The sequence below is a fragment of the Ambystoma mexicanum genome, chromosome 1p (genome assembly GCF_040938575.1).
Source record: "Ambystoma mexicanum isolate Mex_15411 chromosome 1p, UKY_AmexF1_1, whole genome shotgun sequence".
Lineage (NCBI taxonomy): Eukaryota > Metazoa > Chordata > Amphibia > Caudata > Ambystomatidae > Ambystoma > Ambystoma mexicanum.
The window spans coordinates 1,186,205,332-1,186,277,420 of record NC_090921.1 but is presented as its reverse complement, the minus strand read 5'-3'; the positions used below and the strand labels follow the sequence as shown (position 1 = coordinate 1,186,277,420).

The window sequence follows — 72,089 nt, the reverse complement described above, 5'->3', positions numbered from 1 at the left end:
AAGGGCAGACATGGCTGGTAATGGCCCATCAACCCGAGCTAAGGTAGGTTCGAGCAAAGCTAGTGGATATCTGCAGGCTGGCAGTAGCAGCTTGCACCACCAAGCTCTCAGCGGGAGGCCTGAGTGGAAAGAAAAGCCAGGTCAGAGGGAATTGGATGATTTGTACATGCCAGCTCCTGTTTACAACCGGGACTGAGGCAGGTTCCTCACAGCATCCAGGACTTGAGCAATTACTGGCACATTGAAAGGCATGATGTTTAATTTGTGGGCTCTTCATCCAGAACTTTAGGTCTGGATGGGGGGCAAGTGGGTGGAGCAACCATATGGTATCCATCACCTTGGCCTTCAACCATTGACAAGATACTTGGGGCCTCCCCAGAGATTAAGCTGGCGTGTGTCCAGTTCCGGGGGAGGAGGGAGTATCCAGGCCACTGGCTTCCTTGAGATCCATGGCCAGTTCTACCAAATCTCCACTCCCTGCATAGAACTCCTCTGGGGAGTCACTTTCTTCTCCAAGGTCAAGGGGTTCCATCCCATAGGGTACGGGGGTCCCCTCCTTCACTGAAGATCCAACCCATTTTTGACATAAAGGGCCATATAAGGAAAGGTGCATATTAGAGGGTGCCCATGTGCCGAAGATGTCGAAATAGAGGTTGGTGACAGTGCTGAGGTCTATGCAGAGCCTGTCAGCACTGGGATGGGTAATGGCACACAGGAGGTCAGACCCATTGGTGCATGGTTGTGGTCTATATAGCCAGTTTTTTTTAAGGAGCGGTGGCCCTTGATGATCACTCTTAGGGTCCCAGATCCATTCAGTCTCCTATTTGCATAGCAGTGCGGTTCCCAGGCTCGCAGTGTGTTATCAGGGTCCCGACTATTTTATTCTCTGTTCTGTACTTATTTTGAAACTTTCCCAGATTTCCGCTCCCTCTTGGTCTGCCTTCATACCTTGTTTCTTGGTGAGCGGGTTCTGAGCAGCGCACTGCTTCTGCAAGGCTCTGGCAGTTTTCTGCCACTTGCTAGCCTTCATTGTGGCACCGGCTACAACATCTTTCCGTGAATTCTTCTCCTTGCAGCTGCCATGCTCAAGTCCCCGGGATGCACAGAGGTTTCTTTTGGTAGGCTACTGTATCGTCCCTGTGTCAGGGACTGTACGCTGCCTGTCTCCGTCCTCCGTGAACAGCGTTTGGTATTCCTTCTCCGGGTCTGCTGGGGTATTATTTCCAGCTGCTTCCTGGCTGCCGCCAGTTCTCCTTCTCCATCTCTGAGGCAATTTTTAACTCCTGCACTTCCTGGTCACATTGTTTAGAGCCAATGGACTCTCGCAGAAGACTACGACTGCTCTGTGTGGTTTGATGGAGTAATCCTCATACTGTTCACATTCTTCATCACAGTACTGGTATTGGGATAATAAGAGAAGAATGTCTGATTTTTTTGTACCTTACTCTGGTCTTCCTTATTAGAAGTACTGACACCACCGAAAAATATCTTAGAGCTCTCTAATAGGGAGCAAGGAGGATTTGGACTTTGAAAAGTGGAGGGTTTGACGAGAAAGGCTTTACCACATTCTCTGCGAGAGGCCATCCCTAATCCCATAAGGGGTTTCCTCACCCATGTGATCCACCCCCAGGGGGATTATTGTACTGTGGACACACCGCCCTGGCCCCATGGGAAAGGTTTCCCCCTATCGGAGAATGCACGGCATCCTCAGATTCGCCAACGTGGACAAACCAGAATCGAACACAGCACTTTATCATTGACCCTTAAGCGGATGCCTGGGAGAGGGCACCCGTGTATGGTTTAATTTGTGAAGGATCACGTGACCGTGTGACAGTGTGTGCAAGAACAACTGCTCTATGAAAGAGGCAGCAATTCTCCAGTGGCACATACCAACATCAACTTAAAAGCTAAGGGTATGTCTATTGGTTTGATGAAGATGTGTTTTAATGTCCAGCAAACAGTACACTTGTTTTGTGATGGATTAAGTGATTGACCACCAGAGTTGCAATGAGTAGGATCAAAAGCTGCTTGGTGGAAGAAGCAGAAATGGCCACCTTCTTTGGATACTGCAGAATATGAACCAAAGAATCCTCAGAAATAAATTCATTGGACTCGGAAAACAATGTGAAAGAGTCAAGGATTATGCCCCGTCCCTTGATTCTAGATTCAGACTCAAACACATCTTCTTGGGTGATACAAAATATAGAGAGTGAGACAATGGGCCTCATTACACGGTTGGCGGTGAACCATGGCGCTATTAGCGCCATGGTTCAAGCCGGTAAAATACTGGCACCGCCTTGGTGGAAGGGGGAATTACCGCCCTATTCCAAGGTTGGCGGGGCGGTAATTCCCCCTTCCACCATTGCCCTTCCCCATTCCCATTTGTGCCCCATAGGGCATAATGGGAATGGGGAAGGCGCTAATTACGGTACCGCAAATTGCGGTACCGTAATTAGCACCAAGGTCCCTTTGCGGGTCCCACATTTAACGGCTGGTCTACACCAGCCGTTAATGTCGGACCCGCAAAGGGACCTCGTAGTAAGGCGGTCAGGGTTTACTAGTACCGGTAAAATACCGGTACCGGTAAACCCTTACCGCCTACCATGTAATGAGGCCCAATGATACAAAACAAGAAGTTGCATGCATTAACAAAGCAATATAATCGCCAAGTTCAAGCACAGTGCACAGGAAGCAAGTTTAAGATCCACCCTGTGCTTCAGTGTGTAGTCTATTCCAGAGATGGTTAGAAAACACGAGTCCCGTGGAGTCCCGCTTTGCCGCGTTACTCTGCTCCCGAGCCCTGAACTATTGTGGAGCCTTGAATCATTGTGGACTATTGTGGACTATTGGACTATTGCACTACATTTACCAGCAGGTGACTTTTAACCCGCAAAGCATACTTGCCAATGATCTTGCCTTCAATGGCCAAGCTTACACTGTATCATTTGTATTTGTCTAGGCCAACTGGTAACCCTTTTGGAGGCGGGCCGATAAAAGGAGGAGGTCGCGCGCACCGGGCGCGCGCACCCAATCGAGTCCTGTGGAGTCCCGCTTTGCCGCTTCGCCGCGGCGTCCGGGGCTCCGCGGGACCGAGGCACACACTCACACAAGGCTCCCTGATAGGGGTGAGTGCTCATTTCGCTATACTTTTCCCCCCTTAAAACTAAGATCTGAGCAACTATTAACTCACGTTGCAGCTCACTGAGCCTTACTTGACACTATGTCCACTCGTCCTAACGGTTATTTCCGGTTGACATCGGGCATGCCGGACAACACAAGGCAAAGAATTATGTCTGAGACCCATCCTGTCCGCGAAGACCTCACCACAGACGATGTTGCGTCCACTATGTGTTCTACGCCACTTCAACAAAACTCTCGACAAAAATCCAAAACACCGTATAACAAAAAGGATCGGAAGGGGCATAACACGGACACACGGAAATATGGGTTTGGATCTTTGAGAAATGCTGAATTGGCAAGTATCTCTGTGTGTACAGAATCTTTAATAACCCCCACTACTGATGAGGCACAAATTCAATGTAACACCCAAACAGTTGATCTTATTGTCCAGACTGCATGTAATCTTTCCATAATGACTGATAATGAAAAACTGTCCGCATCGATGTCTGATAGCATGTTGTTGAGAAATGCCCTGACTGGAGTGCCGCATACAGGCATCCCCGTAAACGAAAATGTGGAAGAGGCCATAATTGATTTAGATTCGACCAATTCTTCCTTTTCAGCCAGCTCAGAAAGGTCAAATCTCTCACAATCCCCTGACATGTTTCAGCGATCCAATGGCAGCACTGCAGTTGACATCTCATTTATCCCTCCAACTCCTTGCAGGGCTCAGGATGGTCAACAGGCTTCATCTCCTAACCTGATTGACATACCTAAACCCGCTAATCTAACCTTAGAGGTCATGAATATTGCACTTATGTCTTTTGCCAAGTTATTTGAATCCACCGATGGCACACTTAGAGTGCTTACAGAAAAGTTTGATCTGCTTAACTCTGAAATATTCAAACTTAGTTCTGAACTGGCATCCCTCCGAAAGGACTCTGTTGGAAAATATACTCAGGAACTCGAGCTCCAAAAAAAATTACCATACTCCTCAACAAAAAACAACCAGAAAAAGTAAGCAAAACCTTCGTCTTCATAGATGCGTACACACAAACAAAGAAAGACCTAAATAATCAGAATGTAGAAACTAAGGCCAAGACGGGATACATACAACAAGATTTACAGGTTACGCCACCCGCTGGAACGTATGTTCAGCTACCGTTTGTAGATGGTATCATTACAGATAACTCTATACCGGTCAAGACTCATGATCTAGCTCAAGCTTCTTCTCTGACAACCTCACCAGAGAAAGTAAACAGAGTGGCTGAACCTAAGAATTCTATATACCCTGTCTTTGATGTCAGAGTCAATAAAAACATAGCAGGAATAAATGCTAAATCAAAAAAATTGCCACCCCAAAAAAAATCAAAAAATGTCAAAATGGCAAAAATGGTAGTCTCATCATCAACGAGACATTTTATCAACAATCTATCACGTGCCAATACTAGCACCCAAGTGGCCTCAGGGATTATAACAAAAAAATATGATGCACTAACTAAACTGAGAAAAACTAAATATTTAGAGTCCTGCCAGTCGCCTCGAGCAATTATAGATCACCCTCCTCTCGATGAGTTGATAAAACTTGCTGAAGGTCATCACTCCCCTCACCTCTTAACACCTCAAGTCACTGACAGCCAAACTCCATCACATCCAGTAGTAAATAGCAAGAGTGAAATACCTGACGACACGCATGTATCAAGGCAAAACTTGAGACGAGAGATTGACCGCTATCTAGAGAGTCGAAATTTTGAACCTCCTAGGTTCCCTATTATAGTCAACGGACCTGCGAAAAGCACCGTTGCTAACACCATGATATCGTCAACGGAAACGCAGAGTATAGAATCAAAAAAGACTACTCTTAAACGAGTACCCTTTGCTGACTCAGAATTCTCGAGCGAGCATAACTTAGCACAGGATTCAGTAAATAACAGTACTGACAGACAAAAAGATATTGATGAAATAAAAGAGTCCATTGCACGCCTATGGATGCTAAACTCGAAATCGCAGCGCATGTCGCCACAAAAAAAAATGATGATAATAATAAAAAAAAAACGGTGTCACCACAGGCCGATACAGACAAAGTCTGCGGTCCTAGCAGCGGCATATTAGACAAGCACATGAATATGTCATCAAAAAAGGCACAAGGCAAAATTGTAACAAGATATGCCTTGCTACTAGCGTGTCGTCAGGCCCATCAATACAATTTGAACCGCCAGAGTGTGCTTAACTTGTTCTCTGATAAAACAACACTCAGAGACATCCAATCTCAAGATATTGACCAAATTGAATTCCAAAACAAAAATGACCTTGGTGTGGTACTTGTGTGGACGACCTCTCTGATTGTACATAATGCGATATGGGCAGCGCGAGAAGCTCTATTTGAAATGGGTTTTAAGCTTTCTCGATTTGATGATGTAAAATACCCCTTGAAGTCTTGTCTTAAAACATTGCAAAAATCACAACATCACATCTCAATCTATAATAACGGAGAGCGAAGAGAGTACCCACAAGAGCAAACCAAGATCACAAGAGTATAACTAGACCCAATCAAGGAGCAAGTATGTTTATCCATAGTCAGCTGGAATACCCGAGGCCACAGCCATTTGATTAATAACCCCAAGAGTATACTGCATGACTTTGACATCATCCTTTTACAGGAAACCTGGCTCACTACTACTCCAAGCTGGAATAACTTTGAAATGCTTCTGGAGCCGGCTATACGAGCAGACGAAGGCAGACCTATGTCTGGATTACTTACTGCTATTAACACACAAGCAAATTTACATATTACTGCACTACCGGCGATAAATCCATTGATTCAATGTGCTCTCATTGATGTTAACTCTTGCAAGATTGCATGTGTAAATGTGTATTGGAACCCTATGAGTATCACAGTTGCCATGTTTTTCAAAAATCTTACATCTGCTCTTGAATATATTATGTTGAGCAATGGCATTACACACATCATTCTGGCAGGAGATTTGAATCTACACCTACTACAAGGGAACTCTGCTAAAAAAAACGAACGGGCTGATCTTTGGACCAAGTTTGCGAAAGCATGGAATTTAATTGTGCGGCTGATTCCCCACCTCTTGCGACGTGGCAGAGTAGAAATCACACTGCTATTATTGACTACATATTTGTCACCAGATGTCTCTTTGATCACATAACCAACTTTGCAGTTAAAACTTCTGAGTATAGTGACCATCAGCCACTCACATGCAACCTCATGTTAAATCTAGATATAAGTGCGCCAAGACAAACTCGCATTGGGTCAGCTAATATTAACAACTCTTTAAACCGGTTGAAATGGACTAAACAATCTTTAATATATTATCGTGATCATCTACAAATGTTTGAGAATGATAATTCCCAAGACAATAGCACACATGATCTAGAACCGTTTCAGCTAATGCAGCTATATGCAACGCACCACAAGTCCCATGGGAAAAGAACTCAGGTGTCCGATAATGCAGTTCGCTTAAGGAAAGCACTGTTTCGCAAACAAAAGAGACAAATCCAACATCTAGCAGAAATAGATAAAGCCTCGAAACTGAGAACCATTAAAACTGCATACAGAAATTGGATGCGGGAGCATAAGATCACCAACTATCAAAAGAATGGTGAGCTAATGCTAAATCAAGTGCTGAGAAAGAACTCAGCACAAAGCTGGCAATTAATCAACTCAGTCACGTCAGCACCACAACTTGCCTCTCAGGTAAATGGGGTATTAGAAAATGACTGGGTATCTCATTTCTCAGGGATATATGCAGCTCCTTCCGGGTCTGGAGCACTAGACATGCCTTGCTCCAACTTTAAGCTTGATTTTGATGAAGACGATATTCGAAATCTCATCAAAAGTGCCAGCATGTCTCGTGCCCCAGGTCCGGACGGACTCTCGAACGCAGTAATAAAGGAAAATGTGGACGTGTGGACCTCCATACTTTACACGCTATTTCGACTAATCATGCAACACCAAAACCTTCCAAAATCTTGGTCCCACTAAATCATTGTTCAGATCTTCAAAAAGGGCAACAGACAAAATCTGATGAGCTATCGTCCAATAGCCTTGTTGGACGTCTCTGGTAAAATCTTTTGTAGATTAGTGCTACGCGACTTGAACGCCTGGTCTCTCGCAACCCAGCGTAGAGACCCTTTTCAATCTGGGTTTGTCTCAGGATTAGGAACCTCAATAAATCTCACAATCCTGAACGCATTAAAGATGTCCCATGCCTTACGAAGACAACCCCTGTATATCGCCTTCATCGATTTTCGCATGGCCTTCGATTCGGTAGACAGAAATCTACTTATCAGAAAACTGATAAAATATGATTGTCCCGAATCCCTAGTCAAGATCGTGAGTCTTCTTCACTATAACACCTCTATACAGATCAAGCTGAATCTGGAAGGCGCCCTATCCAAATGGATAATGACAGCAAGAGGCCTAAAGCAAGAGTGCATTTTGGCATCCACTCTATTTAACTTGTTTCTGTTGGATTTAGCTGACGATTTTGCTTCAGTTCACTCAGACTCACCTAAACTAGGCAAACAAGTGATAGCATGGCTCCTCTATGCTGATGACTTAGTTCTAATTTCCCAGACGCCTTCTGGTTTACAAATTCTGTTAGACGTACTTGACCAATATGCTTCAAGAAACAATCTTATTGTGAACCAAAAAAAAACTCAAGTTATCATTTTGGGTAAACCGAAAACGACCTTGCATAACAAATTTCACTGGACAATATCTAATTATAAACTGGAAGTGGTCTCGGAGTACAAATACTTGGGGACGAACTTCAATAACACAACATTCGATAATCCCTTTGAATTGTCGTTACGAGCTAAATTATTAATGCTCACCTCGCAAGCAAGAATTGTTCATGCAAAATTAGGGAAATTCTCATGTGTCCCTCTCATGTCATTCTATCAGCAGAAAATTATACCCGTTATTACATATGGACTTGAATCTGTTTTACCCAAATCTGTTATATTCTGGGATCGCATTGAAGCAAAGTTCTGGAAAACAGTCTTAAATTTACCGAAAAGCACACCTAATATGCTTCTCAGATTTGAACTGGGGCTCATATCAATCCAAGCCCAAATAACCTGGAAAATGTGCAGTCTGTTCAGAAAATGTATCATAGGAATATCGATGAGAAATGGCCTTGCAGTACTGGCCGATTATCTAACATCTTCAGACCACACTTTCCCACTGCAATGGAGAAATCATACTATAAACGCTTTAGCTAAAGCGGACATCTCAATTGATCTTTTGGTAACAAATCCAAATAGAGCTAAAACTAAATTCCTTCAAATGGACTTTATTACAGTAGAAGATCAACACTATAGTGCAGGCTTGTTATGCAATTCTTGGTAAGGGAGGATAGCTCTGTGGCAGCGCATGAGTCTTGGAAGCAATACTACGCTGAGCAACACAGGTTCGAATTCCGGATCCACGCTTGAAACCGATCTTATGATTAAGCATGTTATAAATAACCTGCGCTTGCACAATCCGAATGTACAAGGCCTAGTAGGATAGTTCTGCCCCCTCTTTGCCTTGTTGCGCCTTGAGACACACATGTAAAGGCGCATAATAAATGACCAATAAAATAAATAAATATATAACAATTAAAAAACAGTGCAACACACAAGTGTTTAAATGCTGTATTTAGGGAGAGTGGGTCTATACTGTATTGTAGCAGTTGGTATACATGTGTTCCAATAGTGGCTATGAATCTTTGCAAGAACTTACCATCCTAATCAATGCTCACCATCCCAAGGCAGACATTAACCTCAATATGTGCATCATCAAAATAAATTAAAAAAAAATATGTGCATCATCATACACCATCTCTATGATGATGGCAGCATCTCCATCATCGCACACAATTTACTTCAGGTCTTCAAAATCGCCATTATCACACATTATTTGTCACACATTGTTTGCATGGAGGCCTTAACTTCCAATCATCAGATAACATCTATAACCATCACTATCACATGCAGTCCCTTCCTTGTCAGACCTATGACAAAGCCCTGGCTCTAGGGTTATCTAGGGGGGTGGTGAGGATTCCCTTGTCACCCTCACTGAGTCTCCAACAAGTAGTAGAGGATTAATTCACACAAGAATAATTGTCCAGAGATTCCATCTTCTCAAGACACATGCAACATACACGTCTTGTTACTCTGATCCAAATTGCTGAGCTCTGCATGGCTCTCATAACAAAGATGTCTGCATATGGCATGCTTCAGGCTTATATAGTAATCAATTGAACTGAACATTCTTCTGCACTTTCTGCAACTAGCAACTGCTCCCCTCCACAACAAAGTAAACAGAAACACACTACAGTTTCTACTAACATCCGCACAGCAATCCTGCTTGCTCAAGGGGACATGTGCTCGGTTCTCTGCAATATATAGTTAATGAATGCCCAACTTGAAATCGGCACCATCCTCAAAAGTAGTCTTTTGTGATTTCTTAACATTGATGTACCCTCTGCTTCTTCGTGGACCTGGTCTCTCAATAGCAGAAAAAACATGATGAGAAGTTTTGTCTGCCAATATATATCCAGACACTCGCTGTTAAAATCACCCAACACAATTACGGAAGGACCGTCCTCAGGGATAGCAGCTGTTACAATTTCAGATACATCATTCACAAACTTTACTTGACTGTTAGTTTCTGGATTAAAATACACATTCATATTCACACACCATCTATAAATTGAGCTCTGTACATCCCATCATTTTAATTTAACAGCTAATATATCCAACTGCTTTTTACTAAGCTTCTCCGTAGTGATACATGTCTGTATATTCAAAGCGCAAAGAAGCCTTCCATATGGATGACACTTCAGACTGCTGGAGGCCGGGGTAAAATATATGGTGAAACTATCTAAGATTGGTTCATCTAAAATCCATGTCTCTTGTAGAAAAATCAAATCTTGATTTGCCCACAAATCCTTTTTCTCAGACAAATGTGAAAAACCCTGTTTATTCCAAGAGAGTATCCTGAGGTTGCCTTTAGAGGTTTTACTTCAATTAATAAGCTGTCTGATCTTTGTATGCAAAGCATTGACTATCTGCGACCAGTCATAAGATACTGATCTCACATTAGTGATAGTGAAACTTGCAGTAGTATGAGGGAATCTCTCATTGTTATTATTGTTCTTCACATTTATTACCAAAGGTTTTCAATAAATAGGCTGAGAATTCCAGAGAGCTGCGCCCGAAGGACCAGCTTGTGCCACAATATCATAAGCCGCACTAATGTCATACCCCTTCTGATTAAAACGTTGTGATTCTGGCAAAATAAATCAATAATCATTACAGACGAGAAGCCAGCATTTACCTTATCCACTCTTGCACTGTTGGAAAATTCAACACAGGCCATGTCCGATGACACAGTTGTTGCCAGTTTGGGTGATTCTCTCAGAGCTAAGATATATTGGGCCTCATTACGAGGTGGGCGGTAAGGGATTACCGGCACTGGTAAGTGCACCGGTGCCGGTAATCCCTTTCTGCCCTACTACGAGTTCCCTTTGCGGGTCCTCCCTTAACGCCTGCTTTTTCCAGGCGTTAAGGACGGGACCCGCAAAGGGACTCTGGAGCTAATAATGGTACCGCAATTTGCGGTACCGTTATTAGCGCCTTCCCCATTCCCATTGAGCCCTCTGGGGTCTCAATGGGAATGGGGAAGGGCCCTGGTGAATGGGGAATTACTGGTCCCGCCAACCTTGGAATGGACCGGTTATTGCTCCATTCACCAGGGCGGAGTCGGTACGAGTTTGGAGGCAGCCATGGTGCTAATAGCGCCATGGCTACCTCCAACCGCGTAATGAGGCCCATTGTCTATTGAGTGCATCGGGACCATTTAACTTGAACTTCCGTTCCACAACCAAATGGTATAAATCATCGACAGGTGCAGTAGTATTTTTGGTTTGTTTCTGATCCCTCCCGGATCTCCCACAGCACTAGTTGTAATCTTAGGCAAAATAAAAGGTATTTTGAAGTGTTATGAAAGAATTCCTGGGGCATCAATAGCACAGTATTCCAACTGTTTGGAATTTTGAGATCTTTTTTCCTCTAAGATAAGAAAAATTGGGTAAAGATTATCCTTGGGGGAAACCACATTGAACGAAGGTTAAAAATAGGTTCTGTAAGTGCCAAACAAGACTCTCTGACCACTTTGACTCCCTCACAGCTATGACCATGTCTGAGGGGTCAGGGTGAATTATAGTCTCATGACAAACCTTATTGGCCAACCCCCTATTTTCGTGAATTTCATCTGACCCGCTGAAATGTATAGTCAGTAGACAAGAGTTATTAGAGTCATTAGGTTCCGAAGTTGCTTTCGAGGCAGATGTAGCAGTTATATTATCATAAACAGGTATCAAATGTTTGTTTACTTTTGGCTTTAGTAGTCGTAGATGCCAAATCTTGGACATTACAAACTGGGTTCTCTGTATTTATGTTGCACTTAATTTTGAGAATACTAGCATCTACATCGTTCAGTGTTATTACCTTTATTTCTTTCGGTGTCAAATTTGACTCGATATTCAAACCCCGGAAAAATGTCCTCAAGCTTTTCCTAGATTGTTTAGGAATATTCTTATGATTTTTAGAGACATAATTCAAGCTACTATACTGTGGATCCTCCTCTTCCCACCCTTCAGACTTCTGTAACCACCTGGTGCTGGAGGCCCAAGTGCTCAGGAGGTTTTGTTTATGGTTGAAACCTTGCTACCTGATACATTTATGGGGGTGGAATGTGATGACACTAGATAATTAGCTACCAATATCTTAAAGTGATCCGCCTTACCAACAACATACCCCATATGTTTAAATATGTCGGAACTAAAAATATTACATCTATTAATTGCCTCTTAGTATGCCTATGTTGGGGTTCTTCTAACTTCTGCAACTTTGATCCAGTTGCAGTCATGTAGCCATCCAAGAAATTCATCTTTGTGCATAGTTTCTTCAGTATAGATCGCACCTCACAGATTTTATATTGCAGTGTGTTATTGCACATCAATTAAATATAGTATTCTGGACAGCACTGGAAATTAAAACACATCCACAATACAAAAAAGGTAGCAGGCGCCCCTCTCCAAAAACAACACGGCATGATAACCTGTTCAGTGGTTTTTAACCACTTTGACAGTCTGCAGCCATCGTTTTTTGCTCACTGTACTTTTCACAAAGGAGGAATATCCACAATATGGTCTATTTGCGAATTGACAGGATCAGGGTGGGAGTCCTTTAACCTGGCAGGTTTCCCACCAATTACCTCCAGGGAGTCAGCCAATGCACTACCCACAGTTATTGGCAAGTTGTATATCTGTCGATCCACCCCTTGCTCCTGCGCGATCTGCAAAGATTTGTTCAATAATAACAATAAGGATTCCAAAGAGTGGCGTGATTGTATTCTATGCCGTTTAAATCGAGGAAGAGGAAACTGCTCATGGGCCAAGAGACAGGCGCACTATTTTAGCTAATTCCTGGGAGATTATTTGATCCAAAATCGACATATCAGAAATTAGGTCTTTATCCAGACAATTAATCGAGTCCTCAGGATCAATGTGGTTCAGCGAGACCAAAGTCTGTAATACAGCCAAAGAGCCCCCCACACTTAATGCTTGTGTCTCCACGGCCAAGAGGATGAAATAATCAAGAGTTTTGACCTGAGGGAAATATCACAGATCAAGGCTCGGAATGAGATGATCCTACCACCACCTGCGCCATTGTCTGTCTTGCAGAGCCCTCATGTGTCGATACCACTGACTGAAGGGCCACTTGCAGAAGTATTTGGAGCCACAGTTAGAAAAGTAGTTAACTTTTACTGTACTTTAAAGACTAAAAATCGCCCTTCATGGCCGTCATTGTTGGATTCTTGTTTTGCTTCACACTCCTTAGGTCATAAACCATTAAGGCTCCACTTATTAGAACAATAGAGAAAAATAGTCTGCGCTCAAAGGGAATACCCGACTGGCTCAGGGGTCAGGCTCAGTCTGACTCCCCCGCCCTCTGATGCAACAGACTATACTGCCGTTTACGGCACCCACAAACTTGCAAAAACAACTTTTGGCATATGCTAATTGCAATTATTGCTTTAAACAAGTTATCAGTTGGTTGTAACTGGTAGAAATAGCCCATGCATAGACCAAACAGGAGACACCTCTATTAACTGTTCCCAATAAATAAATAAGTAGGCACTTGGAGACATTAGTACAATTTATGAACCAATGCACCTTAGTCCCTTGAGAAAAAAAGAGACCCACCTCCTTTATCGTTCCACGGGACCGCGAGACAACACTCCTAGTACGAGCACCAATGTGCACACAGAGACGATTATAAATATTTTCTCTGTCTGGAGGCGGGCTCTTCTTCAATTCACCAATGAAATGAATAAGGTTAGTTGGCGAGCCAGTAGGAAGTAAGCTTTGTTTCCGTTGCCGTAGAAAATATGCTTTCTGATCGCCACAACATTATAAAAAGCAAGCCAAAAGTGAAAGGGTTTGACCGACAGCAAGACAGCCCTCCTAGTGCAATCCCAATCCACCAATCATGCTACTGCCCTGTTTCCCATTTAGCAATGTATGTTGCATTTCAAATGTGAGTATGTACTTCATACTAGCAGTGGGTAAATACGGTAGTTCATGAAGGGTTGTAAGTTTATCTCAGTGGTGTGTACATAATTGAGTATTTGATACAGCTGTATTTCATAATTGTAGAATTCAATATGTGCCATATTTCAACAGTGGGCTTGCTTTTTGTTTGAGTATCTGGTAAGTACTAAATTACAGTAGTTGATATGCACAGTTTTATAGAAGTGGGTTTACCCTGTATGTCGGTGCTCCATGTTAACAATTGGCATATACTGTATACCAGTGTGTGGATTCTGTATATGATCACGAACTGTACACTGCATTTCAGAAAAGCATGCGTTCTTCCACAGTGATCATGTACTGTATTGTAGCATAGTATGTGCTATATTTTTGCTATAAGAAAGTTTTGAATTTCATCAGATGTTGTATGTTATTACTATAGCAGTTAAACACAGGAATGTAGGATTGTTATGCAATTCCTTTCAACAGTGCTACACTCGTGTGCTGAAAAACTTGATTTAGGCTGTGGGTGTATACTGTATTGTAGCAAGCAGTTGATGTACATGTGTTTCAGCAGTGAGTATGCATCTTTGTGGGAACTCAAAACTACAATCAACATACACCACGTCTAGGCAGACCAACATTAAAGTATCATGACACACCATCTCTAGGAGCATCAACATTACTGTCACCACACATGATTAATCTGGTCCTTCAATGTCACCATTATCATACATTATCTGTGTGAGGACCTTAACTTCCCTATCATCTATGTGGGCTCTTTACAATCACTGCCATCACAAACAGTTACTTCCTTGTAGCGCCAGTCCCCTGCCTGGCTCTGGGGACATCTGTTGAACCTCTCTGAGTATCCAGCACATATTAAGGAATTCACACATTGATCAAAATAGACCCACCAGGCCTCATTACAAGTGTGGCGGTCTGGAAACAATGCTGCTGGTAAGCTTACCGGACACCTTTTTTCCGGACCTCCACACTACAAGTCTTCCTGCTGGGGCAGCTATACCTTGAAGGTCTGACCCTGCCAGGTGCAGTGACCCCGGCAGGCAGAGTTGCCATGGAAGTACCAGCACCACCAGCAACGTTGCCTGTGCTTCCGAGTGTCCATTCCCATGGAGTCCTGGTGGGACTCCATGGGAATGGGGACTTACAAGATCTGACGTCTGACTTCCCACTCCGCCAGGATTTGTAATGTCCCGGAGGCACCGGGAAACTAGGCGGCAGATCTGGTGTTACGAGGTCGGCAGCAATCCACCGTTCACACCGGCGGGTTACCGCCGATCTTGTAATGAGGCCCACTGTCTCTTTAAGACACTTTTTCCCTGTAACCAACCATACTGTACAGGTTCCAGGCCCACATACAGTGCCCCACTTGGGTCACAGAGACACATCAAAGATTTTGAAGTGAGGCACGCTGCAGGCTCCATAGACATCAGCTGAACAGAACATTCTTCACTCTCTGTGCCAAGCATCCATATAGGACAGGCGAGACAAACAGGCTCACCTATGTGTCAGAAACCAGCTCAGATTGTTGCAAGGCTCTAAAAACCATGAGAAGGCACCCCTAGAGCTCAAAATGATATGACACATCAAGGAAGTAAACGCCCAGTGCAAGGGTTCCCATAAGGCAAGGTAGGAGCACTACTTGACACACCCCCTTCTAATGAATCTGTTTGGATCCCTCAGAGCTGCAGAGGAGAGAAGGGACAACACGGTGAGTAGAGAAAACTGGTATGGGACAGACACCACCTTTGCTTGGAATTTAGGAGAGAATAGTCACCTGAGATGTGTAGTTGGTTCAGCTCCACGTGCTGGATTTAGAAAGAGGTTCCCTGTAGGTCAGTTAATTCCATAGCCTGAGGGGGTATACTTCTGATGCAGAGAGGATCTCAATATCAGATGGGTCTGTGCCACAGACCACATGGGTAGGAGCTGAACATAATAGAAATGAACTCTAATTACCTAAAACATGTAATCAAGAATGCCTGGAAGACCATCTCTCAGTGAATGGCTTTGGCTTGAAATCACTGTTTTGGGAATGCCAATATCGGCACTGTGGCCTACGTGCCATCCTTCCATTCAAGGAAAGGACCTTGTGCCAGCAAGATGGACATCAGCATCCCTTTTCTGGAGAGGTACCCCTTCTCTCGTGTTCATGTGTGTTGTGAGAAACCTGAGGGTTTTCTCCCATACAAATCCCAGGTATCCTTTATTCAGGTGGCCAGGGAAGGGCCATCACTTTTGAATCCTAACCCTGGGGGCGGACATGTGAGGGAGGATCACCTGGGTGAGGGATCCTTGGAAGAGGAGATTAGGGAACCCTTGGGTAAGACATGGAATGTTCCAACATATCGGAACACAAGGGCTATATATCCAGAGGTACTTATGGGATATGTTGGTGTACCCAATTTTAATCCTAAGAAAACCCTAAAATATGCTCCTTCGGAAGAGAAGAAACACCGGCCCAGAAAATCCACAAAACCCTATAGCCAACTGCACTATTCTAAACACTCATCCCCTCTTTTAAGGTCCCCCAATTATTATCCAGACCAAGAGGCTCATGTACTGATATCCTCTCCTCAGCCGAGTAAGGAAACAAATAAGACCAAGGGGTAGAAGATATGATTCCCCACAAATAAAGCATCCCCTTTTTTCCAATGACCCTCCACCCGACATTCCCTCCTATTACAACACTGCAGACTTTTTCCTTTGACAAAACTTTCCCGCTCTGCTAAAACATGGCAAAATCCAACGGAGGCACGTTTTCATTTCTATCAATGTCCCATTAACAAGGACACGTGAAGTCACACACTGGATACAGAGCGAACACACCACAGGTGTATAACAGAGGTGAGCCAGAGAAACAGAATGAGCGAGCTAGAGCCCAAGAAGGTTCATGAGTCGGAGTATGTGAGCACAGGAAAACTGGGATGCCCAGAAAATCTGACACCTGCTGGGGGAGAAGGGAGGGCCGAGAGGCTGAGAGCCTATGGTGCAAAAGGACTAACGAAAGTGTGGCGAGGGAGCTGTGTCTCCAAGGAGCCAGAAGGGGGTTAAGTGCAAAGCTGCTCTCCAGAGTGAAGTCTGTGGAAGGGTGTTCATTATCTTGGGGAAAAGAATCCGCCCGGGAGAGTTGGAGGGGCTGGCGAGGAGCCCTTCGCCTTCAGTCGATAAGACTGCAACAATGTCGTTAAATAAATCACAACTGGTGAGTTCAACGCCAAAGGGGAACCCGGTTGAGTATAGTGGCAAAGTGCGAGGTATAAAATGTTGCAAGTAGTACGATAATTACAAGAACGTGCGTAGGATGAGAAGCACGCTGAAAAGGAAAGCTTTGATTGTCCATTGTGAAAGTTGAAGAGGAGAGAAACAAAGTAGCAAACGTTCACATTTATGTTAACACATGTAGAAAGGAGCTCTAGTAAACAGAGACATTTTGTACAGGAGTAAAGTTCACAGAGAGAGCGAATATGGAAGCATGCTTGAGGGAAGAGGCACCCTGAGACCCCGTGAAAATTTGGTGGTGAATTGTAAAAGGTGCCGGCAGCACAATATTGAGAAAAGCTGAAGTTGAACTGTAAAAAGTTGCCAGGAGCATGCTGATGAAAGTTGAGATTTAACTGCAAAAAGGTGCCGGGGGCACAATGAAAAGGGAAAGCTGAGATCGCGGCCTAGCTATCGGAGTAGTCCCACACAGGGCCAAAAGTATTGTGTGTTCATTGAAGGTTTCTGATATGTTGAACTGCTGAATAACTGTGAGGAGAGCCAAGGTGCCAGAGTGGTCCCACCTGAGGCTGAGGAATACTGGGCGTTGTCTAAGGGCTCTGGCACACCAATACATAATCTTGTTGTGAACTGTGAGAGTCTTGTGAACTAATGACAAGTAGGATACTTCCTGAGGAGAGGTGACAGAGGAATTGTTACCTAAAGGAACTTTGAACTTGTGCAACCAAAACTGTTTGAACTTGTAAAAAGAACTTGTGCAGTGCCTTTGAAAGCTGAGCAATGCATGCTGAATACCAAGTTGCTGAAGACTTGGGGAAGGGATCTGTGGACCAGCTCCAGTACTATCCTAACCTTTTCTTTGAAGCAACCTTTTTATTTAGTCCAATCCCATGCACATTATTGTGTTAGAGAGTGTGAGGGCAAGCATAGTTTTCTTAGAGACATTTTTGTTTTGACTAACCTGAAAGACTTTGGACTTATATTTTTGATTGATGGTCGAGACTACTCCCATTATAGATGTAGGGCAAGTTAGGCAGTCTCCAAACCTGTTTCATTATCAAATAAAGGTTTTCATAAACTTGAATCATTGTGTCTTTGTTTCTCTCATGAGACCATGCATGTCTCACATAGTGTAGATATCCATATGGGAAGGTGCTCCTAGATGTTCGCCTCAAGCACGACTGTACGTTATAGGCTCTGGCATAGTCACCCGGGATATAATACATGAATGACCACAAGGTCCTGACACTATGAACTCAGTTCGCAGACCAATAATGTAAACATACAAATGCTGCAATTCTCATCTGTGCAGCAAGCTTGTTTACTCAAGGGGCCCCAGACCTGGTTCCCTGTAACACAATGTTGCCACAAGCTCACCAAAAAAAACTGGTACCATGCATTTATTGCCATTGATTTGCCCAGCCACTGTGAACCTGGTCTCTGGTCTCTGGAGAGCTGACACATTCAGGATGTCTGCAGGGTGGCAAAAAAAAGAGCGGGTTTGGAATTCAAAATGGGAATTTTGGAATATTCAAACTTGGCCCATTCTCTCAGTTCGCCCATTTGACTCATGTCAATCATTTAACAACAGCCAGTCACTGGGCTTCAGCCATTTACCTAGACAGATGAGCGCCCCTGGAAGATGGCAAGCTTAAGGAGCTGTCACAAAAAGCCAGTTAATCAGTCAGTGGGTTTGGGTGTTTGAAGAAGAGGATTGTGTTAGGTGGTTGGGGCAAATTGGCAAATATTGAAAAAAGCAGTGGGTAAAGTTGGAAAAATTGGAGAAGGAGAGAGAGAGAGAAGGACAGGTCTAGCCATTAGCGGAGGAAAAAGAACCGCATGTGTGGCTGGAGGTGAAAAGCAGGCGGGGCTGAAGGTAAACAGCAACAGTTGGCTGGAGGTGAGCAGCAGGAGGTTGGGAGAGGTGTATGATATGAGATGCTAAAATGAACAAAAGTAAGCGATTGAAGATGAAAAGCAAGAGGTGGTTGGAGGTGAACAACATGAGGTGGAGGAAAGAGTTAGTGATCAGGAGGAGGCAGAAGTGAAACATTGGAGGAGATAAGAAAGGCCCTAGGTACATAGCCTATGAAGGACTGAGCCTATGAAGGACTGAGTGGGAGATCTTGACCTAAGGTAGGGAGTACAGGCAAAGCCCAGTCTGAAGGGGTTAAACCCATGGTGAAAGGAGGAATGAAAGCATGACACATTGATCAGGATGTAAAGGACAAACACAGGAGTAAAGAAGGTGAGCAGAAGAAAAAGGCTTGTCATCAGGGAGGTGCTCCAAACCAGCATTCCTTGACCACATCTGAGACACTCCATCTGTACCCCTTTCCTCAGGCAGAAATTACAGACAGACGATCAGAGAACAGAATTGCCTGCCAGCAGAATGGGTAGCCCTGTTAAAGCCGGTTGAGTAAACAATGGGATTGGCCCGTGTAGGCGAAGAAGTGTGCAGGGAAAATCTTAAGCCTGAGACTGCGATACAAGAGATTTAACTTTTATGCGGTTTTCCTTACATTTTGGTTGTGTAAATAAACTTTGTTTGACTCAAGTTGTAGGTGCTATCTCTTTGTGCATAATCCTTGGCTACATAACAGACATTTGACATTACTAATATGACATAGTATATCTATTTTGAAAATGTAACTAACATTAAACAAGTGCTGTAAAGATGTGGTGTACAAGCTGTAGTAGAGATAGTATGCTTGCCAATTTGATGATAGTGGATCATTGAATCTTGATTTCGACTACATTGTTCTCTTGTTCCTGTCGTTATGCACCTCACCTCTGGTGACACAAAACTCCTCATCTCTCACAAAATCTCTTTTGGAGGTTTAACATCAAGATAATCACAAGATATCAATGCAGAGAAATCTCTTTTTATTTTACTATCTTGAAAACACCATGCTTGCAGTGGTCGAAGTGCACGAAAAGAAGTAGTGGAACTATGTTCCCTACTGGACTGGACCGCTCCCCACAGACCTCATCGCGGCGCCACCTCCCATGCAGAATAAAAACCCCACGAAACATGTGCCTGCTCTTTAAGAAAGCATCCTGTGCAGTGCACTGAAAGGCCAAGTTTGAAATTCTTCCTACACTTTATTTTAAAACGAAACCGTTCCGGAACGATTTCTTTTTAAAATAAAAGTATAGGAACGGTAAAATGTAATTAAAATAAGTATAGGAGCACTGCTCCCGACCACTTCGACCACTGCATGTTTGCAATGATTTTGATATTACCATTATCACACACTATTAATTTGAGAACCTGATCACAATTACCATCACACATCATCTCTGAGGGGCTTCAATATCACAGACGATGATAGTGGGGATTTTATTGTCATTATTACTGCATACAATTTCTCTGGTGACCTCAACATTGTAATTTTCACACACACTGACTATGTGAGGGCAGACACACCATCACTGTGGGGATTTCAACATCCTTACTACCAAACAACATCTCTGTTGGGACTGGAATATAATCACGTCAAAAAGCATCATCACTCCCGTCCATACACACACAATTATATGGCGACATTGATGTCCTATTTATAACACACAAGCTTTAAGGGAGAATTTATAATCATCATTATCAAACAGCATCACTGTGGGGACTTTAATCTTATTCTCACACACCATCTTTGTGAGAACCGGAAAATCAGTAGCATGACACATAACCTCTATTGGGTCTATAACATCACCAACATTACACACCAAATCTGTGGGGACATTAATATAATGATCACACACCATGTCTGTGGGAAATATAACATGTACTTCACACACCATCTCTGTGAGGACCTGCACATTAGTATCATGACATACAATATATATAATGGTACTTCAGCATCACCAACATCAAACACCATCTCTTTAGGGACTTTAACATCAAGATAATCACACACCATCGCTCTCGGGACTTTAATATTATTATTATCACAAACCAACACTGTGGGGACTTTAATGTTATTATTAACACACACACCATCTCTCTGGGGACTTTGACATCAAGATAATCACACACTATCGCTCTGGGGACTTTAATATTATTATTATCACAAACCAACACTGTGGGAACTTTAATGTTATTATTAACACACACACCATTTCTCTGGGGGCTTTAACATCAAGATCATCACAAACTATCTCTCTGGGGACTTTAATATCATTGTTATCACATACCAACACTGTGGGGACTTTAAGGTTATTATTAACACACACCAGCTCTGTGGGGACTGTAACATAATTATCACAAACCATCATTCCCCAGGAGGATAGTTCAGCGGCAATGTGTTCACCTTGGAAGCAAGACGACATGAAGCAACACAGGTGCGATCCCCGGGTCCGCACTTAGAAACCTCTAGGTATTTAAGCGCATTATAAATACGCAACCAAGACAAAAAAAACAATTACGCAACTAAAAAACAAACAATTCCTGTAACAGCGCCTCGATGCCCGCGGGCTGTGTGAGCGGTTTAAAAATGCAAAAATAAAAAAATAACTTATGAGGATCTGGATATGATTATCATGACATACAATCTGTTTTGGTACTTCACCATCACCAACATCAAACACCCTATCTCTGGGTACTTTATCTTTATGTTAATCACTGACCATCTCTGTGTGGTTTATAAAACAACATAGGTATAGGGTCTTTAACATGATTATTCATACACACCATCTCTGTGAGGAACTAAAACCAGTATCAAGGCATACAATCTCTAGTGGGACTTCGACATCACCAGCATCAAACACCATTCAAATGGGGACTTTGACATCAAGATAATCACACATCATCTCTCTGGGGACTTTAATATCATTATTATCACACACCATCTCTCTGGGGACTTTAACATCAAGATAATCACACACTATCTCTCTGGGGACTTTAATATCATCAATGTCACATACCATCTCTGTGGGGACTTTAACCGTCTAGATAATCACACACCATCTCTCTGGGGACTTTAACATTAAGATCATCACACACTAGCCCTCATTACAGGGTTGCCAGTTAAACCCGCCGGTAGGCGGCAGGTTGCCGGCAACCCTGTAACACAGTTTCTGCCGCCTGGCATCCCGGTGCCCCTAGTATATCATAGCAAGTGGCGGAACAGTACATCCCCATTCCTGTGGAGTCTGATAGGACTCCTCGGGAATTGGGACAGTGAAGCACTGGCACTGTGGCTAATGCTGCTGGTACTTCAGTGAGAACCATGCCGCTAGGGGCCTGAAAACCCAGCAGGTCAGGCCTGCCGGGAGTTCTGTGGCCCCTACCGGCATTCTCATAGATTGTCGGTATCGAAAGGGTGCCGGTACATTGCTATTTGTACCCTTATTTCCGGACCACCAAACTTATAATGAAGCCCACTATGTCTCTGGGGATGTTAATATCATTATTATCACATTCCATCACCGTGGGGACTTCAAAGTTATTAATAACACACACCATCTCTCTGGGGACCTTAACACCAAGATAATCACACACTATCTCTCTGGGGACTTTCATATCATTATTATCACATACCATCTCTGTGAGGACTTTAAAGTTCTTATTAACACACACCAGTTCTGTGGGGACTTTAACATAATGATCACACACCATCATTGTGAGGATCTGGATATGATTATCATGACATACAATCTCTTTTAGTACTTCACCATCACCAACATCAAACACCATATCTCTGGGTACTTTTTCATTATGTTAATCACACACCATCTCTGTGTGGTTTACACAACAACATAGGTATAGGGTCTTTAACATGATTATTCATACACACCATCTCTGTGAGGACCTGAAACCAGTATCAGGACATACAATCTCTAGTGTGACTTCAACATCACCGACTTCAAACAACATTTCAATGAGGACTATAACATCTTTGTCATCAGACCAATCATAGAGAGTAGATGTGTTTCGGTGGACAAGATGGTGACTGTAAAACAATGACACTTGTATTCAAATCACTGCTTCCTCACTTGACCACAGTGTGTGATCCCGAGCCATTCACCTAATCATTCTGTGCTCCATTTCTCTTTTCTGACACATTTGGAGTGTTTTAAAATATGGTAGAATTACAGATTGAGCACGTTTTTAAGTGAACTTCTTATGGAAAATACAACACCATTACCATCCATCTATTGTGCATTCCTCTGGTACGGGCAGGTACTCATATATAGAAATAGAACAAAGTATTTTACAGAGATCTATGAAACAAACATTTAGATTTTTGCATAGTGAAACATTCAATTCCAAATAAGAATAATTAAGTCCTCACAAGGATGGTAACACGCGTTCAGGTCCCCACAGTGATGGTACCGTACACGCGATTTAAAAATTAGCATATTTGCACATTTGAAGCTGGATCCAATATTAGAATATTTTTCTGAATATATTTCTGCTGTTAGCATATTTTTAAAACATTGGGAAAGGTTAGTCCCCACAAGGTAGGTATCCACACATAGTCCCCACAAGGTAGGTAAAACGTGTGTGTGTGTGTGTGTGTGTTTTTTTTTTTTCTCAAATTGGGTAGGTTCCATGGTGTAGACAATATAAAAAGTATAAAATATAAATGTGCCGTTAGTTAATGGTTTTTTTTGGGCGTTTGGGCGAGGGGGGATTTGCGGATATGTGTCTGTGCCTGTTCAAGATATTCAGCATACTTCCCAACATGCTACAAACCTGAGATGTGGCAAGTGGGTAGGTTCTATGGTGCGGACAATGTAAAACATATAAAATATAAATATACCTTTCTCTAATATTTTATTTTAGTAGGAATTACTGTACAAAGCACGGGTACAGCTGCTAGTTTAGAATTTAGAACGTAGATCCAATTCCCAGGCTGGAAAAGATACCTACCATTCCCAGACACATCAAGGGATGGAGATTTCCCTGGCAAATATTCCCTCCCTCAGCAACTCACAATGCTGACCCAAAGAACTGAAGACGGTATACAGTTGAGTGAGGCCCACACCATATCACTACACATTTCAATGACATAAAATTAGTAGCAACGCTAGATATGTCAAATATAAGATCTACTGGCATCATCTATGGTTGCAATACTTGCTGGCAAATGAAAGCATGTATTGCATTGTTTGCTTCATTTTTGGGCATGAAGTTAACTGTAGGAAAACAAAATCTGGATTTTACTCCCACAATAGCTAGATGTAAACAATGGAGCAATTCAACAAGAGCATTTGTCGGAAAAGGTTTTCCATCATGCCACGTTTGATGAAGGATGCACGGCCGTTATTGCTGCATGAACATTTTGCATAGGCTGTAAGGTTGGGGCAGGCCATACATGCTGAAGTAAATGAGGGTATGGAAGGTGTGCAGGAGGCAAAGAATATAGAGTTGGTGGTGGGGCTGGAGGTCATGAGGGAGAACCCAGGTAGTGATGACGGCACTGGCTAGTACTGATGGAGACAGAAACACGCTGAGAATGTGAAACATAGCAGAGGCGGCCCAGTAGGATAAGTACAGGTGCTGCTGGGGTGCCCTTCACATGAGAAAGCCAAAGTGAAGCACGGCAGGAGGTAGGACACCGAAGGCCTGCTGCCGTAACAGTGGCTTGCAGCAGATGCCCATAGATCCAAATACCATAGTACTTCTAGTGGCCCTAGTACTCTAGTCAGATGAACTAAGTCTCCACAAGTCCCCCAGGAATGACGTGAGTCTATCAGTTGCTAGGAATGTCAATCAGTGACACACAGAAAATAATTGCAAAGAATTGGGCACTTTGATGCATCTCTTTTGGCTATCTGTACAAAAGAGCTATCGGTGCACACCTATGTACAATATTGTCTTCATAAAGTAAAGAAAACTTGGGTGTAGGGGAGGTAACACAGGCCTGACACGAGGTTGGGAAATACAAACAGTGAGGCAAAGTATCCAAAGGTATTGGATACTCCGATCCACTGCACTTCTTAATGCTGGAAACGTACCCAAATAAGTAATATAGAATATAGTTATAATATTGTTTAGTTTAGTTTATTACTTGTATTGCGCGCCAGACCCAACGGTATTAGGGCACATTGCATAAGACAGCTTGCTTAGTTACAGAAGGTACATTTGCATACATAGGTACATTAGCATATTACAAGGAATACAACCCAGGAAAAGATGGAGTTACATAGTCAGCCTCCGTATCCTTGCCCTTTACTGCTTTTTATCATGTGTTCTGTCGTGTTTTCTGCGCAGGAGTTCATGTGGAACTCCTGGCGGTGCAACTCTCTCTTTTGGTTTGGTGTACAGAACCATGGGATACCTTTATGGCACCCATGGGTGGGGGTACAACTCTGTGCCCCTAGTGTATGTTTTTGGGCACCTGTGTGTGGCTAACAGAGCAGGTTATGGGCTGGTGGCAGCTCCAAGCTGAATTTGACAGGTGCTTTGAGTATCCTCCATTTTGGGATACCCAGGCCCTGCCATTGGAATCAGTTGACTCCTGATAGGAAACAAGTAGGCCCCCGTGGCCTCTTGCTTTCTATTGCCTGTTACCATGTTTTCCCAAAGTCCTGCGAAGCCCCGACTCTGTCCATCCCCCCTGACTGGCTGTTGGGTGAAAGTTCCATATATGGTGTTGTTGTGAAGTCCAGGCCAGACTGGCTGGAGCCTTCCCAGTGACTGTATGCTGTGGGTACACCCTGTGGATGGGACCTGGGTGAATGGAGTGTGTGACGAATACGCATTCTGTGTTGTGGGTGTCTAGTATCTGGTGTTAGACACAATGACTGAGACAGCCCTGCCCGAAACTGGTATGAATGCAGTGTGGAGTGTTGAATGGCTGGGTACTTGTCCCAATACACATAACTTGTTGTGAGTTTCTGAAGAGAAGTGAATGGCCTGAATGCACTATGCACCTGATTGGCTGCCTGCCTGCATGAATGCCCTTCTGACCGATTGGTTGCCTGAGTGTGACCCAGCAGAATGAATGGGAGATCAACTAGTATATCTGGGGGCCTCTCAGGGCTAGAATTTGTGTTCAGAAGCTGAAGACCACTACGACGAGTAACTGAAGTAACTGAAGCTTGACCTTGAAGCACTGCTGGAAGAGAAGAATTGCTGTTGCTCTCCTTCATCAATCTGAAAGCTGCTGTGTCTTCAAGGACTGACCCAGAGAGGACCTGGTAAAGCGCCCTCTTCCTGAGCTTCGAGGGACCATTGTGCACCAGCTGCTCTTTGCCAAAGCTCCCTGGTAGACAGGCCTTCGAAAAAGGCTGCCAACCCGAGATAGGGACTGCCGTGGAATTACAAAGAGAAGTGACTGGACTGTTGTCCGCCACCGTCGACGACCGCCGTTGCCGAACGGAGCCGCATCGCTCCAGTTTGCCCAAGAACTCTTGATTCAAGGATGCTCTCATCCGCATCGTCGCCCGCATAATCCCGCTGGAGAAGGCCAAACCGTCGATGCGCCAAGGAGTATCCACCGGTGGGTTTCCCGCCACCCAAAGACCACAGAGACGCTGACGACTTGATGCCCTTGCTGGGCCACCAATCTTCATACTCTTTGCGGTCCAGCACTTTCGTCATAGAGGTGCCCCGCACGCCTCTTCCTTGCAGGACATTCACGCTTCCCCGTCGACGAGCCCAGCTAGGATCGAAGCTGCCACTTCACTGCCGTAGTTCACCCTGTTCTCTGTCGGATGTTCAATGACCCGTGACTCCTGCCTTGAAGGGAGGGCACTCAAGAAGGGCCAGAAATTCCCTGACGAGGAACGCCAGGGACTTTGGGGTTGCAGAAATATTGAAAATTCTCTTGTGAACAATATATGGACTGGGCTTGTGATATATCTTTATTTTACAGGTTGCCCAGGTGGGGGGATCTCCACACAGAACTGTGTCCAGGAATCGGGGCCAGTATTCTGGCAATTGCTCACCAACTGCTTTTCTCTTTTATCTATTGTTGGTTTCTGTTACAAACTGATTTGTGTGCCATTTAACCGTACAGTTGATGCACTTTAAAGAGATCTAATAGTAATTGTGGTACCACGTAGGGGGCGTGGCCTGGAGCTCATGGCGAGTGGAAGCTGAGTCGCCGTGCTCCGGCCGAGGCGCCGTTTCCAGATCCTTTTGCCTACTTAAAATCGCACCTGAGATAGAAAGAATCGGCTCCGAGAAGAGTGGAACCGATCCCGGACACGCTGCAGGGGTCTTCCCTTGGATCCGGGCCCCCGAGCCCAAGGATTCGTTCCGATAACGGTCCCCCCCCCCTTGGCGGGACCCAAGATGGTGGCCATCTTACGAAACTAATGTCGCAGGAGAACTTGCAGCCAAACCGACCTATCAACCTCTGCTGCGACTGCATCGGGGGTGAGGAGCCTCCACCTCTATCCGGCCATGCTGAGCTGAACTAACCAGACCCCCTGGCCGGGGAAACCAAACCGGGGCTCAGACCCACACCACCGGCCGTCGACAACAGACGACGGTGGCGGTGGGGAGAGCGCCGGGCAGGAGCGTGAACGACCTGATAAATATCCCGCTGTACACCCTCTTGAAAACTTGAGCCTGGACCACCCTGCTTCCGACAAATAACCCCGGCGCCTGTCTCCACGCGATCGAGTGGCGCCAAAATGGCGTCCAGGAACAAGACAAAGGCAAGCACCATGGACTCCTACGTGTCCGCTAAAGCGAAGACTCCCCTGCAGCCAAGCGCTTCCACTCCTGAATCCCCCCGAGCGCAACCAACTGGTTGCCCAGAAAACCAAGCACAAGTACTGGAGGCGATTGAATCACTGCGTGCGTTCATAGACATGAGAATTGGGGAGTTCAAATCTGAGCTGCAGCTTGTGCGCCAGGACGCCCGCAACTTGACGGAAAGGGTGACCTCCGCCGAATCCACCATTAAAGAGACGTCGGGAGACACAACGGAGCTGAAGGCCAAGGTGACGGACCTAGAACGGAAGGTACTCACACTTGAAGCCAGGGCCGAAGAGGCCGAGGGCCGAGCCAGACGCGCCAACATCCGAATACTGGGGGTACCGGAGGGAAGCGAGGGCCCGGATCCGACGGCCTATGTGGAATCCCTGATACAACAGGAGGTGGGCGCAGGAAAGCTGACGCAGGGATTCTCGATCGAAAGGGCGCACAGATCGCTGCAGAAGAAACCCCCGCCGGGCTCGCGCCCTCGCCCTATAATTGCTAAAGTTCTGAACTTCCGAGATAGGGAGATTATCCTCCGACACTCCAGAGAGGAGGGCCCTATCGAACGCAACGACTCTAAGATCACGATCTACCCTGATTACACCCCGAAAGTTCAACGGGAGAGGAATTCATTCGTGCCGATCAAGGCTCGGCTCAGACAACTAGACCTAAAATATATGTTGCTCTACCCCTCCAGACTAAAAGTGATCCACAAGGGCAGGGCGATCTTCTTGGAATCCCCGGCAGCGGCGACCATGTGGCTAGAGGACAACAATCTGGCAGCGGACAATGACTCTCAACTTTCCGCGAATTGATGAACCCCCTCGCCCGATGCGAAGATGTCATATACTCAACTCGGACGTTGGGCACTCGACCTAAGAAGAAGGTAACATCACTCAACAGTTTGCAAAGATGAAACGGCCCTCGCTCGGCCCCCGCCGGGCACAGGGCCCCACCCCCCACGAACAGAACAGGTCAGGCCAGTTGCCTGCCCGACCTTCCTCGTGCCCGATACCCGGATGGGTCCAGACGGTACGAGAGCGCCTGAGCACCCGCAAGACTTTGTCGTTGCTGGGCGCACCAGTTTTAGTTTTGTTATTTGTTTTTGTTCATACCACAGCCCTCAGACCACTAATGAAGCAGAAAAATGGGACCGGAGGCTCTTGGGGGCGGCGGACGGGACATCGCCAGACCCTGAGGGGGATAATGTACCGCCCGGAGGCGGGGGAGGCGTGGAAGACGAGGCTGAAACGATAACTCCATGGCGTCCCAAATCAAGGTGATGACGTGGAATGTGAGGGGCATGGGCACGTACATGAGGAGGAATCGGATCCACTCCTATCTGCGTAGGAAAAAGATATCAATAGCAATGCTCCAAGAAACCCACCTCACGGACGAAGCAACGGCCAAACTCTCCGATAAGTGGGAAGGTACTGGGAAAGGGGCGCCTTATTCCAAATTCGCCAGAGGAGTGTTCACGTGGGTGAGCCCAACTGTCCCCTTCCACCTGTTGGGCCACGAAGCCGATAAGGAGGGCAGATATCTAATAATATGGGGCACCATCGATTCCATACCGGTGTGCCTGGTGAACTCATATTTCCCGCAACAAGGAATACCCTCACACCTCGCAATGCTCACTGCCAAAATCATTCCCAGGAGAGAGAGCGCTTTCATATGGGGTGGCGACTTCAATTCGGTCAGGAACGGCGCTCTGGACAGGTCGGACCCCCCCCGTTCCCCGAACAACCTCGCGTCTAACGCGCTGAACACGGCAATAGAACAGCTCGACCTGGTGGATATTTGGAGGGAACAACATCGCATCGAGAGGAGCTACTCCTATTACTCGGCCCCCCACAAGGTCCACACGAGGATAGACTATCTGTTCATTGATCGTGCGCTGGCTCAACAGGTGGACGACACACTTTACCTAGGTAGAACCATATCTGATCACTCACCGCTGATCATGCAATGGACCCCTAGAGGACCCAGGCCACCAATCCCGCTATGGAGAATGCCACCCGCAGCACTCACGGACCACGCATTCAGGGAAGAACTGGGTACCAAACTTGAAGATTATCTCGACATTAATACAGGTTCAGTGTCGCGCTGGAGCACACTTTGGGAGGCCATGAAGGTTGTCACAAGAGGCGAAGTTATATCAGGTGCCGGAGGTATTCGCAAGCAACTGAAACTGAAACTGGAGAAATTGGAAGACAGGATCACCCACCTTGAATCCGAACTCAATAATGCACCCGATGCCGAAACAGAGCTGAAGGACATCCGGGAGGAATGCCTATTGGCATGGAACAGACTGTCCAAATTCGACTACGCGACCTACATAGCCAGAACTCACAAAGAAGCGGATAAGCCTGGTAGAATGCTTGCCTGGCTGTGTGGGCGCGAGTTTCCAAGACACCTCCCAACCGAAATAACGGATGAAAGGGGGACGACTCATCGGACGCAACGAGATATCAACCAAGCTTTTGCGGCCTTCTACTCCAGGTTGTACGCCCATGACGCCAAAATACCAGTGGACGACATCAGGACCACACTGGCCGAGATTGAGCTCCCAAGTCTGACGGAGGCCCAGAGAGAGTCATTGGATGCAGAGATCACCGCTGAGGACGTGACATATGCGATTCAGTCGCTGACCACTTGTAAAACCCCCGGGAGCGATGGACTCCCGCCCGAATTCTACAAAGCCTACGCCGCGACCCTTGCCCCGACACTCCACAGGGTCTATATGGAGGCATTTGAAACTGGGACCTTACCTGACTCCATGAAAGAGACAATTATTATCCCTATACTTAAACCTAACAAACCCGCCAACAACTGCGAGTCATATCGCCCGATTGCCATGCTGAACTACGACTGCAAAATTCTGACCACAATTTTAGCTAAGAGGCTGGCAAGGGTGATTGGAACCTTGATCCATGAAGACCAGAATGGTTTTGTGCCAGGTCGCAACACCACTGCGAACCTGAGGAGGCTCCAACATATCATGGCGGAGACCCACGACCGAGATGAAGACCTCGCTATACTCTCTCTGGACGCCATAAAGGCTTTTGATTCCATCTTTTGGGAGTGGTTGATTGAAGTACTAAAGGAATTCGGCTTTGGAGCGAGCTTCGTGAGGTGGATCGAGGTACTGTACAACACCCCGACAGCGAGGGTGAAGACTGGAACGACGATGTCTCAGGCCTGGCCGATACAGCGCGGCACCCGACAAGGATGCCCACTATCCCCAATGTTATATATACTGGGCCTGGAGCCAGTGGCTGCCTACTTCAGGGCACAACATTTTGACGCGGGCATCGGGCTGGGCAGGGACTATGCCATAATATCCATGTATGCGGACGATGTCCTCCTGTACTTGAATAACCCCCGGCTCAACGCACACGTCGCGCTCGATATCCTCGACAACTACTCCCGATACTCCGGAATAACATTCAGCAAACTGAAGTCTTGTGCGTTTCCGCTGGCGAGACTTAGGGGCCTGGCTGAGTCAGACCTCCCAGACGTCGGGATACGATGGCAACTAGAGCACTTTAAATACCTGGGAATTGACGTGTGCCATACCCCAGCTCTCACACATGACCATAACACAGAAAAAGCTGTTATGACCCTTCGCAAATCCATGAACTTTTGGTCGAAGCTACCACTGGCGGTAATGGGCAGAGCCGCAATAGTCAAAATGATAATTCTCCCCCGCCTCTTGTACCACTTCACGAACGTATGCTTTTACATCAGGCCGCCTTTCTTCAAAAAATTGGACTCTCTCATCAAGGACTTCATATGGGGGTCCTCCAGACACAAGATCTCCCTCCCCACACTCACGCTCCCGCACAAAGAAGGTGGGATACAACTACCAGATCTACAAAGGTACTTTCTGGCCGCACAGCTCAGTCACACAACGAAATGGCTTTCTGATGAACTTTCGTCGGAAACGAAGCTCCTCCGTAACCCGACTTCCGGGCTGTTCCCCAGGGAGACGCTTTGGAACCCGATGAAACAAGCTTCAGGAGTCCCCATGATTGTCACCTTGGGCCGGCAGGTGTGGGCTAGAACCGGCTTTCTCCGACACCTGGAGCACCCCTACAATCCCAGTGCCCCCATCCTGGCTGACGTGTGCAAGACCCACGCAGACTTAGCGACAGCGAGACAATGGGAGAGAGCTGGAATCTACACATGGGGGGATCTGTTCGAAGACGGTATGTTCAGAGAACTCGAATCCCTACAAGCCAATGAAGGCATTTCAAACGCCCAGTTCTTGTGGTACCACCGCCTCAAGCGAACGGCAAAGGCACAATGGCCCGTCTGGCCGGAGGAACCCCCACCGGACCCCCTTCTTCAGGAGATGTACGACCTAGCAGATGGCTGGAGACCGGTCTCCCGCTTATACGCCAAGCTGAACGACAGACCCAACCCAAAAAGCGCGCCCCTGAGACAAAAATGGGAATCCGACCTGGGGGTCCCGCTCACCGACGGCGAATGGGAGCGAATACTTCTATACCCCAAGGAGGTGTCGAGGAATACCAGATTTAAACAAGTCCAGTTAATTGTCCTATACCGGACATACATGACTCCGCTAAGAGTTGCCACCTTCAACAATCGTGCACTTCCGCACTGCCCCTGGTGCGGTAACGACAAGGCGGACTTGATCCATATGTTTTGGACCTGCACCAAAACTGCGTACTTCTGGTCCATGGTGGAACGCACATGCACTGAGGCGGGGCTCACAAGATACGAGTGGAACCCAAAGGAATGCCTGCTGGGAGCCCATCCCAGACCCAGCAAACATAAGCATCAGGTCAAACTAATGGACCTTGCTTGCATCCTTGCGAAGAGGTCCGTAGCGATGGCATGGAAATCCCCAAGGGGCCCTAGACACGGACGTTGGCTCAAAGACCTGGAAAAGTGGACGGAGGCGGAGACTAGGGCCTGGCAGGATGGTATCCGCTCGAACGATGACGACTCCAATGAAGCTCTGGACTCATGGAAGGCCCTGGTGCGAGACATTCAATTTGCCTCCGACCACAAACCCCCCTGAATTTTCGCTCCTAACAGAATACCGCCTGTGACTGGTTTCCAAGAATGGCCAACACCATACCCAGCCCCCCACGACCACGGACTTGCTGCACACCGACCCCCCCCCTCCCTCCCCACCACGGACGATACATTGCTCTATGAAGGCTGTGGAAGTTAAGTAGTTAATTAGTTAATTTGTTTTAAGTTGGTTGTTAAGTCACTGTTTGTTGTTTGTTTCGCACTTTTACAAATGCTAATAAAATGTTTTTAAAAAAAAAAAATTGTGGTACCACGTAGAACCGTATATTTGCCATTATAGATAGCCAAGTGCAAAGTGAGTTATCGTGATAGTGTACATAACCTTGAATATTAATTATATAAAGACTGTGTTTTAACTAGTACAGTGTCCAGACATTCCTTTGTGGGTGTTTGGGGACTACACTGTACTTAAGAACCAGCCCGCATCACCTCCTGAGAAGCTAGGCCTTGATTGCCCGTCCATTGCTACCACAATAGAGAATCTTGGCTGGGGTCCTCTGTGCCTCTACTCTACCATATAGAGAGTGAAAGTACAGACCCCCCTCCAGTCTTTACAGGATAAAAATAGAATACTATATACAATTAAGGTAACATAATGTTATGTACAAGGCAGGGTAGTAGGTGGACCGGGAACATAACCCAGATTGTTTGTCCTAGTCTTTGAACCAGCTTATGTGATTCTGCCGTAATTGTAGGTAAGATTGATCTTCTCGCATGAGAGGGGGTTCCACAATTGGGCTGCCTTTGCCGGGAAACTGTGTCCCCAACTATAGCAAGTTTGAATCTTGGGATCAGGAGGTAATTGGTGTACGAGGATCTGGAGTCCATCATACTGTCAAATGACATTGTAAGAGAGCAAAATCTCTAAGAGGTAGGTCATGAATAAACTTCCAGAGCAGTTCAGTTTAAGATTTTTCTTTATGGTATATCATCACCACAATGTTTTTCGGGATCGAAGTCCCTTCATCAGATGCATTCAAAAACATCTACACTCTCTGTATTGCAAGTGTGCACCTTCATATGGAATGTTGAGGCTGTTTGCTCAAATTAATGTGGGATGTATGGAGAGCTGTATGAACTTTGACAGAGATTGGTTCAGTTCTTCAAACCATAAAGAAAGTCTTCCTTCTGATAACATGCTCACTTCCAAATTTATTCAGACTGACTTTATGCATGCAGTGTATTCAGTCATACAGCACAATTTACCAGAACATTGGAATGTTATGCAGTAGCTTAGTTTGATGATAGATGAAATAATGAATTATTGTTAATGTTAATGTTAAAGGACATTTGTACCGCGCACTATCACCACCGTAGTGGTCCCCTCGCGCTCTGGCAGTTCTGAAAGAGGAGGGGATGTTGAGTTAGTGGGAGGAAGCAGGAAAAGTGCAAGAGAGCAGTGATGTGCTGTTGGCGGCCTCAGCCCGGTGGGTCCGTTGGCTGGGCCTGGGGTGTTTGCGGCCGGTAGTTGTCGTGTACTGTTGTGCAAGGCTATGTGTGTTTTTGTTTTGTTGTTGCAATGTAGTGAAGTTTGTGCGGTTTGTTGTGCTGTAGGTTTTGGTTGTGTTTGGTTTGGAGTTTGAGAGGTGTATGCAGAAAGGGAAATTGTTAATAGGGTTGGTTAGTTTGCGTCGCTATCCTGAATTGAAGCGTAGTCTCCCCTGTTGCGGCTCTGTCCTGATCTGGGTCTGACTGGCATACAGGTTCCATACACCTCTAGTCCCCGCCTCTAACATGCTCTCTGATAGCTCCCCTTATCCTCCATTTAGACTCTAGTGGCCAGTGCATCTGCCAATGACATGCTAACATTCACAATTCCATCTAGATGCGACGCTGGCTAGTGTTCACAATTCTATCTAAGTGTGGACATGCAAGTTTTCACAGTTCTATCTAAGTGTGGACATGCTAACATTCACAATTCCATCTAGATGCGACGCAGGCTAATGTTCCCAGTTCTATCTAAGTGTGGACATGCTAGCATTCACAATTTCATCTAGATGCGACGCAGGCTAATGTTCCCAGTTCTATCTAAGTGTGGACATGCTAGCATTCACAATTCCATCTAGATGCGACGCAGGCTAATGTTCCCAGTTCTATCTAAGTGTGGACATGCTAGCATTCACAATTCCATCTAGATGCGACGCAGGCTAATGTTCCCAGTTCTATCTAAGTGTGGACATGCTAGCATTCACAATTCCATCTAGATGCGACGCAGGCTAATGTTCCCAGTTCTATCTAAGTGTGGACATGCTAACATTCACAATTCCATCTAGATGCGACGCAGGCTAATGTTCCCAGTTCTATCTAAGTGTGGACATGCTAACATTCACAATTCCATCTAGATGCGACGCAGGCTAATGTTCCCAGTTCTATCTAAGTGTGGACATGCTAGCATTCACAATTCCATCTAGATGCGACGCAGGCTAATGTTCCCAGTTCTATCTAAGTGTGGACATGCTAACATTCACAATTCCATCTAGATGCGACGCAGGCTAATGTTCCCAGTTCTATCTAAGTGTGGACATGCTAGCATTCACAATTCCATCTAGATGCGACGCAGGCTAATGTTCCCAGTTCTATCTAAGTGTGGACATGCTAGCATTCACAATTCCATCTAGATGCGACGCAGGCTAATGTTCCCAGTTCAATATATAATAATAATAATAGTAACAATAGCGTCTAACAAAATAACATCACTGCCGTAGTTCACCCTGTTCTCTGTCGCATGTTCAATGACCCGTGACTCCTGCCTTGAAGGGAGGGCACTCAAGAAGGGCCAGAAATTCCCTGACGAGGAACGCCAAGGACTTTGGGGTTGCAGAAATATTGAAAATTCTCTTGTGAACAATATATGGACTGGGCTTGTGATATATCTTTATTTTACAGGTTGCCCAGGTGGGGGGATCTCCACACAGAACTGTGTCCAGGAATCGGGGCCAGTATTCTGGCAATTGCTCACCAACTGCTTTTCTCTTTTATCTATTGTTGGTTTCTGTTACGAACTGATTTGTGTGCCATTTAACCGTACAGTTGATGCACTTTAAAGAGATCTAATAGTAATTGTGGTACCACGTAGAACCGTATATTTGCCATTATAGATAGCCAAGTGCAAAGTGAGTTATCGTGATAGTGTACATAACCTTGAATATTAATTATATAAAGACTGTGTTTTAACTAGTACAGTGTCCAGACATTCCTTTGTGGGTGTTTGGGGACTACACTGTACTTAAGAACCAGCCCGCATCACCTCCTGAGAAGCTAGGCCTTGATTGCCCGTCCATTGCTACCACAATAGAGAATCTTGGCTGGGGTCCTCTGTGCCTCTACTCTACCATATAGAGAGTGAAAGTACAGACCCCCCTCCAGTCTTTACAGGATAAAAATAGAATACTATATACAATTAAGGTAACATAATGTTATGTACAAGGCAGGGTAGTAGGTGGACCGGGAACATAACCCAGATTGTTTGTCCTAGTCTTTGAACCAGCTTATGTGATTCTGCCGTAATTGTAGGTAAGATTGATCTTCTCGCATGAGAGGGGGTTCCACAATTGGGCTGCCTTTGCCGGGAAACTGTGTCCCCAACTATAGCAAGTTTGAATCTTGGGATCAGGAGGTAATTGGTGTACGAGGATCTGGAGTCCATCATACTGTCAAATGACATTGTAAGAGAGCAAAATCTCTAAGAGGTAGGTCATGAATAAACTTCCAGAGCAGTTCAGTTTAAGATTTTTCTTTATGGTATATCATCACCACAATGTTTTTCGGGATCGAAGTCCCTTCATCAGATGCATTCAAAAACATCTACACTCTCTGTATTGCAAGTGTGCACCTTCATATGGAATGTTGAGGCTGTTTGCTCAAATTAATGTGGGATGTATGGAGAGCTGTATGAACTTTGACAGAGATTGGTTCAGTTCTTCAAACCATAAAGAAAGTCTTCCTTCTGATAACATGCTCACTTCCAAATTTTTTCAGACTGACTTTATGCATGCAGTGTATTCAGTCATACAGCACAATTTACCAGAACATTGGAATGTTATGCAGTAGCTTAGTTTGATGATAGATGAAATAATGAATTATTTGCATGAGCAAGTTGCAGTATATGTGAGAAAATGTAATCTGTCCATTGAAATCCATGAGTGTCTAAGATTTCCTCTTAGAAAATTAGTCGGATTTCTGAATCTCTAAGGGCTCTACTACAAAACGATGAGCAATAACCCATTAATCTCTTGGTTTTCCAAAACAATGACAACAGTAGATGTTTTTTTTTCACTTCATGTGCCACATTCACCCTCTAGCCCCACACATACTGAAACTCACATCTCCCAGTGTTGCTCCATATCTTACTTCCCTCTTCAACTCCTCTCTTGACAGTGCTCCTTTTCCATCATCCCACAAATCCTTGACTATCATCCCTATCCTTAATAAGCCTGGCCTAAATGCGTACTATCCTTCCACTTTTATCCTGTCTCTCTTCTACATCACCATTCCAAAATCCTAGAGAGTGCTAATTGAGTTCCTTGACACACACAACCTCTGGGATCCTCTTCAATCTAGTTTCCAACCTCAACGTCAGTATTCTTCTCAACCTCTCTGCTGTTTTTAATAACTATTCTGTCCTTCTCTCAACACTCTCTCTCCTAGACATCAGGGACCAGGCTTTGTTTGCTTCATATCTTATCCCAGACACCTCCTTGTGCCCTGGAACAGCCTAGTATCCCCACTCACCCCCTTACTGTTGGTGTTCCCCAATGGTCAGTCCACACTCAACTCATCTTCACTCTCAATATCTCTCCTCAATTGGCTTCTCCTATAAACTCTTTGCTGATGACAGTCATATCTTCTTCTCCCTTCCCTCCTTATCTAACAAGATAGGGTAAACAATGTCCAACTGTCTCTCCGCCATCAAATACTGGATGGCATATCACTTGCACATGCTCACACTAAGGCTGAAGTTCTCTACTTCCCATTTACAGGCTCTCTCTTCCTCTCCCATTTTTCTACTCTTTTCTCCTGAATTCGCTCCCTTCACTGCTCATAACCTTGGTGTCATCTTCGACCCAACTCGCAACCTTTCCCTCTTCATCTCCAAATCCTCCACTGCAGCCAGACTTAATCTCCTCAACAGCAGATAAATAAGACATCTTCTTCAACACTGCTAAGCACTGATTCTCCTCTTTAGTACTCTCTAAATGTCACTTCTTCCTTTCAACACTGATAAGCACCTAATCTCCTCTTTAGTACTCCTTCAATGTAAATACTGTGCTAGTCTACTCTATGGCCTTCCCAACTATGCTTTTTCACCTCGTGACAAGGTCCTAAACTTTGCTGTCTGTACAATCCTCAACCTGTCTGCTTCAGCTCCACCTGTGCAGCCATCATCAGTTAGGCTGGTGAGCGATGAGACGGAGGGCAAAGTATAAACTCATTGTCATCTTCAAAACTATACACGGACATGCCCCACCATACCTAACAGCCCATGTCACTTCCTGCTCTCCACCTTTTTACCTTCAATCCTCCTCAGCTCACCTTCTTGCCACCTCTTATGGGCTTTCACCCCCTCTAATTCTGCTCTCTTCCTCTCATTGATACCTCACTCTGGAATGCTCTACCTCTCACTCTGTGCACTACTCCCACTCTAGCTCTATTTAAATCCAACCACACCTCTGCTCTTTTCCAAAGCACCACTTGCATAGCATTGTGTGCCGCAGCCTCTCCCTGTTCTCCCCGATCCCTCCCTCTCCACGACAACCCCACTGCACTTATCCCTCACACCTTCATCCTACAAATGAGCACTTCCTCCATTACCCTGTTCCTATGCCATGCTATGCTATCCTTGTCCTTGGTTCATGTTTCTACCGCCCCTGTATCATCCACATCCTCTCACCCATTGTTGAGGATGCTGGTCTTCCGCTTTGTAAATCAATGTTCAAAAGTTTTCTAAGCAAGTATGTGCCAGAAATGCAGTGCTTTCCATGGAGCTTTTATTAAATAAAATAAAATAAAATTAATAAATACATAAGTATAGATGTATCATTAAGTTGTTCTCAAGTTGTCAAATCATGCTTTCTTTGGTTATCCAAAAAAGAGCATTTCCAGGCTCTCCAAAAACTCAGTAGGTTTTCCCAAAGAATTATTAGCCTAGTAACAGATCACATCATTTTGAAACCCAGTTCACGACGTGGAAAATTAAAAAAAAAAGGCCCTAGAAATGTCTTGTACTAAAGAATGTATCTAGCATGCCCCTTATTACTTGGGGTCAGCTTTCCTATCAATAGGTTATATCGGGTAGGACTCATAATGTGTCGTAGAGTGAATAGTGTGTCTATCTGGGCCACAAAGAAACAACTTTCCCTGAAGACTGAAACATGGGGGGAAATGTCGGGAATACAAGAAGCACACACTCCATCCATCAGTTCGGGAAGTTGCATGAAATGGGCAGGAAAGGTGTTCAGTAGATTTGAAGCAGGATGAATGTATGTATTTTTCTGTCATGTCTTTCGTTTACACTTTTGTCAAACCTATGTGACTTAGATGGACTCTTTCTGCTGTGGCTTATATTATTAGAAGAGGTGGATGTCAATACACGAAATGTCAGTAAAGTGAAATGTAAATGTTCTGAGAGCAGCTGGTTTGTTTCCTCATACACCTGCAAGGTTAGGAAAGCATGCCTTTCAAGTATGTATATATCCACTACACTCCCAGTTAATAATCTGGATTCTCTTCAATTCTGTCTCTTTTTTCTACTGCAAATCATCATGCAGCTACGGGCACTGAATATAATCCAGCTGCAGCGCAGTGCTATCATGGTCCTCCAGCAAGGGAAAGGATAACACGGGGTGCATGCCCTTCTAAAGGAATGGCGTCAGCATTGTGCCCCTCGGGGGACCCTGTGTTCGAGTCCTTACTGAGCTGGTTGAGGGCATTCTCTTTCTTCGGCCACTTTGAAACATTGTTTGCATTCACCAAAAAGAGCAGTTTGCATTCTACAGATCTTGCAAATGTACTCCAGTCATCTGGGTTGACGGTATGGGCAATCGAACCAGAGATAACATGGCCTTGCAAAGCCAAGACTGCCAATAGAATTACAAGCACAATTGGTGCCATTGTTGTTTCTCTGTAATACATTGAGTGAACCACAACCTGCGGTTAAATTATATTTTGATTTAAAAAAAAAAGCACTGCATTCTTTTGACTTCATTTTCTGGTTATGCAGCTCAGTGTCGTCTTTGACTGCCATGAAGCCCTTAAGTGCCAAGGACGAGTATGCTCGTCCTTTGTGCATAGACTTGCATAATAGCCTGCCACTGAAGAAAGCAAGGAACTGTGGATGGCCAGGCAGGATCTTTGCTGGGGAGCCCACGCTGTTGCTACTCTTTAGGACCTATTCTACTGTATGTAGAATTGCTGTGATGGCTTGTTAACAGACCCGAAGAAGAAGTGTGCTGTGGCTACAACGCAAGCGGCAGAAATAAGAACATGAAAAGTGAGTGACAGGAAAGATATCAATCTGGCCGTCAAAAACTCCTCTGGAGAATGCGTGCCTGGACACAGCTGCTTCCACTGGTGGCGCACTACAATTACAATAAAACGCTTTAGTTTAGTTTAGTTTACTCTATTTATTTGTATTGTGCACCTGGCCCAAAGGCATCTGGGTGCATTTCTTACAGTAACAGTTTACAGGTAAAAGTAATGTTAATGTTAATGTTAAAGGACATTTGTACCGCGCACTATCACCACCGTAGTGGTCCCCTGGCGCTCTGGCAGTTCTGAAAGAGGAGGGGATGTTGAGTTAGTGGGAGGAAGCAGGAAAAGTGCAAGAGAGCAGTGATGTGCTGTTGGCGGCCTCAGCCCGGTGGGTCCGTTGGCTGGGCCTGGGGTGTTTGCGGCCGGTAGTTGTCGTGTACTGTTGTGCAAGGCTATGTGTGTTTTTGTTTTGTTGTTGCAATGTAGTGAAGTTTGTGCGGTTTGTTGTGCTGTAGGTTTTGGTTGTGTTTGGTTTGGAGTTTGAGAGGTGTATGCAGAAAGGGAAATTGTTAATAGGGTTGCTTAGTTTGCGTCGCTATCCTGAATTGAAGCGTAGTCTCCCCTGTTGCGGCTCTGTCCTGATCTGGGTCTGACTGGCATACAGGTTCCATACACCTCTAGTCCCCGCCTCTAACATGCTCTCTGATAGCTCCCCTTATCCTCCATTTAGACTCTAGTGGCCAGTGCATCTGCCAATGACATGCTAACATTCACAATTCCATCTAGATGCGACGCTGGCTAGTGTTCACAATTCTATCTAAGTGTGGACATGCAAGTTTTCACAGTTCTATCTAAGTGTGGACATGCTAACATTCACAATTCCATCTAGATGCGACGCAGGCTAATGTTCCCAGTTCTATCTAAGTGTGGACATGCTAGCATTCACAATTCCATCTAGATGCGACGCAGGCTAATGTTCCCAGTTCAATATATAATAATAGTAACAATAGCGTCTAACAAAATAACATCAAATAAACGTAAAGTAATGTACAAGTCAGTGCAGGGTGAAGGGAGCATGAGATAAGCAGCAATAAAATGTACATAGAGTTGTGCATTATCAATAGTAAGGCCTTGATTCATGGATTATTTGACCAGAAAAAAACGGGATTTGTGCGCCATTCTGCCCGCAAATTCCCATTTGTTAAACAGCGATTTGTGCGGGCAGAATGGCGCACAAATCCCGTTTTTTTTGGTGCAAATAATCCATGAATCAGAGCATAAATTTACACCGGATTAAGCAAAGTATTTACAAGGTTTGCAGAAAATTATACAAGGAGTTATACAGAGGATACAGAATGCAGGGAGGGTCAATCATTCTGAGTGACTAGTCGAACAGAAGCCAACAATAGGTGTTAGTTTTTTTTTATTTTTTTTTAATTTTGGTTGGCTGAATATACAACCTTTCAAAATGTATAATTTACAACAGCAAATTATTATTCAAATTCCAAATTAACAATACAACAGAAAACATCATCAATTCAATAAAAGTGTTATAAACCAAAAAATTCTCAAAACTTATCAGATGTTGATACATAAAAGGTGTTAGTTATTGTAGACATGTGGCAGCTTTACCCTGATGAAAGAGCCACGTTTTGGATTTTCTCTTGAAGGAGTGGAAAGGCAGTTCAGATCTGAGAGTGTTGGGAAGTGTGTTCCATAATTTGGAGGCTTGAACTGGGAAGCTGGACTCAGCTGCTTTCTGCAACTTGAATCTTGGGATAGACAGAGTGGGCATAGGCTGTTCTAAGAGGGTGGGAGTAGGTATGTGATGTAAAGTGGTTGGCCAGGTATTAAGGAGCTTCGTAGACTGGCACTTATGCGTGAGTGCAAGGGTCTTTAGGGATATTCTTTGCGCAACAGGCAGCCAGTGTAAGTTGCGTCTGGTGTTGGAGATGTGTTGTTTCTTCGGAATATTGACGCCAGCCCTGATGGCATTTTTCTGGGTTACTTGTAACTTGTTAAGGTTCCTTTGACTCGTCCCTAAGTACACGGCATTACAGTAGTCAATTTTAGATAAGATAAGAGTTCTGGCAAGGATGATACAGTTAGCGCAGGTGAGGAAAAGTCTGCAAGCTGTTATAAGTTTAGTAGAAGTATAGGCTGATGCAGAAACCACACCATTGGTTTGTCTTGTAAGAGACAAGGTGGAATCGAGGTAGGTTTTCGTATCATTGGATACCTTGATTAACATCAATAACAAAGTATTTGAAGGCAGGGTCTAGCCTATTGAGTCTGGAGTGGGAGCCTAGGAAGAGTAGCTCTGTCTTTTCATCTTTGAGACAAAGCTCTGTTGCGCCATCCAGGCCTGAATGACTAGATAGACATCATTCAAGGCTTTAGAGTCTGTCACGTAGTCACCAGTGATAGGGATGAGTACCTGGTTGTCATCCACATAATTAGTATAGGTGACACCCAAAAAATCAAGAATATCAAAGAGTGGCTTTGTGAACACATTATACAAAGTAGGCGAGACACACGACCCTTGCAGGACCCAACACGGGACTGGTGACAGTTCAGCAGAAGCAGATGGGGAGAAAACCCTCATGGTTCTGTTAGCCAGAAATGATCTAATCCAAAAAATAGCTTCATTGGAAAAGTGGGCAGAACTGTTGAGATGATGGCAAAGAATTTGATGATTGACCAATTTGAAAGCAGCCGAGAACTCAAGCAGGAGTAGAAGGGACAACTTGCCACTGTCTTTTAAGTCATCAATTTGTGTTTTAAGTCGATGAGGGCAGTTTCAGTTCTGTGCCTAGGCCGGAATCCAGATCGTCTAAGGCCAAGGAGTTTATTAGAGTCTAAATGATCCTGAATTTGTAAATAGGCAGCATGGTCAAAAATGTCAGTAGAAAGGGCACCGTGGTGATGGGCCTGTAGCTGTAGGGGTTGCTTGGATCAAGGGATGTTTTTTTAATAAGTGGGATGACCCAAGCATCCTTAAGGTTGTCGGGGACAATGCCTGATTTGAACGAGGCATTTATAAAGGAGGTGATGAAAGGGGCTAGGTCATGGCTGACTCCTTGATGACAGGGGCTGGGCATGAGTTGCCCTATCAGTTAGAAGGTTTAAGTTGTTTGATGATATTTTCCACTTCCGTGATGGACGGAGGTGAGAAGCTGAAAGGTTTAAAGGAATGTGCAATCGGGGGTGATATGCTGCTAGAGGCGGTGTTAGGTTGCAAGTCCTTGAGTAAGCTGCATTTTCTATCATTGATTTTAGTTTGTAAGGTGGAGATTTTGTCAAGTAGCGCTTTTTGGATGTTCATACACCATGTGGTGTCATTACTGCAGTTGTTATTGGGGGTAATAGGAGATTCAAGTTCTTTAAGTATCTTGAATGGCTCTTTAGTATTAGATTCAGCCTGCAGGATACGCTTGTTGTAAGTGTCTTTTTTTGCTAAAAATATAGCCTCTTTGTTATTAGCAGAGGCTCTGATAAGGATGATTTTGTTGGTGTCAGAGGGAAGGCTTTTCCAGCTTGCCTCTTTGTTTCTTTTAGCTTTGCGTAGCTCTCTCAGGTGTGTTGTGAACCATGAATTGACATGAGCGCAGGGTTTAGATTTCCATAGTTTCATTGGGGCTGTAATACTTAGAGCTTTTAGGATAGTTTGGTTGAAGGTATCCACTAAGACTATGGGGTCAGTACATGATACCGAGACATTGTTGAGAATGGAAAGGATAAGAGGGTGTAGTTTCTCTCTTGTAACAACCTTTTTGTTTCTCGTACTGATAGAGGGTGCAATGCTTTGTTTGGGGCATGGGTGTTGGATTTAATGTTGAAGGTTATTTTATGGTGATCCGACTAGACACAGGATGTATTGGAGACAATGTTGATGCTACAGTTAAGGTCAGCAAAGCAATCAAGAGTTCTGCCTTTAATGTGAGTCGGTTCCTGGGTGTGATGAGTTAATCCCAAGTCGGTTAGTGTGCTGGCAAGGTCAAGAGCTTTGAGGTCATTGGGGTCTTGGAACCCAAGATTGAGGTACCCAATTGCCAATTTCATGTTAGATTGTCAATTAGTCTTGGTATTCGCTGCAAGGAAGGATGTGATACTGTCAGTGAGGTTGGAGGTGGGACCTGGCGGCCTATAGATAAGATGCATGGTGGCAGTTGGATTAGGTGATATCGGCAGTTTCACTAATAGTAGTTCAGCAGAGGGGATCTGATGATTGGAGCTTTTGAAGATGAAGGCAACTCCTCCGCCTTTGGAATTTTTAGCGTCCCTGTCACATCTGAGGATGGAATAGTCATTAGGGATAGCCAAGGAGAGTGAAGGTCCTGATATGGGTTGATGCAGGTCATAGTGTAGGTAGTCTTAATGTTGTGAATACACGAAGAGTAAATGTCTAATGATGATGAGTAGAAACTCAGTTGCGGTATATCATTATTACTGGGTGTGTAGGATGGGCATGCAGTGCTGTACCGTGATTTCAGTGTGAAGGAGGACATGTTGTAGGTGTTAAGGTTCGCATAGGACTTAATATGTTGGGTTGTAGTGATTAGCGAGAGTAATATGCAGCATGGTAGGGAGATCGGGTACATTGTGAGGTGAGAGCTAGATGCTAATGGCTAGGCCTATGGGCAAGGTTCCCAAACAGAGACATAGAGTTTTGAAAAGATGGGATGTGTGGAGGCCAGGTAAGTGGTCTAGGATTGGGCAGCATGAGCATGAGTGTAACACATAGCACATTCCAAACAGTAATGCAATGTGATACTAATTTGTGTTGCAAAGGATGTGTATAGGAGTGCGAATTGCTGACAAAGGTTGACTGGGAGAGACTAAAAGAGACACAGGCAGATGTTGTAGGCAAGCGTTGCGGATAGTTATGTATAAGGCAACATGTTTACTCGAGAGCTATTGGTAGATAGAGATAGCAAGGCTCAGGCAGAGTGTATTTCGAGCTGTAGGAAGAACAAATAATCGGTATGATTGTGTGACAGTGCAGAGGAAGGTTGACCAACGAACAAAGCTGGGCTAAAGGCAATACGGTACCAGTTAGATGAGACGTCTAGGTTAAGTACCTAAGAACAAGCAAAATATAATACAGAAATGGGACATTATGCATTAGATCACTGGTGCTGGAATGACATGCGATGCAGAACTGATACGAATGAGCATAGATGAGAAGTGGCATTCCTTGCGTAGGCAGTGACAAAGGGTGGAATAGTAAATTCATTAAGTGACGCAGATGCAGGATAGTTTACACAGAACAAACAATCATGGAACAGAGACAGCCCTATATAATCAAATCGTGGTGTAGAGCTAGATAGGGTTAAGAAGCTAGATAAGTTACAGATAGTGTAGCATATAAACAATCAATGCAACATTTGTTAAGAACAGGGTGAGACTCCGGAAGTTGTGCTGACTTTGACCAAAGCGCAAATCGCACCACTGTGGTTATAACAGTATGGTAATAGTAACGCTTGGGTAGTATATTAGCTGTTAAGATAATCCTTAAGTAGGTAAGCAGGATAGAGTCAGGTGCGGGGAGTGGGTCGCCATGTGAGCAGGTGGCGAGTGTTATTGTTTGTCGTACCTTTCATGGTGCGCATAGGTCCACAACATGCAGTAGGGTGCAATTCCTTGATTGTTGTGATGCTTGTGTGACATGTGCAGCATTTCTGGCCCCTAAGTCCAACAGGCTGTGACAGGCAAGGACAGGCACTGGGCCTTGGTAACTGGGCCTATGAGACCGGGGCCGGCTCACGCCTTCTGGTTTCTGGGTTCCTGGGATATAGGCAGCAGCCAATCATACGAAGAAGGGTTGCCAGGACAAAGGACCAGTTCTTGAAGGACACTCTGGTCAATGGATTTGCAATAGCTTTTTCTAAGATGGTGTGCTCCCAATGAGGACCTCTACAAAATTAAAGATTTCTAAAAGCTTTCTGGCTACAAGTCAGGCATCCATTAAGAAGGGACTCTCAGTTCAATTGAAGAATTGATTGCCTGTTTCAAAAATCCTACCTCTGAGTTCACAGTGCCAACTGGAAGGTGTTGGTTCTGTTTTTTCTGTTGCACATCCCTAGAAAGTGTGGGAGAATGTCTAAAAACTTGCACTGTGTTCGTCAGTGTAGCACAGAAGACAGGAGACCCTGCACTTATATCACAGCAGATCTGGGATTGCCTAAAGAAGTAGACCCAAATGACAGTATTGATGTTTTCCAGGTGAAATGCGACTGTTTCTATTTATTTTAGTCCTTTGAAAGGTTACCAAAACCAGTTGTAGAAGTGTACCAAAAAAAGTAGTGGAACTATGGTCTCAGCAAGGGAGAGCGTAGGCGGAAGCATATTCCAGATGTGTACACATTTTTCAAATGAATCACTGGCAAGGTGTCAACCATCTGGACTAAAAACTACACTGTAAACAGGTTCTTGATGTTTTGTTAAAGTGTGTATACAGATTCCTCTGTCTACATCCCACAGTCTAACGGTGGAATGAAATGATGCACTTGCTAGCATGAGATTGGTATTTGGATTGTTTGTTCCTGGTCCAGTAGGACTCCACTTTATAGTATACATTTCTTTGTTGTGAGCTTGCAAATCATGTACACAATTATCTTGTTTCATGCTCCAAAACCTTCACAACAAGCCATAATTTAACATGTGAATACATATAAACTTAAACAACAATACATTATGTAAGCGATATTCAATCAACACTACAGCTAAGTCAATGCCTAGTCTGGGATGCTGAGGAAAACCCTTATTGATGTATTTTTATATCCAGTTCAGTACTCTGGATGACAACCCTTGTATAATACCCGCATCTTAGAATCCCCCTGACCCCACTGAGCCAAGAAGTAAGTGTGTTTTGCAAATTAAAAGGTTTATTTGGACAATTCAATAATATATATCTATCACACTTTATAAATAAATTGATAACTGATATCACACTTCAGAATATGACCGTGATCAACAATGGATAATTTTACAGGGGTACACTGATTTGGTTACTTAGGAGTAGTGTAGAGGATGAGGTAGCTGAAAATGCTTGATGGTTTCAAGGAAATGCAAGGAGGAATAAAATGCAGTACAGAAATAACTTGTTAAGATTTTAGCAAAAGGCAATATGATCACTTTTTCTTTTGACAATTCACTCCCCCCTATGCAATACAAGAAATGGAAGGAGAGCACACAGTCTTCAAGAATCCCACAAATCACACTTTATAATGCAATACACAGTTCCAGTTCCCCCAGCAACCTTAGAGAAAACAGGGATGAGTTTTAAACACTGGTGAATTACTTTAATGTGGTTTGCAAGGAAGTGAAAAGGTGCTAAAATTGCTTTTAATTCCTTCTAGAGGCTTAGGGTGATGATGGCTACTTTATATTAGTTCAGGCTCACTTTAACAATACTCTATGAATGATTAGCAGATTGCAAACGAATTTTAGCAAAGAGAAGCAAAAAGCTGGTGATTTCTACAGATGAAGAAATCGGGCCAAATCGCAAATCGCGGTAAAATTTGCAAGTGTGTGTCTCGCAATTACGGAAGAAGTATAGGGAGTAGGAAGTCGGTTCTAGGTTCGTTGGAAAGCCTAGAATCACAGTTTTAAAATGAGATAAGATTTCGTTCCTAGCCCAAACGGTTCAAGTGATACGGACGATTTAATAAAGGTAGATTTTCGGATTTAAAGTAAGACTCAAAATGACAGGTGACAGCTTGCAGCTGCAGAATTGACAGGTGACAGTTGTGCAGCTTTAAAAATGACAGATGACACAATTTCTAGGAGGCTGTTCTAATTAGGTTAAAATAGCTTTAATTAGATTATTTTAACTAAGAGATTAGGTTCTGCACAGTTCTGGCGGTACTCACAATATATTTTGGGCAGGAATGGGCCTCGCCACGGATCTGGTCAGGTTTTGGACTGGACTCTGGTTCTGGTCTCGGCACTTCACAGCGATCTGGGTCAGCTCTCTGGATACAGCGGGTCAATCAGGCACCGGTTCTGCTCACAGCGGTCTGGTTTGTGGTTCTCTCGGGTTCCGGATACAGCAGTGCTTTTTGGATACTGCTACAGGTTCTTGCAAAAAATCTTGGCAAAAATCCAAACAGCTTGCCCGGCTGTTGAATAGTTTGGTTGGTTTTGAGGCCTGCTGAAGAGGATTCAGCTTGTGGATTCAGGCCTCTCTGCTACAAATTCTGCAGTTAATTTCTGCTACAGGTCCTGGAGATTGATGGATTTGAAGGCTGGATCTCTGGATGTGAAGTCGTCGGTCAGCATGCTCAGCAGCAAATGGAATTAAATGTCCCTACCTGTCCCAGCAGTCTCTTTTTATGTGTTTTAAAAAGTGGGTGGAGAGGCCAGCATCCCTAAGCCTGCCCCTCTCTTGATTTGATAGGTCAATAGATTATTTGGTCCCTGATTTGGGAAGGGATAGTGTGTCAGAGTGATGTCATTTTTATGACCTGCAGAAATGACACTCCCCTGGTCAATGTGCACACAAATATATTCCTGATCCAAATACATATTTCCCAGGTACACAGTTGTTTGACATCACATACACACATCATATATTACTAAAGATAGTCCATGTCCCGACTCTGGCATTTCTAGGAGCTTGCATTCAAAAATGGCAACTTATTTTCGATTTTAGTTGGTTTTGCAACATTGGTTTTTCATCAAAAATTATACAAAGGTACATTTCCCTTCCACATATATCCCAGTAACTTTCCATGTCTCTAGCTTAAACACATTGTCTACAATAATCATAATTAGCGGGGTTTTGCCCCAGAACATGGTACTAATTGGAGTTTGGACTCAAATCGTGAGGGCATTTTTCAAACTAAGACTCTCAAAGTTGTACATTCCTGTCATTCGGTTACAATAAATTATCACTGTTTCTATAAAATATATATTTGTTGCAATTCAACCCCCCAAGTGTTTGGGTCCGCCTCCAGAAGTCTGGGTGGGTCAGTGATCACATGTCTCTCCTTGCTGGCAGAGGGCTGTTGGCAGGAAACTCTCAAAATTAACAAACCCCATTCAACAGAAAGAGCCTTTTGTGTGGGCTCCAGCAGGCTGCCTGGAAGTCTCGCCTCAATCAATCAACAGGGTCATGTGATATCATGCCTCCTGGTGTGGAATCTCTGAGGTGTTAAGGTTTCCCAGCCTCTTGGCATCTGGGAACAGCAGATGGCTAAGATGTCCAATTAACTAACAAGCTTTGAAGTCCCTGCCCCTCTTGCAACTCCTAAATACAGTTTCCCTGTCAGAGTTTAGACCGCTAGCGCCACCTTGGGGAATTTGTCGGTACTGCATCCATTTTTGAGTTGTCTTGAATTACTGCATTTCAATAGAGTGGTCTTTTGCTTGATAGTATAGGACCCTTGCTTAACATTGTTTTGATGGCATCCTTAGAGTAGAGTGGTGATGTGGAACCCCCCATAAGAAGGTTGTATCTTTGGAGTGGCCTCGTGCCAACTGCGCAGTTCTCCTATTCTGGCGTGAATGTGGGCGGCGATAGCTCATCCCCACATCCACCCAGTCTATTGATTTAGTTTGTTCTGGGATAGAATAATGGGCGGCGACAGCTCATCGCCACATCTACCCAGTCTATTGATTTAACATGGTTCAAAACCCTTGACAATTACATTAGACAACAATGCTATAAAGATACATTTGCTATATAAATACTTTCATTCATTTCATTTAAATTAATTTCTTCTTTACATCACAAAACCATTAATGGTTCTCATAGAGAACAAACAGACAGCACCTGTACCCAAAGTGTCACACAAAACTCAGAAAGTCTGACCACCAGTAGATCTAAACATATATTAGCCACAAATTGCATAATAAATAAAGATACTAATACTAATAATCTAGACAAAATTATCATCAAATTTAATGGAAACCATAGCTATCTTCCACACATGGAAGGTAGCTATAATTATTCTATCAGACGATGTATTAAAACATATATGCCAAAAATGGGATGAGGCAACATATTCATAATTATGAATGTAACTGCTATATTGGCATCTACATAGCGATAATAACTTAGGACATTCATTTAAAATATGCCTAATTGTTTCAAGGTTATTAGCAATATTACACAGGTGACAAGTCCTTTGGTCAATAGGCAGCTGCCATTGTGTGCCATAAGTGGCTCTCCCTGGCAGCTGATTCAGAAGCATCAGCATTCTAATCTGCGTACCGAAGGAGACGGGCATCCTGTCAAATATTGCTTTGGACCAGGGGCGTTGCTAGGGGGGGGCTAAGGGGGCTAAAGCCCCTGATCTTCTGGTTGTAGCCCCGGATAGAATCTCAGGAGCTACAGCCAAAAGACTAGCTAGCCCCCAGTCCCAACAGTTCCGACATCAGCATAGCCCCGGGTCTTTTCCAGACCTAGCAACTCCCCTGCTTTGGACTACAATATTTGTGAATGATCCCTTCCAAGAATACATAATTATGCAGTTTTCTCTTCTGCTCAAAATTATTTGTCCAATCTTTCATCAGATATTTCTTTGTAAGAGCTCTCTTGATAGCTCCATATTGACCACATTTCGAGCGATTAACTGCCCAATTCAAGGAGGAATAAAATTCCAACATAGTTTGTCATATCCTTTCATAATCGTGTCTTGCTCCAAACAAAAAATTCCTTCTCCCATCATCATTAGCATATTGGTGGGCTGATGGCATCTGGATTTCAAAGCTAATAAGCCTTTATAGATGTTAGACCACATTGTACCCAAATATATTGGATAGGACAAGACCCTGAAAGGCTAAATATTGAACGCCAAAAATGGCTCTCGATTTTGTCGAGCCTTGATAGATTGGTAATAGTGAGGGCTTCTAGGCCACATATAAGTACAGGTATAAACCATTGGCGATATATCAGCATCATTTCCTTAAAGGTATACCCTGCATAGCTTTGGACAAATTTGAGAATTAGATTAATGATGTGACTTGCTTGATGGGTTTTCCTCTCAATTAAAGATGCGTAGCATAATTTACTGTCTATCTCCACCCAAGACTTTTATAACATTGGGTATATTCAATATTTTCCCAACTAATTTTATTTTAAGGGCGGTTAACAGGCCTTGAAGATATCAACATTGTTTTCGTCTTACTAAGATTAATAGTCATGTCATATTATGTCGCAAAACATCCCAATTCCTCAAGTAATCTTTAATGTCATGTCATCAGAACAGGAAGCAAGAAGATTGCCCGTTGGATCCCTATTGTTTCCATTTACTTCATTTGTGTGTCCTTGGAATGTTTTGATGGGTCTATCTTGCCCCAATTTACAGACATGAATGCACATATCCGTACTGCAAGAAGCAAACGTGTTGTTACTTTGCCAGTCCACATTTAATGCTGGTGCAGAATGGAAAGGACATTTCTTTTTGGCTTCTCCTGTGTGTGCATCCCAAATAATTGTTGTCTTGTCTATACCTGCACTGAGAATGAAGTTTACTTTTTTATTCCATTTTAGTGCAAATATTGGACCTTTATGTTGTCCTAATGTGCTGGCAAGGTTTCCATCTTTTGTCCATATTCTGGGAAATCCATCTTCAACTCCACAAAGAATAGACCGGCATTGCACAGCTATCAAATACCTTGGAGATGCTGCTTGCTGGGGCTCCCCTCCTCTGCAGGCAGATGTCACCCTTTTGTTGAAGACATGAATGTTGCCATTTTCAGCTGCTGCCCGGGCTGGGAGGGGATTTGGGGGGAACAGGCGACCGGGTCCAAGAAAAAAAAAAGAGATTTTCTTTTTGTGATTAGAATGGGGAGTGGAATTGAGACAGAATGTAAAGCTGTCACTAAGAGAAAGAGCCAAATGGTTCGGCTCAGCCAACTGCTCTCAGACACTCAGCGCTGGGAGGGTGAACAGCCAGGCAGAAAAGGGGTGGGCTAGCAAAACAAGCTACACAGCACAACAAACCCACAGGTTTGGAAATCCAAGGTGGACCCATTTTCAATAGGGCAGCATGTAACAAGGTGTTGTGGCCGGGGCATGGCAATAATCTAAGTGACTAGTAACTGAGGCTTCCATTACAACTTGAAACTTGCAAAGGGACATGAATGGGCAAATCCTCTACATAGAATGCTGAATATGGTTGTAAAAGGTAGAGGAATGGGTACCGCTCCCGACCGTTCCTGCGCTCATTTCGATCACTGATACAAAATCATCTGTTGATGCGTCCAACCACAATATTTTTCCTTCAAGCCTGAGGGGCATATCTTTGGGTACTCCTAGGCCAGTGTGTCATTGTTAAGAATATGCGTGTCTAGGAGAATCTGTACGTGCATCTGACCATGTTTCTGCATATTTGTATATGTCAGTGTGTGCATGTATTCATAAGTGTTAATGTGTGCGGGGCGTGAATGTGTGTGCACTTGAGAATGACTACATTCGTGGATGTGTACTTATGGGGAGCAGTGTTTTGTGAAATGTTGGCATCTCTGAGCATGTGGAGTGGAACAGGGGATTAAGCACCTAATGCTATGCAAACACACCAGCCCTTCACCAGTTCAGCACACTGAGGTGTGGCCTCCTGAACCTCTTCAGCATTGACATGACCGCAACAGGGACAAGACAAACAGGTTCGTCATCTAACATTGCATCCTGCCATCAATGGAGAGAGCAGTGCGTATAGGTATGCTTATGGTTGGTCAAGGCACGCATAACAACATGCTTAAAGGAAAATATTTCCAGAAATTGTTTGCTGTCTGCATGGCAACATCTGGCATATATTATGCATTGAATGCATGTAATTTTCACATGGGCAATCCTCGAAGACGTTAAAAATTGGGTACATGTCAGCAGGTTTTACAAGGAAAGGCTGGCAGATGGTGAGCAAGGTCACCATAAAGAGGTTATTTCAGTGGCAGTATAGGCATGTATTGGCTGCAGCCAGGATAAAGAGGTAATTTGACAGTGGCCTTGTGCTAGAATATATTGGATCCAGCCAGCATGAATGTGTGATTTACGTTGCCATGCTTCTAGCATACCAAGCAACCACAAGGAAATTCAGGCAGAACTTTATCCAAGGCATTCGAAAGATTAGAATTGTTTGGGTCGGTCTCCCTGCACCCACTAAACTGAAAGTGAACGATAAAGACTTTTCACTCAGAGAAAACAACTCAGTATGTGTCCTTCTCTTGCCACATTACAATTCGTATACAAACAACAATCGCACATTGCAGCTAGGTGCACACAGACATATCACACGAACAGAGGAACGTAACTGCCCATCCATGTAGTTCTATCACACACCCTCATGTGAGTGGCTCACCCGATCTTGCATCATTGAATTCGAAACTGATTGATCTTGCATACTCGCCTACCGATTAAACAATTATTCAAGTGTCCCCACTATGACATTACATGTCATTGCAAATATTGGCCATAGGAAGCGTGACTTTATTCGTACAATGGCAATAATGTCCTATTTTGGGGATAGCAAGTATACTTTGAAAATATTTGCCCCCAGCTTGCATGAAAAAGTTTCTACTGGTGCAATAATGGAATAGATTGGGCAAAGAAAAGAATATCTTTGATTAGATTTATCCAAGCGCTGCATGGAAAGCAAATAACACGTCCTGGTGTGTATTAGTCAACATGGAAAGGTTACAAGGAAAGTCTTTTTTATATGGGGATGTTAGGCACGATTGTATGCAGTGCCCTTTGGGTGCACTGCAACAACCCTGACCTCCTGGCAATAGGAACCCAACCTTTCCTATAAGTCTTTACTACACAGGTTGGTAGCTCTTTACTACACAGGTTGGTAGCATGTGGAGCAGCCAGGCTTACCTCAAGAGGAGTCAATGTGAGCTGGAGGGGAGTTACACAGAGATTCACAGTGACAAGTATTCAAATAAACACTTTCACACACGGTTTCTTGAATAAACAATTATTGATGTATTTATCAGTCAGTTAGAATAAACCTTCATCAGAAGAGAGCAATATAAAAGCAACACACAAATACACTCCGAAACGACACACTCTTAGTTAAATCAGCAAAGACACTTTTGGGATGGCCCACAGTCACAACCTACACCCTCAGTTGACTTCAATAGCTAGGGTGCTGGGGACATTAATATCTTACTGTAACATTTAAAACATTCTTAGGAATTGGTCAAAAGAAAAGGTTATAAGAACAAACAAGAGATCACAGATATTCTTACGCAGGCAAATACTTTGGGATCCCCTAAGCAGAGTTATTTAGTATAACAGGTTAAGCCAAAGTCAATGGGCAAAAGTCTATAAACGCCGTAGCACTTCTGATAGGTGAGTAGAAAACATCATTGCACAATGTTTTAGAAGTCTTTGAAGAAAAGACGAATCAATGTAGGGCCACAAACTGTTTAGGCTTGTGAGTAGCAGAAGATGCAAGCAACTCTACAATAAGAGGTATGTTCTCTCAGACTTTACAGTACCTTTGAATTGAAGAAAAGTGCCGCAGATGACTCTTGTTCCTGTGCAGCTCTGCAGATCTCACTGTTCCTGGGCCTGAGTTGTGGGGACAAGAGGGAAGACTTCTGGGGACTCCTGCACTGCAATGGGACCGTCACTGCTCACAACCGGCAATCTTTAAACAAGTGGCACTTTGGTGTTCCAGCTCCTCGCGACTACCACAAATAGCAACACTGCGGTTCCTGGCTGGTCGAAATGGACTTTCCTTGCTTCTGTGGTCCCTCACTCTGTTGAGGGGGCTCATGCTCAGTCATGCCTGCTTCCTTGGAGTCTGGAGGATCTTCCTGGAGCTATTGGCCAACTTAAAAGCAACACACACAATCTGGTGTTCCTCTGCCTGGCTGTTTGGTTTCGAGCAGCAACTCTGTGGAAATTCAACCAGCTAAGAGAAGATGTCCAGGTGGCTTAATTTGGAGTTGATTGGTCCAACCAACTGAAGGGGAGAAGTCGTCCTTGCAGGGGCTTCTCTGTCGATACAAAATGTGGAGTTTCAGCACAGCAGCAGCTTCACTGGGCAAACCTACGGTCAAGGAGTTGCAGCATGCATCCTCTTCAAGTTCTTCTTCGGTTCCTTCGTCCAGTGGTCAACTCCGTCTTCCAAGCCAAAAGCCTTGCCTTTTATTCAGTTCTCTCCCATTCATTCCATCCTAGCTGTCAGTTACCCAGCAGGGTGGCTGTCCTTGCCGGACAGTCAGCCAGGCAATCACCACAGAGTGCCTTTGGGTCTCCTAGGAGACTAAGCACAGGGAGTTTTGGGCACCTCCCTCACTTCCTGCCCCCACCAGACACCCTGGAGCCAGAGGCGGGCTTCACTTATGAATTCCACCAAAGGCAAAGTGAACAAAGGGACCAAACCTGGCTTGGCGCGCAGAGTACATCTCAAGAAGGCCCTTTCCACAAAGAAATGGCGAAAAAAGAAGACCAGGGCCATTTTGACAATTAAACCACTGCCACCAGCCATTCACTAAGGAAAGGGTAACATAAAAATATTACATGAGAAGCTAGACAAAGGGGATACTAAGAAACCCCTACAGCACCCTATTGTAAGATAGTGTATGCTGGGTCTAGAAAGTTACAAATGTAAGTAAAGTCAATTTCACCTCACGGCTCGGGAAAACAGTAGTTTATCCCAGAGAAGGTATTTAAACCTTTGGGAAATCTGGTAGACTTCCCTGTGCCACTGCTCTGAAGGTGCTGTGTGACACCATGTAAAAGATGATCACTATGGAGTTTGTCAGGCTCCAGAACCAAAAGAAACACAAAGTTAATAAATCACTTTAGTACCCTGGCCCACAAGATCCGTGAGACCGGGGCACTAAAAGCATTTTTTGCTGTTCCGAAACGCTGCAGCGTTTCGGGACAGAAAAAAAAAAAAAAAAAGACCAAGAAAATGGCTGCCGGGGAAGAGAAAACAGAGTCTGTTCCATGGTGGCCATCGGGAGCAGATGCACTGGAAACACTTCTGTTCCCTGAGCGTCCGCCCCCGAAAAAATAAGGAGAAGAAGGTAAGTGGGGTTGGGATGGCAGAAGGGAGGGAGGGGAAAAAAGAAAAAGAAAGAAAAAGTACATGAGTCCCCGGCAGTGGACAATGGAAGCCTCCAGCCATGTGGAGGCTCAGAGCAGTCTCCACATGGCTGGAGGCTGCCATCGTCCCTCACCGCGGACAAAACAGGCAGAAGGTAAGTGGGGTGGGAGGGCGTATAGTGGTATGGGGGAGGACACAAAAAATAAAACATACCTGAATCCACAGTGGGGGACGAAGGCAGCATCCAGCCATGTGGAGGCTCAGAGCGGGGATGGCCCCGCTTCGAGCCTCCTCATTGGCTGAGGGCTGCCATCCCCCCACCGGGGACAAAGGCATGGAATCCGAGGGATTCCCGGCCGGGTAATGACCTGGCGAGGGACAATCAGAATGGTGCGTTCATTCTGATTGAGCCCTCGCTGGGTACTAATAGCTATATGTCCCTCGCAGCGGGGTAGTACTGACTCTGGTAATGCCCCGGGCCCTTTGTTAAGGCACTCGCTTTGCTCGGGCCTATAACTATGGGCCCTGGGGTATTACCTGAGTCAGTAATGCCCCCGCCGTTCGGGGCATATTGCTTAATTAAAATACATGAGAGAGTGGGAAAAAGGGTCTCACTCTCTACAAGTAAAAAAAAAATCAAGCCCTCAAAATCCAGCAGATTTGCTGTGTGTCTCTAAGGTGGAGGGAAGTAGCACATTTCTGTGAATTCTCCCTAACAAGGGGGTCTTACAATACACCAATAAGCAATGCCCTTAAGGTGCTTTGCTACGGCACAGTCTTTGAGAAGTGCACAATATCCATTCAATGGCTTGTTCCCATCTCAAATGGCCAGTGAGTAGTTTGTTCTTAGCTGTTAGGCCTCCCTTTGTGATATTTATTTTTCTATCAACAACTGAACATTTTAGAGCTCTGTTCTTCTTTGAGATCTGTGGGGAGGTCACGTGACAGGAGACAGCCTTATACTTATAGTACTTTGCATTGAGTTTGGTTTCCCTTGACTTGAAGGTTGAAGCCTCTTGGCTGTTGAGCAAGGAATATTGTTTCCGAGTGGCACTGCTGTCCTCATCAACACAAACAATATGCTTGCATCAAGAAGTAGACCAAGAACACCAGTGAGATCGCACTCAGGTGGGTTCATCACTCTCAGCTCTTTCACATCAAATATAAGACAAATCTGCCACCCCACGACCATCGTAAAATGGAACGCAGAACAGTGACAAAAAGTCATCATGATGGGTGACGGCAAAACAGTAAATGGTCGATTCGAGTGCTCATGTGCCTACTATGTCATTTTAAGTCAAACAAATTATCTAGTCTTGGATAGTACGCATGGAATCAAAACTTCTCTTTGAATGGTATATAAAATGTTCTAATTATTATCATAGCAGTTGGATCTTAAATCGATATTATTTTTATCATGTATTTACATAATTTTATTTTGTATTTTTAGAGCGCTGTAGCCCGCAGGCATCAGAGTGCTTTACATAAAGACAAGGATGACAGTGTGACAGGACAACATAGAGAGAGGATCGAAGTGTCACTGCAGAAGAAGAGTTGAAGTCAGGGATCAAGGACTATTATTTAAAGAGAAGGGTTTTAAGCTTCTTTCTGAAGCTTAGGTAGTTTGATTCTGCTCTCAAGTTAGTGGGTAGCTCATTCCACCTAGTGATTGTGTTGGAGGAGAAAGCCCTACCCTTTCCGTTAGCTCTTTTTGATGAGGTAACGAGTAGGAGACCTTTGTCCTTAGATCTAAGGGCGCAACTTGGCATGCGGGGGCATCCCCAAACAGACAACGATGGGCTAACGTCAGTGATTTAAAGATGATACGGTCCTCTACAGCCAGCCGATGGAGATCTCTCCTGTTGCCTGTGATATGCTCTCTCTTAGATTTACCTGTGATAGTTCTTATGGCATTATTCTGGATTACCTGGGACTGTTTCAGACATTTGCCACTAGCACCTAGCATCAATGAGTTTCCGTAATCCAGCCGTGAGAGGATGGTGGCTCTGGCAATGGTTGTACTGTTTTGTTGACTCAGCAGAGGCCTAATACGTCTCAGGAGTCTTTGGTGGTATTGGCAATTGTGTATAAGATAAGCAACTTGGGCTTCTGCTCCCAGTGAAGCTTGCAGATAAACACCAAGAGTATTAACTTTTTCATGCACTTTAATTGCTGAATCTTTGCTCGTAAAGGAGGAATAAGTGATGTCAAGTTTTTTGCTGGCATAAGACGAGCCGAATGTCATTAGCTCAGTCTTGGTGCCATTGATGCACATCCAATTTGTTTTCATCCATCTTTCGATGGAATTGTATATGGCTGATAGCTTGTTGCTCTCCCTGGTGTAGTTCCCACATAACTCAATGATTAGTTGCGTATCATCTGCAAAATTTGTAAAGAAGACCCCATGTTTGTCAGTAGGATACATAAACAGAATAAACACAAGTTATAGAGCAGTGGGGAGAAGCTTACACCGTGTGGCATGCCATAGTCCACTGGCCTAGATGAAGAGTTGTGATCACCCCAGATGATCTTCGAGCATCTGTCTTCAAGAAAAGAGGCCACACAGTTGATGGCATCCTGGGAGCAGTTTCCCGATGAGTCCAGGGACGCTCGGCACTTCCGATTATCTAGCAAATTGAAAACTGCCGCTAGGTCCAAGAGAATCAGCAGACCTGCCTTGACTTCGTCCAGAATGCTTAGCATCCAGGACTGAAGGTCCAGCAGCGTGGATTCTTTTCTGTGGTCTCTTCTGAAACCCGATTGTTGTGGGTGAAGGAGGTTGTTATTGTCAACATAGTCCTGAAGTTGGCCTGTTGCAACTTTGTCCAATATTTTTAAGAGGAAATTACAATTTGTAATTGGGTGGAGATTTGAGGGATCCTGTTGGTTGAGTCCTGGTTACTTAAGCAGAGGTGTAACCGTGACGGTTTTAATTGCCACTGGTACTGTACAGTCCCCAAATGAGGTAGTGACCATTCTGCTGAGGTATGGTGAGACTGTTTCCATGTTGTGCAGTACTAATTTAGGGGGTATTACGTTCTCTGAGCATGAGGTACAATTAATGTTTTAGAGTACTTTATTCATGTCCTCTACAGAGATTGGAGTAAACAGAAATTTCGGACCCCGTATTTGTGGGGTTTCTTCTGATGTAAACGAGGGACACAATAGGTCATCAACTTTGTATCTTGTTATTGTTTCTCAGGCTTTTATGATTTTATTTTGAAAAGCTGTCTGGACCATTTCATAGTGTTCTGTAGACGGTTGAAATGTGGGAGAGTGGCTTGTTGGCTTTTCAATAAATTTCAAAATGTTTAATTATTTTCCTGTGGAGTTAGTAGCAGCAGCAATCTGGTCAGAGTAATTATTTTTTTGTGTTCTGTTAGTATTGTTCTGTATATGTTATCCAAATTCTTCCAATTCTCTTTGTTAATCTCAGTGGGATCTTTGAGCCACGTTCTTTCTAATTTCCTTTTCTCTTTTTTAAGTTTAGTGGTTTCCACATTGAACCAGCTTTTAATAGGGGCACGGTGATCAAGAAACTCCTGGAAGTGGCTATTGTAAGTCAATACTATTTTTCATACTATTTTATCACACGAGTCTTCATCAGATGTGATGTTCATGATGTGGTTGCTTCCTTGTGATGAAATAGTTGGCGTCATTTTTCTTAGGTTTCTACCTTGTACCATCTTAGGTGTGTTATTAAGTTTCTCAACTTTGTGTTTTGGTGTGAGTCTGGTTTCTATTTTGAGGTGGTTTGTCTATATGCAAGGGAAAGTTCCCAGCACTGACATGTCCATGTTGTTGGTTATGATCCAATCTAGCTGATTTCCTGATTTGTAGGTAGGGTCTTTGTTTATCACTGAACAGGCATAGTTTTGTAAATCAATCTCTAGATTAATGGCCTCCTTATCTGTGGTATTCCCTCTCCACTTGTTAAGGTCCCCAAGAAGTATTGCCCCTGTATTGGGGCCTTTTTGGTTGTTCAGTAACTGGGTTAATTCATCGTTGAAGTCTGAGACCAACAAGTGTGGCCTATAGATGACAATAATATTAATTCAATTGTTACGTGTAACGGTCAGTTTAAGTAGTAGGATTTTGCATCCTGTGCAGTAGATGGGTGAAGGGAATAGCTTGAGGTCTTGTCTGGCAATTATGGCCACTCCATCTCCTTTACCTGTTTCTCATTTTTTTAATCGATGTTGTAGGGACAGCAATGTCAATGGTAGGCTCCATGGGTTCTTGTAACTACGTTTCTGTAAAACAGAGGATGTCTAGATCGTCTTAGATAATATTGTTGTGAATTTCTTGCACATGTTTGTTGAGAGATCTTGTATTTAAGAGGACAATTTTGATTTCAGAATAATTAGGGGAGTTGTTTGGAGATAATTGCCTTATTGGGACCTCTCCTGGGTTATCAGGGCTTACTGTGGTCGCAATGGAGGCAATCATATCGGTGCCTGGAAATATAACAGCTTCATGTTGTTGAGTAATTGACAATTCGGTATCACCTGCTGTGACGGAGGTAGGTGGTAGTGGTGATTCTATTGAGGGAATGGAGATGCTGTCAGGTGTGGGAGAGCCATAAGTGTCAAGTCTTCCTTCTATATAGTGCTGCATCAACTGCTGGTTAAGTGATTTGTTTGGGTCAGCTGGTGCCAGGTTTTGATGTAACCCATACCTGAAGTAGTGTTTCAAGAAGATGCATGGGTCAAAGCAGAGTTTTCCATCAAGTGCCGATGGACGCAGTGGACCGGCGTAGACCGGCTTGTCGCGGAAGCGCCAGCGCTAATGCGTCTGACGTTTCCTTTAATGCGAAACTGGTGCTACTGTGAACTGTAGTTCCCAAAGGTCGTAGGATTTACTTCAAGCATTCTAGCTTGAGCGGGATGCTAATGCCTTGGTGAATGGAACAGCAAATCAAGATCAAAGCAAGCTGGTGATGCAAGTATAGCTCCACGGAATGCTGGAGTTTAAATATCCTCCAACATTCACAGAGTATGTATCAAAGTTTTGTGTCAAATATAATTGCACAATATAACTGTTCTAATCACAAAGAAATTAGATTGACAAAGCAGCAGCTATGCTTGATTGCCGAGCTTATCCTAAGTTACAATATAACACTGTTCAAAGTGGAAGTAAAATGGTAAATATGGCACACTGCATAGCAGCATCCTGCAAGGGGACTGACTAACCTTGAGGAGCTGGGGAGTCAAAGAATGTTAAATAATGGTCTGCCAGGACTGGCATAGACTGGCTTGTCGTGGAAGCGCCAGCGCTGAAGCACCTGACGTTCCCTTTAATGCAACGCCGGTGCTATTGGGAACTGTTCCTCCCAAAGGTCATAGGATTTACTTCAAGCATTCTAGGTTGAGCGGGATGCTAATCCCTTGGTGAATGGCACAGTAAATACAAGATCAAAGCAATATTGTGATGCTAGTATAGCTGCCAGGAATGCTGGAGTTTAAATCTCCTCCAATATTCACGGAGTACGTATCAAAAGTTTTTGTCAAATATAATTGTGCAATAGAACTTTTCTAAGCAGAAGGAAATTAGATTCACACAGCAGCAGCTATGCTCGATTGCAGATCTTATCCTAATTTACAATATAACACTGTTCAAAGTGGAAGTACAATGGTAAATATGGCACACTGCATAGCAGCGTCCTGCAAGGGGACTGACTAACCTTGAGGAGCTGGGGAGTCAAAGGATATTAAATAATTGTCTGCAAGACTGCCGTAGACAGGCTTGTCGCGGAAGCCCCAGCACTGAAGAACCTGATATTTCCTTTAATGAGAAGCCCATGCTACTGGGAAATATAGTTCCCGAAGTTTGTAGGATTTACTTCAAGCATTCTAGCTTGAGAGGGATGCTAATCCCTTGGTGAATGGCACAGGAAATCAAGATCAAAGCAAGATGGTGATGCAAGTATATGCTGGAGTTTAAATCTCCTCTACGTATCAAAAGGTTGTGTCAAATATAATTGCGCAATAGAACTGTTCTAAGCACAAGGAAATAAGATTCACACAGCAGCAGCTATGCTCGATTGCAGATCTTATCCTAAATTACAATATAGCACTGTTCAAAGAGAAAGTACAATAGTAAATATGATGCGCTGAGTAGCAGCTTCATATGAGGAGACCGACTAACCTTCAATATCTTGATTGTGGTAACATCATGTATTGGTTGAGGCACTTATGGTTACATCGATATGTTGGTTGTGTTTGCCGACATGTGTTTCAACTGTAAGGTCTTTATCAAAGCAAACAATTCCTTAAAAGTCCTAAGCTGCTGATGAGATGAAATTCTCGTAATAGACTATAGTCTTGCTAAAAAGAGTGTGGGTGCAAACTGTATTCTTATATCTTGTCATAATCTCTTTCTAGTAATTGTAAGCAGCTTATTATGTTCATCTCTGAAATAATATCATTTTACAGACTGACACTGACCTCCCTACACAGTTACTTTAGCTAGCTTGTTGAGCAAGGCATCGTCAAAAAGAGCATATTTATCGTCGCTTTCAAAAAATGACATCGCTGTTCTACTGGATGTATACATTCTTAACTGGTTGGTTGCTAAAGGCACCTTATGATAATTCCCACATTCTGGCTAACTTATTTCTGGTTCTGGAATGGAAACTATATTTGATTGTTTGCTGCAGGCTGTAACTGCACTTTTCAGCACATTTTTGCTGTTTGCCTAAAACTAAACTATCAATGTACTTAGATGTACTCGCATATTTGATAACGTGTCTATAAGCTTATCTATGCACAGAATAACTCTTAGTAATAAGTGTGTCATTGACAATGAACTTGTTATGTTATTAATGTTTCAACAATTTTACTTGTTTCATCATAATGGGAGCTTGACCATTGTAAATTTGATGTGTATGGCTTTATGGATCATTGATCCCAAATAAACTCAGGGCCTCTTTACAAGTATGGAGGTAGCCATGCCACTCTTAGCGGCATGGCTACCCCCATACCGGGTACCGGGTCCGGGTTCCTTGAATGGAGAAATACCGGTCCATTCCGACCTTGGAAGGCCCGGTATTTCCCCATTCAAGGAACCCGGACCCGGTATATCCCCATTCCCATTTGAGCCCCAATTGGGCTCAATGGGAATGGGGAGGATGCTAACAATGGGCCTGTTAATGACGAGCCCGTTGTTAGCATCCTGCTCTGCTCGCAGGACCCGCTAAGGACTCCTGGTTTTACCAGGCGTCCTTAGCGGGACCCGCGAGCAGACCTCGTAATGAGGCGGTAGGGGGTTAACAGTGTCACAGCTCTACCGGCGCTGTTAACCCCCTACCGCCTTGGTCGTAATGAGGCCCTCAGTGTTTGATTGATACCCCTCATGTTCCAATCATTCCACCAAAAGGATTTTCAGGTTACAGGCTAACCTGATTAGAGAGTGGAAGATAGATGTTGTAAAAGGAAAAAGTATTAATCTAGAAATTATAATAACAAAAATAAATATGTAGCTCAGTATGTTTGATATAATACTGAGGGTACAGCAAACAGAGATAAATGGCATGCTAAAGACTGGCTGAGGCACTGATTCCAAGATGGCTCTCCAGAGCTCCACATGATACCCAAACTGATGCTACAATTAAGCGACTTGCCACATTCCAAGAAACATTTATGGTGTCATTTCAAGATCAATTTACTCTCTAAAAACTGACCTAGAGCGGTCATTAGTGGATAGTAAGGGAGCTGTGGCGGAGCTGGACAAATGCACTGACACCAACGAACAGCCAATTCAACATGTGGCAGAGGAGGTTGAAAAGAACAATGAACTTTTGGAACATACAAATCATGCCTCTCAAAATCTGTAATTACAAATTCAAGATCTGGAGAATCGTTCTTGAAGGTCTACCTTTCGCATCAGAACCCTTCTAGAAGATGTTGCTGACCAGGACTTGAAACCTACTGTGCAGAGCTTGATTCAGGAAGTGTTGGGCACCTCATCACCAGAATTGGTCCTGATAGAGTGTGCCCATCGTATGGGTCCCAGACAACCTGGTTATATTCAAAGAATGGGAAATGTTCTAGTGGCCATGTCGTCATACTCACAAAAGGAAATTGTTTTGCTTGCTACTAGGGGGCATCCTGTGATACGAGTGAATGGAAAGGAGATACAGATCTACCAGGACATTGCTGTGACAACTTTACCAAAGAGAAGGAATATCGGGCCCATTACTAAAGATATATCCAGAAAAAGCATCAAATATAGATGGACCTTTCCTTTTGATCTAGTCTTCACATACAAAGGCATGCAAAACAACATTACTACACTGCAGGAGGTTCTTAGCATCGTGAGTCTTGATGAAATTCTTGGAGGGTCAATGGTGTCTAAAAAGTGGCCTTCAATTATCATACACCCATGGTGCTGGTCGAAGGTATCGAGTTATACTCCTGCAGAGGTGAAGGATGGCCCTCGGGACGGGACTTCTTAGACACTTTTGCTTGATTGGTCGGTTTCCTGACACCATTAGTACTTGGTTTGTTGGGATACAGTTATACTATGCAATATGTTATCCTTTGGGAATAGGTTTTTTTTCCTAGGTTACTCCAACAAGAGATTGGTCAAAGGTCTGGTAGGTAATTCAGAAAAAGGGGGGGGTGGATTCAGAGAGGGGGTGAGAGAGAGAAAATCTTTATTCAGAAGATATACATTTTCATCCAAGAGTATACAAGTTAATATAATACACCAATACCAAAAAAGAAAAAAATTATAATAATTTAAACCGACGTACGTGCTATATAAAGTGAACAAACATCAACAAGTTGATAACTATCTACACAAGATAAGGGGATTTTCAATGTACAAATTCATACTTTGAACAATCAGTGGGTCAGGAACCCACTGATTGTTCAATAGGAACAAAAAATAGGAACCTGGGGGGTGATTGAACATGTCTTACACTGTGTGCCCTTAATATCCGGAATAAAAAATATTTCCTAGGAATTACAAAAATAGAACAAAAAAATATACAATGCTGTAAATCGTTCCTATCATTCCCAGAGCAAACACACCTCCTTCCAGTAATACAACTGTTCAGCAAGGAGGGCACCATTTCTTCTGTAAACAGCACATTTGCCCTAAAATGTACAATAATTGCCCTCTTCTGTGGGGTTATCATCCATTCGAGATAGCCCTGTCTAGTGCTTGGTGGGGAAGTGTTATTTTGATACAATTGCACATTTTGCTTATGCAGTTCACGTTTTACTTCTGGCATTTGCTCTATAAGAAAGGAAGCTATCCACTAGCTCGCTTTTAGAGGCCTTACCGACTACTGATTCCTCACTAAAAAGTTGTGTAAAACCAATTGTATGGAGAGATAGTTTGATATAATTTAGCCAAGGAAAACACCACAGCAGTTAGAGGTCATTATATCTTTCACCAAGTTTGTGGTCACTGACAAGTGTGTGGGATCCCAGAGGAGTAGCCAAAATGTTAAGGGTTGTATTGCTATAAGATCTTCCACATAGGACAAATCACGTTCTTCAGGTGGCAAATACTCAGGGATACACAGCGACACACCAATTATTTCCTTAGGAACTGATTTTCGGTTACTTGGGGTTTGTTAATGAGATCATAACCCCACCCAGCTGCACTGTAGGTCAGTAATGGTGATGATTTGGCCGAATACATTTGTAAAATATGATCCAATGGTAATCCACCCAATCTTGCGCCATACTTCAGAATTGAGCCATTGATTTGTTGTTTAATGTGTGAAGCCCATTTGTGATCACAGGACATTGTTAACCCTAAGTATTGAAACGTAGTGGCCTATTCAAGGTTTCTTCCTTCTACAGACATAGCATTCCCTTGAGGTTTACTATGTCCAACCCACACAACCTTTGACTTTGCCACGTTAATATTCAGGTCTTTCTTGCTTATGTAGGTGTTAAATCCATTAACCAGCGTTTGAAGGGCATGCTTCCTTCTGGCCATCTGAACAGCATCATCGACTAACAAAAGTATGCATATCTTCTGATCGGCCATCCAAGGAACATCCCTCGTCAGATCAACCAATATATTTTGAATTTATATAAATGTTGAAAAGCAGCAGGGCTAATACACACTGCTACCGCACTCCGCAGGCGATTTTAAATTCTTGCATTATTTTGCTTTATGTTCCCATTCTCACACTTGCTGCCAAATTTGTGTGCATTTCAACCAACATTTGTAATATCTCCTCTGGTATACCCATTTACAGTAGTACTTCCCACAGCTTGGCATGATTGATACAGTCAATGAATTTTGAATTTGAAAGGTCCATAAAACCCAAGTAAATCATTCCCTTACAACCGCAAACATACTTGTCCAGAACTAGGCTCAAGTTTAATGTTTGGTTGACTGTACCAGTACTCTCACATATGCCATATTCGTACTCCAAGAATATTTGGTTCCCTGAGACCCAGTTGGTAGCAGGCTGGATCGTCTCTGTCCACCTTCTTGAAAATCGGGACTATAATTGCCCCACTACATGAATCCGATAGGGCCTTCAAATGCAATATCACATTAAATATCAAGGTAACAACTGGCACCCGGATTGCCATCTCAGACTTGAAGAACTCAGTTGGGATGAAGTCCTGGCCTGGTGATTTACCTTTAGCAAACCCTGCAAGCGCCATAGTTACCTCGTCCATTGACACCACCACACCAGAACTGGTACTGGGAAAACAATATCGAGCAATTCTATCTCGAGTACTCTCCTTCTTCTCAGCAATTGTGTTGTCATATATTGTCAAGAAGTTTTTTATCCACTTGTCCACTCCTACCAAGCCGGCGTGCCCATTCGCTGATGTGTCATCAGCGTGTAGTCCGTCGGCAATAGCTCTCCAGTAATTGTTGGGAAGGGAGCAAACCCATCCTATCGCTAGGCGATATAGGGTGAGGCAAGCCCCTTTGGAAGAACTATAATAGATCAGGGGGCGGAGAGTGTCCTAAAGATCCCCACACAATAATAATATTGTACACAATTTAGATGGTTAAACATAGTGCGCGCATTTAAGCAGACGGCATTTTGCAGATATTAAGTAACTGCAGTCAAATCATAGAGCCTGCATGGCCATGCAATTTTTAGTGTTAGACACAGGCCGCGAGCTTGAAGGGGAAATCTGAAGAGGCCCAAATGATGATGAGAGAGGCCCATGCAGACAACCTTCACAGAAACCCTTCTTTGTTCTAAAGTTGTTGCCAATATGTTTGTTCTAAAAAGAATGTGCCCTGCAAAGCCACAAGACAGTACTAGGTGCCTTGGTGTATGTGTTATGCAATACTAGAACCTTAGGCTAGTTACAATAACTCCCGATTGAATAGGTTTGGAGGTCTTACCTGAGCAGACTGATATGTTCAACGGGAAAGCAAATGCTGAGCTCAAGAATCTCCCCGACCAATGCGTCAACCTCTCAACCGGTAGGGAAACTCAGCGTGAGAGGTACGCACCAGTCAGGGAAACCCTCTGGGGAAGAAAACCCTGGTCGAGCGCAGGATCCGAAGATTGGAGTGTGGTTTGAGTGTGGTTCGCAGGCTGATGACTCCTATTCGATCATGGCGTTGAGTATCGGAAGACTGCTTCTGGAGAGGGGAGAGATGAGAAGCGAAGAGATGAATAGTAGCAGTACAGGAAGGGAAATGGGTAAAAACAGGCAGGAGACTGATTTCCCTGACCTCTTAACCAGCCGGATTAGAAATACCAGGAGAGAAGCCGAGAATACGGGACACAGAGAGTGGTAACTGGAACACTAGTCTGTAAGAAGAAAGTAAAGGTAAGTAAAATCAGATCCTAAAATACTCGAAGAAGGAAGGGACTTGGACGAGAGTTTTTGTTAATACCCAGAATGCAGTAACTCGAGAACTCCGAGGCAGCGTATCAGAATGAGACGCTAGATGAATCCGGGGAATATGTATCTGCCAAGAATGCTGGATAGAGGATCTGGAAGGTCAAGAGAAGAGGGGTTAGTAACGGTAGAGGTAGAGGCTTTACGAAGGATTGAGATTGCCTAGTTGCGAACTCACGGAGCATCCGCTAGCACAGTAGCGACGCGAAGAGCTGGAAGTCTCCATGGCCTATGAAGAGTCACGTGAGCGGTACGCCGTACCTCTGGCGAACGTGAGAGGACTGGAACGGCAATAGCGGAACCGTTCGTACTGCGATCCACCATCTTGGTGGTACCATTCCGAACGGAACCGCAGAGCCGGCTTCTAGACCAAAGGGACCAGCGCTTCGTGAGTGTAACAGTATGTGTTATTACAAACAGGCCAGAGCAGGCCTCAAATCCTCACCCAGTCAACTACGTGATATATCCCCTATGCCTGCCCTAAATCCGAGACATCACAATCAATTCAAATATACTAGTTGACCCCAGACCACCGACCATAAACCAATGAACCACAAAAGATCTAAGAGCATGGTCGTCTCACCTTTATTTCGTAATGACATGGTTTGTAATGTGAGGTACAGGGAGGGATACATTATAGTTCAGAAGTGAAGGTGGAAGCTTTGGAAGCCGAGAGACATGATTGGGATGAGTGAAGTATGCGTGGGTCAGTGTGACCTCGAGACTCCACCTGTGCCAGTCTTCGAGAATGCCAGGAGCACTGTATAATGATAGAATAGCACTATTCACAAATGTAGCTAATTGCTTCTTTGGCCTTAGTTCCCTGGAGATGATGAGCCCAGCAGACCACACATGATGGAAGACGGACGAACTTGGATGGGACCAATGACCTTGTATCCTCTATGCAGCACACTGACCATGTATAGGGTCACACCATCTAGCCATGCAAGTTTCCACTGTATACAATGATGTGACCTATGACACTGTGTCTCCTTTTAACCTTCTGATTGTACCCTTTTTTGGCACAATATTCAATGGCATCAGAGTTCTTTGCTGATGCACCTATTTTTGTAGAAAAAAACACTTAGTCCTTGCAAGAGTTTCTTTGGCCTTTTTCCCTAATGGGTTTTATTTTTTCTGGTGTGAGCGTTTAGAGGCTTCTCTTCATAATCCCTCAGGTTGCTCAGCATCACCGCTCTCTCTCTCATTTTGACCAGGCTAACTCTGCCACTTCTAATTTCATGGTCTTTAACGTGTACTTGTTAAATGTCATGCTGTTGGTTATTTCTTCTTGATCTCTACTTTCACACCAGAGTCCTTGCAAGAGAGCTTGTTTCGCCAGCCTACATTTTGCATTGAACCTTGTTTGTCTCTTCAGATTGAGTTTCGATCAAGTTTTCATCTAAATGCATGATATTTGGCATTGAATCTCTCCAAACTCACAATTTGAGCGCATCAGTGGCACCTGGGTGCAGGCATTTCTCCAGGTTGTCTATAATTGTATGCATCACCCTAAGCAAAAAAAGTTCTGGCTCCAATTTATCCCACTGCAATGTGTTATAGACAGCAGTTTAGGCCCTTCTGACTACCAATGGAGGACTATCATTCCCATTCCTTTTCCATACTGTCAGTAGAAGGGGATCATGGTCGCTTTCAATCCTTGGGACCACCTGAAAATCCTTTACCCAGTGCCAGTTTTCAGTACCCAAATAATGTAATGATCATTAAAATATTAAATATCATTGAACGATATTTAATATTTGTGAAGGTGTGAAGGTGTGCTTGCCTGGGACATCGGATATGAATCGCCCATTTACTTCTCTCAACCTCAAATCAGTTAACACATCCATAAATGTCTTGCCCCTATTGTCCACATTAGCCTCTATCATAGATGGGGGATAATGCTGGCTGCTATAGCCTCATCTGTGGCACAGTCATCAATGCAGGCAGTTTCCTATTCTTAAATTAAAATCGCCACCGACTGCAGGTCTGGTGTCCAGTGGAGGGCCTGCATGATTTCCTACAGCATCCAAGACCTCCGCCCACCTTTTCAACGGCCCAAAGCCATTGCTGTCACCTGGTGCATTATAAAAATTGACTTCACGCCACGCAGTACCGTCCACCAATTATACATCTCCAATCAGCAATGTTAAAGAGGTGAAAAATAACTGGGTCTCTTTTACCCCTGATGAGTGTGCCATGTATGTGACCAGACCTCAATAGTTCCTACCCCTTACAGATGTTATTACTTCTACGCCGTAGACCGCAAAATTGTCCATATGTGTCACATCCAAAGCCCATGGGCCTCATTATATGTTTGCCAGTCTGGAAACAACAGTACCAATAAGCTTGCTGGTACTGTTGTTTCCGGACAGGCAAACTACGAGTTCTGCGAGCGGGTGCCTTTCATCCCGCCAGGTCTGACCTTTTGGGCCGAACGGCAGCTGCGTGTAGAACTCGTCGGATGCACCAGCACCATTCATGAATGATGCCGGTGCATCCAGCCTCCCCATTCCCATTGAGTCAGTGGGACTCAAATGGGAATGGGGAGTAATCATTTCTGGCGTCTGAGAATGGGCAATTAGCAGGTCTGCCGGGGCTCTAATGCCAAGGAAATTCATGACTCCGGTGTTAGCCATGCCGGCATTTACCGGCATGGGTACGGCCATGGTGATAATGACCCCCATATGTCTCGTGGAATAACAATATATCTAGTTTCCCTAAAAATGACACAGAATCAGAATTCCATGAGAGAATGTTCATAGAGCTTGTGACACAATTATCAATATTACGGGCTAGACGGTGGAGCATGCACAATACATTCATGCAAAGTATCCTTTGCTTTACTTTGAAATGCATGCTGAAAGGTGTTAGGCAGAACTATATGCAGTACCCTTTGGGAACACCACACACAATTAAGACTACAAGTGACACTACAAATTCACCTTTGGTACAAGCCTGTGCTACACAGTAAAAGTGGTAGCGATGGCTGAGCAACCAGACGTATCTCAAGAGCAAGTGAACAGTATCAACATTTACACAAAGGACAGCAATTACTATGATTCAAACAAACACTGACTCAAGGTTTCTGAGTAAAAGTATATACATTTATTTACACATCAGTTGTATAACATTTCACTAAAGTAAAGCAGTTCGAAAAATCACACTCATAATACACCACACCATTCCCAATAGTTTCCAGACAAGTTAAGCTCATAAAGGAAAGCGGGAGCAAAATGGCACTCTAATAATTAAAAGGGAGAGAAAGACAAAGTTAGGCAGAATTTGACCAGCACCAACAGGTAAGTAAGCAGGGCAATCTGCAAAGAGGAACTACAGTGATGGAATCAAATCAAATAGGCTTATGGCCAAAGTCAATAGGACAAACGTCTTTTGCTCAAAATCACACAGTTCAGAGTAGTTTGCAGTTACGTCTTTGCCAAGAGTTCCGGACGAAGTTGGTTGGCAGAAAAGTTAGTTTAAAGAGTAGAGAAGGACAAGACCTCGGATTGGCGAAATGTTTCACACACCTTCACTGCGGCTGGACGAAACGAACAACCGGATTGTTGAGGCGGACGTTCCTGGCAGTTCCTGCAGGCTCACAGTTCCTGAAGTGACTGTCCGACTGATATGAAGTAGGAAGACTGCAGGGTCCTGCACTGTTCAGGGAAGAAACCAGTAGCAGAGCAAAGCAACGAATAAAAGGTGCGCTCCTTAAAACCCAAGCAGGGTCTGACTTTCCTGGCTATCCGGCCCACCTTAGCTCTGTACAGCGAATTCGACCAGAGGAGGGAGTCCTGGCTTGGAGTCTGGGCGAATTGGTTGGTCCCACCAGTTCAGGGGAAAAAGATTCAGGGATCATCTTCTCTGTCGTTGGAGTTCGAGGATTCAGACCTGCAGCAGGACTTCACCGGGCGGTTCAGTCGTCGTAGGGGTCCTCTTCCATCAGCTCCTCATTGGTTCTTTCGTTCCAGTGGTGACTCTGCCTTTCCAGACCCAGAGACCTGCTTTTTATGCTGTTTTCCCCTATTCACACAGCCTGGCTGTCAAT

At 44.1% G+C, this 72,089-nt stretch overlaps 1 pseudogene; it reads right to left on the bottom strand.

Moving 5' to 3' along the window:
- Positions 1–46,443: 46,443 nt before the first annotated feature.
- On the bottom strand, positions 46,444–70,677 carry LOC138533475 (F-box-like/WD repeat-containing protein TBL1XR1 pseudogene; annotated as a pseudogene).
- Between the last annotated feature and the right edge of the window lie 1,412 nt (positions 70,678–72,089).